Here is a 72,089-nt window from a genome sequence, read left to right on the forward strand (position 1 = left end):
GTATTTCATATTTTTGGTTCTTCGTAGGAAGATTACATCAAAAATGGAATATACTTGATAAAGTTTATTCTAAAAAGAAATGCTTATCAAATAAGTATCGGTATAATATAAAAAGAAGATGTGGTATTATTGCCAATGTATACTGAAAACGCACCCACCACAGGAATGGCAACGTTTAGAAGTAGTGTTGCCACTTACTGCATGGTGACATACCAGTACAGTTTTGGCTTGCAAGTACAATTAATAATTTTTAGAGAAAAAAAATCATGAAATGTAATCAAAAGTGCAGAAATCTTTTAATTGCTTACCAAATTCTAATAAAATAAATGAGGTCGATTACGTAACCTGATGGCAAGTTTCAATCGATATTGCACTATTGCTTCACGCTAAATTGTGGAGCTATTCTACTACGAATAAATAGTATGTTGCATAATAAGCTTCATATTTCGCGGCGGGAAAAATGTAAACCTCTGTCAATATTTAAGTAAAACAAAAATACGTATATTTTAAAATGTTGTAAGTTGCTGTGCATGTTGTAGGATGCCATTTTTATTTTTACTTCAATCTTTACCTTAGCATTTTCGTTCTTATATGACTTTTGGACAATAAACATAGCAGTTCAGATATCGTTAATCGTCAATCAGTAATAGAAACTGATGACATGTAGTGACTGTGATATTGTAAATTGTTTTTCTGGTCGTAAATTTATAAAATCTGTAATCTAAAAGCTAAATGTTAATGTCAAATAAATTCAATTTGCTACAAATTAAAAAATGGGACTCCGCCATTTTGTCATCAGTCAAATATTTCTTCTTCATCAGAATGCCTATATATATTGAGACTAAGAGAAAGTATTTAAAAATGAAATTATTGTAGAATAAATCGTAATGGAAATGAACCACTTTCATTGAAGAGTGTTTACGATCAGGTGAATATAGGGATGAAATTGTTTATTATTGAAAACAACCAATCAAATTTGACCAATTCTTCAGTTTGCGAGGACTACGTCGATGTTTTACAGAGGACAATAAATGCATATTTCCCTTTTAGAAAATCCTTACCAAATGCATTTAAGACTATTTTAAAAGTGTTCACGAGTCATTTATAATATATATATATATAATGCTACATTAACCAAATCTAAGACTGGACATCTCTCATTTGCACAGACACCTCTTTAACTGCAGGAGCTGAACTTTTACGCAACGATTTGTTGTGTGTAGAGTTATGATGGGTATCCGAGTTAGTCCTGCTGCTGAACATATCTCGATTCCGTTTAAAAAAGATACACACTTTCCTGCATAGTTCTTTCTTAAACGTATCCCAAAATTTCTCACTGAACCAACAATAAAGAATAAAGTTCAGCGCAGATTTGAACGCTAACAAAAATATAGTTATATCACGGCCCGTGTTGATGGCATGGAAGGTTAAACCTGCCATGCTGTAACGTTTGATACTCTGGTAAGCTGAAATGCTGACGTATGGTGCTTGACAAATAAAGAACACTATAACTATACTGATCAACATGAGAGTTACACGTCTTTGTTCTCTTCCTAGAACATTAGAAAGGTTACAATCGTTTCCTAATGTATCCATAAGGTAATGAGTAGATTTTCTAATTTCCAGAATCAGTCTCATATTTAAATACACTAGTGCCAAAAATGGAACTGTAGCACACAAGATACAGTCAAACACCCAAGCATACACTATTTTGTAGTTAGTGTTTTTGCCAAGTCGAGTCCAATCAATATACTTTTTATCTATGCAATCATATTCAGACCAGCCCGTTTTTATACTGTATTCGAAGAAATTCGGAATTCTGCATGCAAAAGAAATAATGAAGACAGCAGCATTGATTATAACGGCTCGTCTTACTGTACATATTACATTAGCTCTGAGTGAGTGACATATAGCTATGTATCGTTCTATCGCAAGCATCACAGTAATCCAAATAGAAGCCATTAGGAATGTATCGATAAATATTTGCGCGTATCTATAATAAATATCGAAAGTTAAATAGTCCGAAACTTCCGTTTCTAGCCATTTTGTAGACAGTAAAATAAGAAAGCCCAAATCTGCCACTGAAAGTGATATGAGATAACAATTTGTCGATGTGCACATGTGTTTCCGACTTAGAACGATAATGGTCAAGATGATACCCAAAATAGCAGGGACCAGTATTACGAGAAATAATGTCCGGATGACTACACTGTTATTATATTCCAGTAATGTTGAGTTACTGTATATCTTCGATTCATTTCCAAGTGTACACGGTCGTATCGGTGGCTCACCACATATATCGTAGACATGAGTGGAGTTTATGACGACATAGCATGGATTATTGGTCCCATTGAAAAATCCGTAATCTTCGCTGAAATTCATTATTTTCAGGTTCCAGTCTTTAACTCATTCTTTAATGACAAGTCTGAAATATAAAACAAATACTCATTTTAAGATCAGTCCTTAATATAGTTTGAGTTGATATTATTTAGTTTACCAATAAACAAAAATCCGAACGATGTCCCTTCAGTTGAAAAAAAATGATAATTATGCTGCCAGAAGAAAACGTTCTATAAACTGCATTACAAAATACGTAATTAAAAGCTAAAGATAAAGCTGATGGGTGAAATTTCGATCAACAGATAAAACGAATTTTTTGCAGGGGTATACATTTTTCAACAGTCACAATTGATGCAAGGGACTTAACATAAAAAGAGCATGCATAACATTTTACGTCCAAGTTATGACCAGATTTGGCTGCATACACATAGTAAAAAATCGTTCTGTAAGCCGGATTCGTATTTTTTTACGAAAACATTTAGGATAGACACACCATATTATAACCAGTCATATTATACCAGTCACTCTATTCCAAGAGGAAGCCATTTTGACCGGGTTATTTTCCCCATTTTTTATGATGCTAAAACTTTGATAATCTAAAGTGAGATGCATGTTTTTTGCTAGATTAACGTCAAGAAACCCTACGTTATGTTGTACATGTAATCCAGGAACAGTCAACAACTAGTGCTTCATAATTCAATTCCTTTGGAGACACGAGGTGAAGATACATAATTATTTGTATGTCATATATTTGGTTATATACATGTAGCTGCTAGTTTATAAATACCTCTGTAGCTTTCTACATTTAAAGTTTTTAACATTGTAAACAGAGATTAACCTTTAAGAAAGCAACACCAGCTGCGGTTATATTGTTTTAAGATTATTATTTTTTAAACGTTAATCTATCAAGCAATTTGAAATAATAAACCAGCAACCCTTTTATGAGTAAGCGGTTTTGCTTTAAACAACAGTTGAAAAATAGACAAAAAACTTGGTATTCCTATTAACTTTTACATTAATATATCATGTAAATAAAGATAAACTAATATTTACTTACTTATCAGTATTTTATTCGGTTGTGTTGGCGAGGGAGGTAGGATATCACTAACTTCCCATTATATATAATATACTGAATGAGGTGGTTCTAAGAAGTGAACCCTTCCAAAATACATTTGTAGTCTAACTTATAATGAGTAAATCGTTCTATGACTACAATGATATACATATATAAGATAATTTGAATGGTGGTTCTACAATTTTTTTGTTTAAATCCCGACTAAAATTAGACCAATTTCATCGTTATGAAACTCAGTATTTATAATACTACATGTATTTATAGTCAAGTGGCTCTTGAATGGTTATTTCGATAACATTTAAAATGAATTTTGACCTGCATTTCCTAGTAGGAAGTATAGTTGTAAAGTTAGAAAACTATCATCGGGATTTTTTTAACTGACATATTATGAGTAAGATTTCAGTTGTATGAAAAATAATGTAAAAAATAAAATTACAAATCTAAAAGGTGAACGAAGATTATCTATCACAATGAAACGTTTGAATCGGTCGAGTAGACCAACAAACTAGGTACTATATACATTTTACTTTTCTTCCATTTCGGAATGCATAAACTAGAAAGAGACAAACAACAGTCCATAAGAACTATTTTGTTTTCTATAAGAATAATTGAATTGTTCATTCCGATATTGCAAACAATTTTATGATCAACAAACTTAGATATATTTTTGTGATAAAAACGCTCACTGGTGTGTACATTTGCCGTTCTCTCAACCCACACAAAGTCCAAAAGCCATTCATACTAAATTTGATTTCATTTATTTATATGTGTTTAAAGCCACATCTAACACTATGGTGCTATCCCATGGAGGTAATTTTTTAGAGAGAGATAGCCGGAAGATTTGAGTCGAACCACGTACCGTATTCGAGCTCACACACCTAGTGTTGACAGGTCAGTGATACGGTAGTTTAGCTTAAATTAGAGAGCTTATGGTAAATTATAGAAAGTATTCGAAAAAAGATACTGTGTGTAACAGTACTTTAGCTTTTATACCTAAATAATCAGGCACTATACTTCTTTTATATACTAGGTTTTTTTTATATATTATATACTAGCGTCGTCAATAACCTTTTAAAAAAGAATGATTCATAGACAACTCTTTCCTTTGTATGCTTAGTTAATTATATTTACTTACAATATAATTTGAATGCCGTCTTTATCAAACCATCATGCATTATTGAGCTATTGTTTCATATGCAGTCAATCAAATTTTATTTTCATTTAATATCAATGTTCCATTCAAACAGGCTTTGTTCTCACAGAATTATAAATCATAATTTCTTATATTATACTGTTAGGATTGGCAGTCTGGTTGAAACACCTGATGCCGTAACGATTAGTTTGGTTCGAAAACTACAGAGGAGTAGACTTTGGAAACATTAACAGATTTACCGTTGGGATCAGTTTTAAATCAGTCAGAAACTAGCTGTCAAGACTTCTGTCAACGAACAAGTCTTAGAACATTTAATCTGACACCTTTAGAACAGTTTCTGACAGAAGCGGTCGCATCCATAAAATTTAAAGAGTTCTCAGGGACGACATCAAATGTTCAATGTAGGATAAAAAAAAATCACTTATTTTTAAACACTGACCCCCCCCCAAAAAAAAATCTCCCCAAACTATTTGAAAAATGTTTTTTTTTTATCCTACATTGATCTTTTGATGCCACCCTTACATAGAACAGTTTTGAGCATTTCTTACCTAGAACAAATTCTGACAGTTCAATGATGATGCAAGCATATATTTTGTCAGTTATATACATGTACCCTGGGACGGATTTTGGACAGTTCTACCCTAGAATGATTCTGGAAGTTCTGAAGTTAATATAAAATCAAGGCTCCAATTCGTCAAAATAAGATTTTACCAAAATATTTGTGAATTGTGGAGTTACTTAACCAATATTTTATTAAAACATCATGAAATAACATTAAAAATTATTCTGTAATGCCTATATAAGGCAGCATTACATTTCGCAATAGAATAACAAGAACGTTTCAAAATTGTGATAACTTGAAAGATATCTTATAGTTTGATGCAATTACACCTTAATCTTTATGATTGTAATTTATATTTTTTTGTTATTTCAAAGAATATGGAGGGTTTTCGTCAATTCAGATGCCATATTTGATATATATTTCACATGCATGTTATCGATACATGTACTTGTGCTCGAATCCAATCAACGAGATCGGTCAATTACTGTAAAATGTCATTACATAAGCAAATACAAACGACATTACAAGAACAAACATTTGATGGTATCTAACCTTTATAGAAATCAATTTACTGTAATAGTATATGTAGTCAAACCATTGTAGTACACATATAACTGATAAAGTGGTATTGGTATCTAACCTTTATAAAAATCAATTTACTTTAATAGTATATGTAGTCAAACCCTTGTAGTACACATATAACTGATAAAGTGGTATTCCTGTTCAATCTATCTATTAACAGGACAATAACTTTACTGATGGCATTTCATTTATCAATCTCCTTCCTACAAGGCACACATATCCTAGGTACAATGGTGTAATATACGGAAGCTGGATTTCTCTTAATAAATAATAAAGAGCATTTGATTGTCCAAAGCTCTAATGTAAGACATATAAATAAGATCTTAATTAAAAAGTGTCGACTTCAAGTGACAAATTGTAAATAATCGTAACTCTCTATTTAACAGTTGTTCAGAAAAAAGACACAATTGCATATCCCATAACACTATTTACAAAATAAGATCGATACTCATACCTTGCCTTTAACAAAAAAACAGCGAAAAGTTGAAGACCTTTATCTTATTAGTAAAGAGGTCGTTCACTTGGATCAAATATGAAATATAATTACCTCAATAATGAGATGCAATGAAACCTGAAAGACACAGTGGAACAATAATGAAGTGTCAGGAACAATTCCGTAAACTAATGGAATGGATTTTGGAGTCAAGTGTAGTAGGTTGGAATACGAACCATTTCTAAATTCCACTTTCCCAAATATTTGTTAATTACACTTACATTTGTATTATAAAATATTGTTAAGTGGCTGTGAACACTATGAGAATGCTCAAGTAGAACTCTGGAAAAAAAAATAATGTTCTTGTCCGGTTTTGTAAATGATCGGACTTTTTTTTAACTTATGATCAACTGAGTTTTTCAAGCAATAATTATATAAATAGTAAGGCGTTGTTATCCCCTTTATCAGTCCATTAGTGAATTGAGATGCAAGTACATAATTGAAATTAAAAGACGCAAAACCCTGTTCGTGGCATCTGTTTGGTATTGTAGAAAAATTAATTACATGCATGTCAAAAGTCAAACTTAAGTATTTCATTTTCCTGCTATTAGGTTAGCATTATTTTCGTTTATCCTATTCAGTTAAGGTAAAGTAAGTCAACTTTAATGAGCTTTGATTGGATATATGAGTTTTATATAAAAAAATAAAAAAAATAGTTATGAATAGCTACAGTACAATACAAAGTTTGAAACACACAAAAATATTTTTTTAAATAATCCGAAAAGCTTTCTAAATTGTCTTAGTATATATTTGTTTAGGGGCCAGCTGAAGGAAGCCTCCGGGTGCGGGAATTTCTCGCTACATTTAAGACCTGTTGGTGACCTTCTGTTGTTGTTTTTTTTTATGGTCGGGTTGTTGTCTATTTGACACATTCCCCATTTCCATTCTCAATTTTATTATCTTTTTTGGTTTAATGAAGGTGGCAATGGATACAATACGACAAAATATCAACAAGTACACATCCAATAGATTTAGTGAAAAGAAGTCATATAACAGCCTAAGAAAAACATGACATCGTTCAATTCCAATACATAAGTATCGACAGGTTGTAGGGTCGTAAGTTTTAATACTTATATAGCGACTCATATTAAGTTATGTTTTAATTTATTGAAATCAATAATGGTTCCGATAAAAAAAAAATATTCAACAGTCTTAATACAGAATTAAATTGATGACCTTTTTAATACGTGTATATAAAGACTCAATATGTATGGATCATATATAGGTTTCTTTGTAAGCTTTAAATTGCAACTCATTAATGGTAATTGCAGATTTGTGTTGCGCTTTCAAGATTTGGAAACAAACGGACGGACAGTATGATTCTTAAGATTACATGGGGTAAGATAAGATATTTTATTTTCCAAATGAGGTCCACTAGGCTGCAATATAATCTTTACAACGTACAGTCTGTTTTGTGATAAATATATATTAAAAAAAGTAGCCGTACTTCAGATATGCAACATGTACCAATAGACGATGCTTAAGGACTGGGAGCTTAAGAGCTCCAGCAAACCTCAGCGTGTATGATGCAGAGAAACTAGCATAAATGTTACACAAGTTCTGATATATAAAATCGTAATGTTTGTAAAAACTGTTATTTCGGATCGTGAAAGATCGTGTACAGCGTTGTTCTGATCATGAAAAGGACCTTGAAAGATCTGTTGCCGCTTATTTGTTATTTCAAAAAGTCCAGGAAAATCATCAAGCCTTTCTTTAAACAAGTGATGATTTATAATTGAGAGCTGTATTTCAATAGATTGAATTTACATAACTTATTCCGCTTCACTTTTGTTTGTGAATAGCTAGGTTGATGGTTCAATACCATCGGGTTGAGTTATTTGATATTAATACTCCACCGACTAGTTTTCATTTAACAATAAAAGTCCGTTGTCCATTCTGCATAAGTTTTATGTTATTTTTAAAGTTTAGATAGTCTCATCTGATTTCTATTAAGTTTAATGCATATATAGTAATATCTATAAAACAAAGATCCTTGCTGATTTTTTGCAAAAATGAAGAAAAAAAACATTAATAAAAAAAAGCAGAAAAACAACTGACATATTTCTGATCTGGCATAGGCATTCCTTAGCGAATGGAGGGTTTAATTTCGCTTTTTTTTCTAGCTAATACGACCATTTATATGACAGTTGTTATATATTGAAAATGGATCACCTACTCAAACAAAATGTTCAAGAACTTCTTTTTGAATTTTGTATCAAAGGTGTACTGTCTTGTCATTCAATAGCAATTCTATATTGTGAATCAATGTTTAAGTTTTTTCACCAAAATCCATATCATAAATTATTGTACAAGTTATAAGTGAATTTTTGTCAATTTCTGTACACCCTCTTTTTGTACAAATAACAATTTGTAAAAGGTCAAAATACAAATTATAATTTGTACAATAACAGTCTCCGGGACAAGTTTGCAATTCCGCTGAGTGCAAAAGTTGTCACCTTAATTTTTGGAGTTAAGTCAAAACAAAGTTGATAACTTGGTTGGTTTTGGTTCCCTGATATTTGTCCTAAAATTTTTTGGCTCTAGCACCACTGTTGAAAAAGTTATGCCCCTTTTTTCAACAATTTCCTCAGAGGAAAAGTACTTTTCCTCAAGGGAAATCAAATTTCCCTGAAGGAAAAAGATTTTTCCTCAAGGGAAATTGTTTTTTCCTCAAGGGAAAAAGATTTCCCTTAGGGAATTTGCTGCATAATTATTTCCTTTGAGGAAATTCTATTTCCTTAAAGGAAATTCTTTTTCCTTAGAGGAAATGCTTTTTCCTTTGAGGAAATTTGCAGCTTCAAATTTTCCTTCGAGGAAATACTTTTGCCTGTGAGGAAATTTGTAGCTTCACATTTTCCTTGGAGGAAATACTTTTTCCTGTGAGGAAATTTTTGACAAACACTTTTCCTTGGAGGAAAATTCAAGACAACAAATTTCCTCTAAGGAAATCATTGTTCTTCAAATTTCCTCTAAGGAAATTTCTGAACATCAAATTTCCCTTAAGGAAATGTTTTTCCTTATTTTTTACTTGTTTAACATTTCTTCACTACACCATGTATACAAACAGAATATAATTATTAAAAGACTGTATAATTGATGCAAATGATATTTAAAACTTTAATAAATGTTTGACTCAACTTTTTAATGACATTGAAAATAATACAGTCTGACTGTTTAGATCTAGGTATTGTTTATACTTTTTATATAAATTTAACTTTGATTTATAAATTTTTTGGAGCAAATGCTTCTGTTTTCTTTGTAATTGTTTCAATGCGATACATTAATAAGCAACCAATTTGAATGTCATTATATCATTTGTGGTGTTCTAAAGAATTTGTTTATATATTTGCAGATTAAATAATAAAATAAACACTTTTCGTGTTATTTTAAATTAGAATTTCTTCTGTTTCAGCTTGTGTACAGTTATTCAATCCACTATGTAAGAATTCAGTGAATACATTATTCCATTCACTAAACAATTCCCTTCAATTCTAAGAGAAATCATTTTTGCAAATTGTTCTTCAATGATCTTCTTCTGTATATTTGATATGAGGGAGCGATGTAAATGAGTGGATAAAACTGGTGTTCCTTTTTTCACCTACAAAAAAGTATTTGTTCTGCATTCTCCTTTCTTTTGATTAAGATATGTTGTTGCTTTTATGCAATAGTGTTTTTGTATAACTATGATAGAACTCCATTTTGTTTTATATGGTCATTATCATGTGATAATGTTGAAATTTCCTATTTCTTTTTTGCAGGAAAGCACACATTCCATTTCAAATTATTAAATCCAATTATGCACTATGTAAATAAATTTCAACTTCAGTTTCCTCTTCAGTAATGACCTATTGGTCATGAAAACCAAGATGTCTGATCACCTATAAATACACAAAATAAACAAATAAAATGTTATAAATGGAGAGAGAAACAGCAATAAATGTTTTTCATGTGTATCTTTCTTTATTAAAATACATTAAGTAAACTTGAACTCGAGAAAAATAAATAACTGCGATGTAGACTAGAGAGTATAAAATGCCAAATAAAGTATTCACGAAAAATTAGTTGATTTACAGTAGTTTGCAGGAAATTTACATCATTGGTTGTCTGGTGGAGAGTTGTCTTATTGGCAATCATACCACATCTTATTTTTATATAACCTTGCCATATTCCTATTGTGCCTGTCCAAAGTTCAGAGCCTGTAGCTTTTGTCAGTTTAGTCTGACACTAAAATTTAGTGGTTGTTGTTGTTTCAAACCGGTCATATTTATTTTTTGTAATTTATTTTGTTATAAACTAGGCAATTAGCATGATTAGTTTAACAGTTTGGATTGTTTCAATGTTTCATCTTTAGGTCTTTTATAGCTGCCTACTTTGACTATAGTATAGGGTATGGATTTTCTCATTATTGAAGGTCATCACAGGCCTACAATTGCTTTCTCAAAGCCATGATAGTTTTCATATTTAATATACCACATCTTTGAATTTTTATAGTAATCATGATACTAGTAATTATCTTTCAAGTTCAATAACTTTTTAAAATTAAAAGGTGCCTTACCATTTAGGTTTAGTTGGCTTCTGCAAATTTTACATTGCCTATTATTTCTGCTGTATATTATTTCTCTGTATCTTCTATAGTTCTTGTCCTATACATAAAAGAGTAAAAGTTGAATGACATCTTGCATCAATATTTTTTTCTGTTTAATGTACATTTATATGAATATTAATGTGTGTTTAATAAAAATCTAAACCATGAGTGCTTGAAAAGCTTCTTGCCCTTATAGCTGGTCTGTAAGCTTTAAATGAATTTTATTGATCGACTAAAAAACTATGAGCACTGCACAAATAAGACCCCCACCCTCCAAAAAAAAAACCAACATGCACAAACAGGATTCATCAACATAAAACATGTATATAATTTGGCTCAATTTATAGATCTCTCAAGTGACTATAAGTTTAAGGCTGCGATTTTTTTAACAAATACATTTCTAAAACCTTTCAAAGATTTTGAAAATGGACAAATTTTAAATAACTTTGCAACAACTAAAGTTCCTTAACTCTGCATCTTATAAAAAAATTTACATGATAAATAAGGAATTATACTCCAGCTTGCATATTATTCAAAGTTTTAAAGGAACATAACTGAAGAAAGGTAAAAGTTTTACTACCAAAATTTGAAATTGATCTGATTAAAATTGTGATAAAAAGTATTGTTTTAAAGTTTAATAAAATTTTGTTGAGGGAAACTTAAGTTAGAAGGCCGAAACAATTTTTTTCCATTCTTAAAGAACATAACTATAGAATTTAGTAAAAGAGACACTACCAAAATTCAAACTTAATCTGTATTTTGTGGTGATAAGCATTGTGTATTGATTTCATAACATTTGGTTGAGACAAACTAAAGTTTAGAAAACAGGAAACCAAAAATTCAGCATATTTTCCCCATTTCTAAAGGGGCATAACTCTGATACTCTAGTACAGTAACACTGACATCACCAAAATTCAAACTTGATCTGAGTATTGTGATAACAAGCTTTTGTAAAAGTTTAATTGAATTTGGTTGAGGCAAACTAAAGTAATGTAAGAGAACAAAAAACAACTTTGGGACAGACGGACAAACGATCAAGTGTTAAACAATGCTCCCTCCTCTTTGGGTCATAATAATAAAAAGGGTGTTTATGTCAAGATATAAAAACAATTCACCAAAGTTTCATAAAAATTTGTGAAAGCATTCTTGAGACTATCCTAATCCCAAGTCATGATAGTACAATGACATAATTCAGATTTTTTTTTTAAATTAAAAGGAAAATTATCATGTTTATGTTATACAAAAATAATTCACCAAGTTTCATGAAAATTGCTCAAAGCATTATTAATAGTATACGTACTGGAAAATCCCCCCTTTTATGAATAAAATCCCTAAAGAGGGGTTCCAACTATATCTCCCATTCAAATGCATTGGTCGGTAAAAGAAAAGGATTCCAACCCTCGAATCTATGGTCAGGTTGTTGTCTCTTTGACACATTCCCTTTTTCCATTCTCAATTTTATCAAGTAGTCGTCGTTGTCCCAGGACATTTAGTTTCCGCTTAATTTCTTTAGTACAAGTTAATAGAAATCTGTGAAATTCAAACACAAGGTTTGTGACCAGAGTTTTTGTTCAGAGTTTAGGAATAACATGAATTAGGGGCCAAACTGGCCAATATTAAACTTTGTTTGATTTTATATAAAATTAATTTATTGGAGTTCTTTGATATGCCAAATCTAACTGTGTATTTAGATTCCTAGTTTTTTGGTCCTGTTTAAATTGGTCCAAAATTAAACTTATTTTGATTTTGATTTTAACAATATTTAAATTCTTGGTGTTCAGATTAATATGCTGAATCTGAATATTTACTTAGATTTTTTTATTATGGGCCCAAATTTCAAATTGGTCCAAATCGGGGGTCCAAAATTTTACTTTGTTTGATTTCAACAAAAATTTATTATACTGGGCTTTTTGATATGCTGAATCTAACCATTCGTTAAGATTATTTATATTTTGGCCCATTATCAAATTGGTCCACATTGAGTTCTAAAGGGTCCAAAATTTAACTTTATTTGATTTCATCAAAAAATGAATTATTGGGGTTCTTTGATCATGTTGATATGCTGCATCTAACCATGTATTGAGATTTTTGAATATTGGACCGTTTTAGAGGTTAATTGTCAATTTAAATTTTTTTAAGTACTTGGACCACATTCATTCTGTGTCAGAAACCTATGCTGCTTCAACTATTGAATCACAATAAAAATTTAAAATTCAGAGTTGTATCGAGCTTGAATGTTGTGTCCATACTTGCCCAAACTGTTCTGGGTTCAACCTGTACGTTTGTATCAAGCTGAGCCATGCATAGCATTTTTATTGGTTATTTATATATTAATTTGAAATTTTGACGAGTGAGACACATACAGATTATACTGTTAACATTATTTCAGAGTTTAACGTAGTTAAGCGAAACAAATTATAAAAGAATAGTTGAATCATGTCTTTTTTGTCAAATGAAAATTTAGTACGAACACAAAGAAAAAGTATGGGAATGTTTGTTTTTTAAACTATTGACCAGGGTGAAAGTCTTTGAAAGTCATGACTGGCAAAAAGTTTGTGAAATGAAATAGCACAAATATTCCATTCTTTTTAAATGTAACTGCATATAAAGAAAAACACAAACTGATGTTTAATAATAGTTTTTACCCTTTTTATGTTTTATAGGACAAGAAATATAGAAAAATAATGAAAAATATAAAGTTACAATAGAAATGAGCGCAAAACAAGATAAACAGAATACAACAAGGCCTAAATGGTAAGACCACTTCTATATACTATAAATTCAGATTTTTCAGGGACAACTTATTGTGATTACAAAAAAAATCTGCATAAAGATCTATATAGTTACATGATATATATATGTTTCTGTTATCAAAATATGATTTCTTATTTTTTCGATACTCACCCAGTCATATTATTTGCATTACTAAAAAGTTTGGATAATTTCTGAATTACAGTAATAAAATAAATTGCCTTTGAATGATGACTCATATAAAAATAAGAAAATGTGGTATGGTAAATGAGTGACTTATCCACCAGAGTTCAATGAAGCGGATGCAAGAAATTAAAGGCGAATCATGGGCCTGCCTTCAATAATGAGAAAACACTTCCTTTATAGGTCATTCATTAAAGATCTCAACATATAAAGATTTAAACAATCCAATTTAGTTCAACATGTTCAAAGGCAATAACAATTAATAAAAAAAAATCAGGCCTTATATAAAATATTGTTTGTTTCTCCAATCCCGACTGACCCTGCAAAAATGGTCCTACTCATAAAATTTTATTGTCAAAACTAAGCCAAATATTATTATATTCATTTCTGATTTTTCGGGCTTACCGGATCATCAGATAATGTTCAGGCTTTTGGTAAAAAAAAAAAATTATTTACCTACCTACCTACCCACACCTGGCTTGTCAGAATAGGGATTAGGGAAACAAACAATATATTATTTTAGGCCTCATGTCTGTGAGCACTCAACCTGACCATAATATAGGACAGTGGTTCAAATATTAACACAACATATGAACATTCTATAACAACTATTGCAAGTGGCTCAACTTTAAATATCACTGCAAGGCACTAAACAAAGAATATTAAATCTTGGACACAAAGCACTGAAATAAAAGAACTCATAAGCATGACAAGTAAGAATATCAAATGAAAGTTTCTCAAAATGTTCATTAAAAGATGATAAAATAAGCTTATTTATATTGCTGTTTTTCTCAATTTATAACATTTTTTTTTAATTTTGTGTATTTATAGGTCAGATATCTTGGTTTTTATGATCATCAACAGGTCCTGCAGGTCTATACTGAAGAGGAATTTTAATTGTTAATTACATAATGTGCTAATTGGATTATTAATGTGAAATGAACTCAACTGTGTGTTTTTCTGGAAAAAGAAATAGAAAAAAATCCTACAAAATTGCTATAAACAAAATGGAGTACTATCAAAGAACACAATTGTGTAAAATGTAACAACCTACATTCATATTCACTGATGGATTATGGAGAAATTAAGAAAAAATAATAGTATCTTTGTCATGTTTGTTGTCGAAATAAACACCTGCTTTATCCATTCATGTACATGGCTCCATCATATCAAATATACAAAGAAGATGTTTGAAGAACAAGTTTCCAAAATTTATTCAACAAATTGAAGGAAGATGTCTTGTGGATTGAATTATTTATGCACTGAACTGTTATGTAGGGGGTCGAATACACAGCAGCTGAAACAGAAGACAAGTTAATTTGACATGAAAAGTGTTCATTTTATTTTATATGCAAATATGAGCACAATATTAATAACATCACAAATGGTATGATATTCATAGCGTTTTGCTTATTATTGTATCGTCTTAAACATGCTAAACCGTCAGCCTTTTGTTTTTGTATGTTTAATACTCACCATAGAAATTGGTATTACAGTATTAAAGTTTTAATTATCTTTTGTATCAATAATTCAGTCTAGGAGAAAATATATTAATACTGTTTGTACTGTTATGAAATTTCCATAGAGGAAAAACATTTCCTTAAGGGAAATTTGATGTTCAGAAATTTCCCTAGAGGAAATTTGAAGAACAATGATTTCCTCAGAGGAAATTTGTTGTCTTGAATTTTCCTCCAAGGAAAAGTGTTTGTCAAAAATTTCCTCACAGGAAAAAGTATTTCCTCAAAGGAAAAAGTATTTCCTCAAAGGAAAATTTGAAGCTGCAAGTTTCCTCAAAGGAAAAAGAATTTCCTCTAAGGAAAAAGAATTTCCTTTAAGGAAAAAGAATTTCCTTTAAGGAAATAGAATTTCCTCAAAGGAAATAATTATGCAGCAAATTCCCTAAGGGAAATCTTTTTCCCTTGAGGAAAAAACAATTTCCCTTGAGGAAAAATCTTTTTCCATCAGGGAAATTTGATTTCCCTTGAGGAAAAGTACTTTTCCTCTGAGGAAATTGTTGAAAAAAGGGGCATAACTTTTTCAACAGTGGTGCTAGAGCCAAAAAATTTTAGGACAAATATCAGGGAACCAATATCTACCAAGTTATCAACTTTGTTTTGACTTAACTCCAAAAATTAAGGTGACAACTTTTGCACTCAGCGGAATTGCAAACTTGTCCCGGAGACTGTTCAATATTTTTGTACAAATTGTAAATTGTACAAAATGATAACTTTTACACAAAATATATATGTATCCCCGACTTTGTATTAAGTGTGTAAATCGAGTAAGTTTAACTGTGGTAGTTATGCATACAGTGCACTGCACAAAACAATCATCATGGTTCAATTCATGTAATAATACAAACAAGGTCTGCTGCCTCTAAATGAAATATGAAAATATACCTACATGTATACAACATAAAAATCTCTAAAACATTTGTCCCGTTGCACTTGATCGTGTGGTATTTTAAATATTAAGAATAATTCATACTGAACTTAATTAACACCACGTGTGATACTTTTGTTTACTCTGATATTTTATTTTCCTTATTGATACATGAATAAATTTTCCTGATTCACGTTAAACCAAATGACGCAGAAAATATATTACAACTTTATATAAAAAAAAAATTTGGAAAAAAAACCCGACTTTATGTTTGATTTTAACGTGTGCAATAATTTGATAAAAATAACAATATTTATAACATCTTTTTATTTACTCCGAAAAGTCATAACCGATGACTGACACTATAATTTGACAATAATAATTTTATCAGTTGTTTCTATTCATGTGTATTCTATTTATTTCGTTACTTTTATTTTACAAATGACTAATATTATTATTGTGACTGTGTAAATCATCCCCCCATTCTAGATAAATGATAAAAACATGTGTAAAGAGAATGAAATTTTTAAATAGTGTATTGAGTTTCAATAATTGGCTCCCCTTTCAAACAATTTAACTATATACATCCACACACCATGTAATTTTGAGGTTAAATGAGATGAAGAAAATCCTTTGTGTGTACCTTACCTTGCTTTACGTTGTAAACGTTGTAAATCCAAACTAATGTCTTTATTCCGTGGATAGAGAAACACGAATGATTGTTTTGCCAATTTACCGTAGTCTTTGAAAATGAGTAGGCGAATTCAGAGATGTACAAAAAATCTTTATCACTTTAAAAGTTATCATTTGACCTATTGGAGTAACATACAACACAAAAGTACCCAAAAATATCTTTCTATAAGAACGAAAGATAAGAATTCAATTTCTGTAGCATGGATGTTTGCAATCTGTAAAATGCATTCAAAAAACTGAAAGGAATGTTAATGCATTTGAACAAATAGTATTACGTGGATGGTATTAGATAATTTTATCAATAATTCTCATAATTGTTTTTACTTCTGTATTTGTTATTCAGCAAAAATCCAAAACATACAATTTTAAAATTGATCTGGGGTGTTACGTCATTAGCTTTATATTTAAGACATTCAAACTAATTGAAAAACAACACTACCAAACATGTAACTTATCTGATACTATCTAAGATAGTAAACAATCAACTGCATGTGTAATGTTATACTTTGAAGACACGGCATACTGTATTTAAACAATGCCATTGTTTTTCCCTTTAAAAAAAAAAGTTTTTTTCTGGTCAAGGACTTGTAACATTATTGGAGGAAAAGTTTTTATCTGGCTACAATATTTGCACATACCAGGAAAAGAGCAGACAACCATAAATATTTTTAATTGCAGAAAGTAGAGCAGACTCAATAGAAACGTGTAATCTATAACAGCCCCAAAAACAAAGGAAAGAAAAACAAGGTTCTACAACAAAAACAATAGATATATGTGTAGGCATGTCTATTGTGAAAGTCTCTCAGGCCCGTAGCCAGAAATTTCCAAAGGGGGGTTCGTTGGACTCACAAACTCGACTTTAACAGCCACAATTCGAACAGAACATTGACTTTAACAGTGCTTATTTGTCCGAACACCCCGACCCCCCCCCCCCCCCCCCCCCCCCCTGGCTACGGGTATGTCTCTTGTAAGACAAATGACCAATACCCGTATTAGCACTGTAAGCTCATAATATAGAACCCTTTTTATTTAAACAAAAATATAGGAAATTCATTTTCAAAAAATTAAACTATAGTGTGACTAAAATAGCTATACGATATAAAATAATTGCTTAAAAGTTGTTGGAGTTCTTCAGTACTCGGTTATTCAAATGATGGTAGTGGGGATACTAGGAATGTGTAAAGAAGGAGGGCTGGAAACATATATTTATTTTGGTATATGTATGCAATTGAGAAACTTGTGGAAACAAAGAAGGAAGTTAGTATAAATTATTTATATCTAATTTAGTATATATTAAAAGTAGATACTTATACACTTGAACGAAGTGTGTCAGATACTTGGATTTTATTTTTTTTGTAAATTTTACATACCGAATTTGTATTGTTTATTGTGTTATTTAGTAAGAATTCATTTGTTGGGATTTTATACTTATAAATATTCAATATATTTGATTGTTTTACTATATATTCAAATAACCAGACTAAATAGGGAGAAAGAGAAAAAAAATACTTCGAATACGAAAACAGTATTTTTCAATAAATATGTTCAAATAAAAAGTTGTTTTTATTGTTTGTAAAATTATGGACAGGTTAGTTGTAGAATGGGTTAAAAGGGGATTTGTCAGGCCCAAGAGTCACCTTTTCCAATCTATTTGATGATACCTTTTTTTTTTGGGGGGGAGGGGTTATAACCACTCTTGCACGCTGTTTAGGTTCCCTGTAATTCCATGGTAAAAGGGATTATATCTAATCTGTATAAGTTGAATGAGATTTATTTCTAACTAACTTCAGGTGTAACTGAAGAATTTTTATAAAAAAAAAGAACTTAAAATACACAAAATCTTTTTTATGAGAATACTAAATTAACAGTGAGGGTTAGATAAGGACTATTTCAGTTAAAGACAACGTTCATTTTAAATTTTAGTTTCTTGTGTATAATTCGGAGTTTAGTATGACGTCCATTATTACTGTACTATTATGACGTTACGCACGATATTGCGTCCCAATTGGTAACGTCAAAATTTGACGCTTTACGTCGGTAATCGAGTATACTTTGTTCGTTTTGATTGTAATCATTTTTGATCGATATGGATACTTCAAAGTCTTGAATATGTATGAAATATTTGCTACTGGTAGATACGCAATCAAATGAACTTTTCGGACTTCCGATTCGGCTTGTGTTGTATTTTTCTTTATATTTATTGTAACTTTTATTTTTTTATCTTTTCTTTTTAGTTTCTTTATCTCTTTACAATATTTAATTCTCTCTGTCTCGGATATGAAATTCTTCTTTTCTGTAATTAATATTTTACCTATTTATTGACAAATTACCATATGTTTTTTTTCATTTTAGATGATTATTCATTTTCTTTTTGATTATAACTTCTTTTATATATTGCAGATCTTATCGTGGTTTCTATGATTCTATCTATTTTCGAAATTTGTAATTTGGTTATTTTGTATTGTCCTCTGATCTTAAAACATAAAATCGAACCGTACTTGTTATTTAAAAACAATGAAATATCGTTCATATATCATATGATAATACAAACTGCTTTCAAATTCGATGGCCTAGGACAAATGTAGAAGGATGATTGGCCTAATTATTCAGTTCATATAAAGTGATAAAAAGCATGGTAATTTTAAGATACGCTCGTGGCGAGATTTGTTCGACTCCGATCCTAATCGACAGTTATTGCAACTATTTTAACTTAAGGTCGCCTGATGTCCGGCTTCTCCTACCTTTGATGACAGGTCAATAAAATACAACAAATGTCGCTTATACATGATGTGGTGTTTTACACCAAAACAAAGAACAAACTTTTAGAAATATTTGAAACACATAAATATGTATAGCGTCCCGAATCGAAAACGTTCAAAACGTAAAAAAATTGCTCAGTGGACAAACTTGCAAGACATTTGATTTGTTAAAAAACGAAGTCATTTCGACTTAACAGCTTATAAAAAAGTATGTTATCGTATTGTGGGTTGAAAGCACAATTACGAAAAAGCACTGTTTTATATGCTACAAATTGAATATTTAATAAAATGACGTTGAAACTGACAGTGTTTATGTAAAAAGCGGCGAAATTCGACATTGGACAATCTTGCAAGACATTTTCCCAAGGCCAATACGTTTTTATTTGTGGTGCGAGTGCTGTAAAATTCCGGATTTGAAATGGTCTATCTAAGCACATTTGTAGGAATAATTTATAAAAACAAAATTTTATATCATCTGATATTTTAAAAAGCGATAAATTTTGATAACTTACCATTTTCAGAAACCTGACCATGGCGAGGAATATTCATTTTTGAAAAAAATGAATTTTTACCGTTCGATCGACACAAAAAAACAGCAATGGTGTCATAAATTATATTAGACGTTTATCATTCATGCGAATTTTCGCGGATTTTAAACTTTTTATTAGACCACAAAATTCCCGCAAAAGTTATTTTGCGAATAATTTGTTACGTCTGACACGCATATTTTTGACGTTTTGGTAATATTTGTATCATTATTTGAAACTATTATGAAAAGTTAAAGAATATTTTTAATATTTTTGGAAACAGTTATACCTGCCTAATCTATGGATATAAATTTCATAAAGCTGAACTAGTTAGTTTTCATAGAAGAGCTGTTTATCAAATTACTCTGTCGCATTTCACGGCATTGACGCAATAACGTGCTTAAGGTGTATGCATATTTTTAGGGGCCAGCTGAAGGACACCTACGGGTGCGGGAATTCTCGCTACATTGAAGACCCATTGGTTGCCTTCGGCTGTTATCTGCTCTATGGTCGGGTGGTTGTCGCTTTGACATATTCACCATTTCCTTTCTCAATTTTATACTTCATGTTCTGATTCACAAGAACCCCACCCCTCCAAAAAAGTACGGTGTATAATAATATTGAAATAAGTATAAGGAGGTGTGATAGGGAGTAATTGTCTAGGTTTGCCATGAGACAATTACCCTCAAAGAGTCCAAATGATGTGTATGGAAGCATCTGTATGTCACTGTCCGGCTTCCACATAAACAACTAACATTAAATAGGAGACATACATGTACATCCCGCTTTTGACTATGTCAGGGATCTGGAAAGAAGTTTAGCAGATTCATTGATAAAACATTGTTTGTAAGGTCACTCCTATAATTTGGGTGTCTGTTGAGTTAAAGAATATCTATTTCTTTATTTTAGGATAAACTTACAAACCGTCTTTTGATTTTCAGAATTTCCATTAATAACTTATGATATACAACGTGTTTCTGCCGGTATATTTCAAACAGCACACTTTAAAAGATAATATAAAAGAATAATGTATATAATTGTGGTGTCAAAATAACTTTTAATCAGTACATACCGAAATAAACAAACTATAATTTACTGTTCTCATAGTAATTCAATTCTTACGCCTGAACTTTACGGAAGCTCAGCAATTTTCCAAACTACATGCCAAGAAAGAGACAAAGAAGGCCTAGTTTATGATATAAAGTATATATTGCTATATGTACGGACACAGAATTTTTACAAATGTTCATGTTTTTCGTATTTATGATACATGAGCAAAAAATCTTCCTCTTTTTACATAATGTTTTTAATCAAAACCATTTCAACATCAATTACAAAAAGAAAATACAAAAATTATTTCGTAATGTAAATGTATGATGAATTTAATTTGCACTTGGGCGTTTTTGTTCAAATTATTATTTAATGTGCAAACGTAAATATATATTTGTGAAATTTTAAGATAGCATCTCTACATGATTAAAGAACATGTTTCTCAATTTACATGAATATACAGTGTTCCGTCAGATAAAGCACTGTTGTCACTATCAAAATGTTCCATCAACAAATTCGTCATGGAAAACTTTGTACTTAATACATGATCAAAGTCATATTCTGTCCCTTTCAAGGTTTTTGGGGGACTACGGTCAAAGTAACGGTGTAAATTTAACGATTTTGCCATATTCAAAAGCCTGTTGTTCTGTGGTTGCCGGTTGTTACTGTTAATCATGTATGTTTTATGTTTGTTGGTTTGTATACAATCAGACCATTGATTTTTTATTTGAATTGTTTTACATTTTTTTATGTGACGGGGAATAAAAAAAGTATTTCGAGACAATTTACGCTTTATGATATGAAATAAGAAGACTTGGTATAATTGAGACAACTACATGTACCCAGCATATATACAAAGACCCAATGACGAAGATATTGCCAACTATTGGTCACCGCACGGCCTTGAACAGTGGGGAAAATACATGCCTTATAGCAATCTACAAAAGACCCTTTTTCATAAATATGTTATCTTTTTTTTCTTTCAGTCATATGAACCTTATATCTTTTTGTCCTCAACAATCCATTACTCTTAAGCTGTCATGTTATTTCACTTATTCATTTAATCGTAACTTTAACTGAAAGTCATCCTGCTTATTCGTTTTTCCCCCACTGATTTGGTTTATTTGTATAGTCAATATTAAACTCACCTCATTCTTCGTAATGTAAAACTTAATCAACAGAAGTTTCACATTGTAATTTTTTCAATTGATGATTTTTTTTTAGAAATTCAATATAAAAAATATTTGACATTAAAAAAGTGCTTTAATACATGTATATCATGAAAATTTGAAGATTCATCATAGTTTTCCTTTTTGTCACTTCCCACAGTCATTTGCATTCCCACTGGCTGCGATACTGTTAAAGTCAACAAGGGTGTTAGGTTATTATACACTATATATATGGTTCAAATCCTTTTTATCTAATAATTTTTATTGACATTTAGTATAACTAAATTGCTTTTTAACAGATGATTACCATCGGAAAGTGATCGTTTCCTTCAATTAGAATTCAATTTGTTTTGAATTATTCCAGAATTTCCCATCAAGGAAAATTATATGCTATGATTTCATTGCTGACCAATATTTTCTAGATGGAGTCGGTCATAAGGGGTGGGGTAAAAAAGATGGGAATGATGGATTTTTAGAGGGTAAAAAATTGGGATTTTGGGATAAATGGGTAAAAGTGGTTATGTGGGATATATCAAATAGCAAAAGTGGGAATATGTGACATAGGGTGTAAGAAAGTGCGATCAGAGAAAAGAAGGATGCCAGATAATGAAAAATAACAAAAAGGGAAATATTCACATTACTGAATGAGCACCCCCTTTTACAGAAAGATATTGACATTTATTGGGCTTCATACAACCTAAAGGTATGTCGAACATCACTTCTGACGAGATATAAGAGGGGTCTTCTACCAGTTGTATTAATTGAAATACACCAAGGTGTGTATTTTTACTTCCATTTTTATATTTTTTTAATGTTAAATATTTTGACATTGAAAACATGTACTAGATTGCCTTTCTTAACAGTTTGAGTAAAATGCGATTTTTTTTAATACCTGTTGCTATCTTTAGAAAACTTTAAGAAGAAACTTAATTATAATTTAGATTCGCATTACAGTTTCAAAGTTTTAAGGGACGAGATCAGCAGCTGACAAATGCATAACAGAAGCATAATCTGCAAACTATATAATTATACACAGTACGTTATATAGACAGTAGATATTAATTATATATCCAGTTATTCGAAAATCATATATATTTCACATAAGCTACATTCATTGCAGTTTCACGCATAAATACCTGGATAACCAACACAATTAATTTATTATTTGTGCCTCAAAACCTGAAAATGTTTTATTTTACCGATTATAATTTCGGCTTTAAATTTAAAGTAGAAGACCGTCCCATGCTTTTACAAAAGTGTTATTTTTCGATGTTCAAAATTTTGGAGGGAGAAGATATTTCTCTTTGAAAAAATATAATTGATGGTTTTTTTACGTTTTCATTATTGCCAATATTCTTTTAAATACATCGTAACTTTTGTAGCTCGTCTGTTGGTAACGATAAAAAAAAAAAAAAGGAACTTGCAGAAATAAGGGGGAAAATAGACCTATTGTCCACTGCTATTTTACATTCCAAGCTGGCTGTATACAGTTAACATATCCTAATCAATTTGATAGTACTACCACCCTCCAAACTAAGACAAAGGCATATCAAAGCACAAAACAAAAGTCTTTCCTGAACCCATATATATAGTGCTAGTAACACATATACATGAGCATCATACTATCTTGAACAAACTATAAGATCCCTTAAGGAAGCTGGTAATCAGTTATTATCCCGGTCTTATAAATTTTGCAGCAATAACATATGTGAGCAATTGTTATTCAATGCAAGACACATATATATCATAGCACGATATTTATTCACGTTTTAATTTTTAGCGGGTTTTTTTTCGGGTTAATCATGAAGTTAAAAACTTAATGGAATACAAGTAATAGCATGAAGATGAGCAATTAATGCTGTATTGTGTTTTTTACATTTAACATCTCGTTATCCGTTGGGAATACTCATTATGTCATTGTTTCTACAATCGCAATATGAATTCTTCTTATTATCTTCATCTTCAATTCCAGAATAACTTATAACTCTTAGAAAAATCATACAACTGTAATTCTTTAATTTACATCGGTTCTTAAAGAGTCCCTTTTTCTTTTGGCAAAATAAAATACATCGTGTTTTACAGAAGTCCAAATGAACGCAAAATGAATGACTGTGCGTGACATCGATACAATACAAAACCGTGAAAATTTAAAACAAAATAGAACGAAACAAGTTGACTGAACTGGTAAATTCCTGGTTGTTGCATTTAAGTAAAAGTATAAGAATCAAACACATCTTTTCATCCACACCAAATTTGCCTTGGTCACCGCTTTTACACCTCAATAATGGAAGACCGCATGTTGACCTTTAGATGTCTAAATGTTAAATGTTGCTCTTTGATGATATCTCCTTTCACAGAGGGGCGTAAAGGGAGTATCTGCACGGAAGAACGCGAAATAAAATTGCCATTTTACGATAAACGAACAATTAAAAATGTCTTGCACGTTGATCTTTTTCCCGATTTCTCGAAACACGGTGAATAACGAACCCTTTTCACGGATGCACGTGAAATAAAAATGGGAAAACACGCATAAAACCTTTACCACCCTCTTCAAATCATATCGTCGTCCTGAACATGTATGAACTATCTACCACTGGACGTTTAGCGACTAAACTTTTAATAACACACATGTAATTACAAGTGCGTCTAAGTCGCAATCCTCGCATACATTATATTTATACGAACTTGATTCAATTATGAAAACCAAAGTATTTCTTTTGATTTTCTGTTAATTTACATTTTGTATACTTGTGCGAATTATACCCACTGAGATAAATGATATATAGCTGCATCAAATAAAATAAGGCGTAGGAGATGGGTGGTTGGGAGTTCTCTGTTTTAAGAATTTAATTACCATAGAAACCTTACCACTTGTTTGAATGTCACAATTTCGCTTTTCCTGTTTATTTTGATAAATTCTCCCATTTCAAAAAGAACCTAATGAAAATTTTTTGATCTAGAATTTTCTAATTATTTTTACGGTTTATCCAATATACGAACTGGGCCATCTAATTAGTTAAAAACCGGTGCTTTCGTAAATTAAATATGTATCATGTTGATACGTACACAACTTATATATTTTAGTAAAAAATAAATGCTCTGTCCGTGTATACTGTAGTATGCAAACAAATTGTTATGTAATTTTCCTTAATACTACCATAACCACGTGGGCATATTAAAAGCAGTGCCAGCACTATAGATAAAAAAAACATCTGTATAAAATATCTAAATAAAAATTGTAAAATAATTGTATTTAGAATATGTACTTACGCTTGACAATGGCTGGTAAAACCTAATCTGTATAAGTCCAAATTGAAATGTCAAATATATAATCAGTTTTGTCCTTTTGCGTGTTCAAATAAAATAATTGTACAATGTTTCATCTAAAACTCATAGTAAACCATTCGTATGCTATTCATCATACATTTGATCCTCATCTGTCTATTACCATCCTTTGGTGAATTAAAGTATTGTATTTCCGTAACTAAGTTTAGATTTAAACTCGACTCCTTTACTACATGAAATGAAGTGTATAATTCGTTATCAAGTTAAAAAGTAGATATACATATAGCATGCAGGTGTTGCACTCTGTGTGTGCAGAGTGTTAATCACATACATTTTACATGGAACTTGTATTTATAAACGTCTACACTTTAAAAGTACGCTGAAAAACCAATGTTATCTCAAATTAAAAGAACATGTCAAATTTACACGAACGGGTTCCGTAACATCCCTTAGCTTTTAACGTCTTTTAGGCTAATAGATGGAAGCGTAAATTTATCGGCTACTGTTACAAAACAGACAAAAAACCGCTTCCTTTTTTCAAAATTAACAATCTAATTATAGTTTATACTTCCTGTGATAAAAAGTATTAAATCGATGTTGGCGATGGTTCAGTACAGTTATAGCAATTTGACATCAGAAGATAATTTTCTATCAAACTTCATTTCATTCAGTGTCAGTGTCATTTATGATCTTAACTTAAACAATTAATTGGAGTCTTTGAATCATTCTTAAAAGCTCCCACAATGCACATTCATTTCCTGTTACAAAACTGAAAGTTTTTGCAATTTTAATAAGAAAATGTATAGCGATAGGCAGACAAACATTGCATGACATACTAAAAAAATACAAGTATTGTGTCCAAGATGCAGTTTTTCATATTGATACAGGAAATTAAAAATCGACCAAACGCTTTCTAATATAATTGAATACCACAGCTCTAATAAATGAAAACAGAATACCTTGACTGGACCAAAATGTACAATTTGTCTAAATTGATCAGGAAAGCAGACAATTACATTTTTTTAAAAATCCGTATTCCCGAGACACTTCATGCTTACAATCCGACAAGGGGTATACACAGCATCACAACAACATGCAAAAATCAACAAAAGAAAAGTTTATCAAACTTTAAGGATATGTGAAAGAGAAGCAAAATGTACAAAAGTTATATACACATTCATGGGTTAAAAACATCCTGACAACGCCATGATATAAAGCGAAAAACGACGAAAAAAACTTTTAAAAAAAATCAAAGACTTAGCAACACGAACCGTAACGAATACCAGGGGCAATCTCAGTGGCCCAGAAAGGGCAAACATATCCCTAAAGCTATTCATGGAACCACATCTAGATGGGTTGCTAGACAAATAAAAACGAAACAAAGACACTATATTATTCTGTTGTGAATTGTCCTCTGCCGATTTACATAAAATAGTCAGAAGGTGTGAGCCTGCTACAAAAAGACACGTATAAGTATATAACTCCAGCAGAAATTGACAAATTAAAAAGAGGGTCCAAAGATACCAGGGTAACATCTCAAAAGACGAAAATAAACTGACAAAGCCAGGGCAAAAATAAAGAAAAAAGTCATAAAAACGAACTAGAGAATACAAAACACAACATAGACAAATGAAGATTGACCAACAAGATCCCCACAAAAAACCTGGAGTTATCTCATGTGAAGATACTCTACTACCTATGGTACACGTCGTGTTGCTGGCAAGTGTGTAGAAACCTGGAGTTATCTCATGTACAGATACTCTTCCACCTATGGTACACCTCGTGTTGCTGGTAAGTGTGTAGAAACCTGGAGTTATCTCATGTACAGATACTCTTCCACCTATGGTACACCTCGTGTTGCTGGTAAGTGTGTAGAAACCTGGAGTTATCTCATGTACAGATACTCTTCCACCTATGGTACACGTCGTGTTGCTGGCAAGTGTGTAGAAACCTGGAGTTATCTCATGTACAGATACTCTTCCACCTATGGTACACCTCGTGTTACTGGTAAGTGTGTAGAAACCTGGAGTTATCTCATGTACAGATACTCTTTCACCTATGGTACACCTCGTGTTGCTGGTAAGTGTGTAGAAACCTGGATTTATCTCATGTACAGATACTCTTTCACCTATGGTACACCTCGTGTTGCTGGTAAGTGTGTAGAAACCTGGAGTTATCTCATGTACAGATACTCTTCCACCTATGGTACACGTCGTGTTGCTGGTAAGTGTGAAGACACCTGGAGTTATCTCATGTACAGATACTCTTTCACCTATGGTACACCTCGTGTTGCTGGTAAGTGTGTAAAAACCTGGATTTATCTCATGTACAGATACTCTTTCACCTATGGTACACCTCGTGTTGCTGGCAAGTGTGTAGAAACCTGGAGTTATCTCATGTACAGATACTCTTCCACCTATGGTACACGTCGTGTTGCTGGTAAGTGTTTAGAAACCTGGAGTTATCTCATGTGCAGATACTCTTTCACCTATGGTACACAAAAAACCTGGACTTATTTCATGTGCAGATACTCTGCCACCTATGGTACACAAAAAACCTGGAGTTATATTATGTGCAGATACTCTACTACATATGGTACACAAAAACCCTGGACTTATCTCATGGTAGATACTCTTCCACCTATGGTACACGTCGTGTTGCTGGTAAGTGTGTAGAAACCTGGAGTTATCTCATGTACAGATACTCTTCCACCTATGGTACACGTCGTGTTGCTGGTAAGTGTGTAGAAACCTGGAGTTATCTCATGTACAGATACTCTTCCACCTATGGTACACGTCGTGTTGCTGGTAAGTGTGTAGACATCTTAAGTTATCTCATGTGCAAATACTCTTTCACCTATGGTACACAAAAAAACCTGGAGTAATCTCATGTGCAGATACTCTGCCACATATGGTACACAAAAAACCTGGAGTTATATCATGTGCAGATACTCTGCCACATATGGTACACAAAAAACCTGGAGTTATATCATGTGCAGATACTCTGCCACATATGGTACACAAAAAACCTGGAGTTATCTCATATACAGATACTCTTCCACCTATGGTACACGTCGTGTTGCTTGTAAGTGTGTAGAAACCTGGAGTTATATCATGTGCAGATACTCTGCCACATATGGTACACAAAAAACCTGGAGTTATATCATGTGCAGATACTCTGCCACACATGGTACACAAAAAACCTGGAGTTATATCATGTGCAGATACTCTTTCACCTATGGTACACAAAAAACCTGGACTTATCTCATGTGCAGATACTCTGCCACATATGGTACACAAAAAACCTGGAGTTATATCATGTGCAGATACTCTACTACCTATGGTACACGTCGTGTTGCTGGTAAGTGTGTAGAAACCTGGATTTATCTCATGTACAGATACTCTTCCACCTATGGTACACGTCGTGTTGCTGGTAAGTGTGTAGACACCTTAAGTTATCTCATGTGCAGATTCTCTTTCACCTATGGTACACGTCGTGTTGCTGGTAAGTGTGTAGAAACCTGGAGTTATATCATGTGCAGATACTCTTTCACCTACGGTACACAAAAAACCTGGAGTTATCTCATGTGCAGATACTCTGCCACCTATGGTACACAAAAAACCTGGAGTTATCTCATGTGCAGATACTCTGCCACCTATAGTACACAAAAAAACTGGAATTATCTCATGTGCAGATACTCTACTACCTATAGTACACAAAAAACCTGGAGTTATCTCATGTGCAGATACTCCACTACCTATAGTACACAAAAAACCTGGAGTTATATCATGTGCAGATACTCTGCCACATATGGTACACAAAAAACCTGGAGTTATATCATGTGCAGATACTCTGCCACATATGGTACACAAAAAACCTGGAGTTATCTCATATACAGATACTCTTCCACCTATGGTACACGTCGTGTTGCTTGTAAGTGTGTAGAAACCTGGAGTTATATCATGTGCAGATACTCTGCCACATATGGTACACAAAAAACCTGGAGTTATATCATGTGCAGATACTCTGCCACATATGGTACACAAAAAACCTGGAGTTATATCATGTGCAGATACTCTTTCACCTATGGTACACAAAAAACCTGGACTTATCTCATGTGCAGATACTCTGCCACATATGGTACACAAAAAACCTGGAGTTATATCATGTGCAGATACTCTACTACCTATGGTACACGTCGTGTTGCTGGTAAGTGTGTAGAAACCTGGATTTATCTCATGTACAGATACTCTTCCACCTATGGTACACGTCGTGTTGCTGGTAAGTGTTTAGACACCTTAAGTTATCTCATGTGCAGATTCTCTTTCACCTATGGTACACGTCGTGTTGCTGGTAAGTGTGTAGAAACCTGGAGTTATATCATGTGCAGATACTCTTTCACCTACGGTACACAAAAAACCTGGAGTTATCTCATGTGCAGATACTCTGCCACCTATAGTACACAAAAAACCTGGACTTATCTCATGTGCAGATACTCTTCCACCTATGGTACACAAAAACATGCATGGAGTTATCCCATGTGTAGATACATGTACTCTTCCACCTATGGTACACAAAACACCTGGAGTTATCTCATGTGCAGATATATTCCACATATGGTACACAAAAAACATCGAGATATCTCATGAGCAGATACTCTTCTACCTATGGCACACGTCGTGTTGCTGGTAAGTGTGTAGAAACCTGGTGATAAGTATAATTCGGTAAGTCACAATTGGGGAAAAGGAGGATGGGATTTTTATATCGACGATTGGAATATGTATATACAAGAACATCCTCATTCTATAATGGTCAAACAACTTGATTTTCGACGGAATTATTTTAACTTCCCCACCTGTTCCTTCTGTTCCTTCTGTTCCTTCTGAACAACAATTTTCTCGAATGTCGGATCAACTGCTAAAAATATACTCCGTATGCAGGCGATGCTGGAGTGTTGCTATATAGAAATGGAAAGTTGACAAATGGGAAGTTGAAATCCATACTATTGTGATAAAAATTTTAAATGGTCGCAAAACTTTACCACAAGAATTGTCAATTGAAATGATGATCTATCATGATCAAAAATGCATTTTGACAAACAATCCTTCCAATATATGAAGCTTTTGTGCTCACATGTTCATAGAAGTTGTGGTAAAGATGTTGTTGTGTTAAACAAATTTAATATATTGTCAAAGTCCCATAACTTCCGCAAAATAGTAAAGATCAGAATCACGTTACAGTCATGAAAGCCATGTTGTAATTACTATTATACTAGTATTTTACAATTCTAAAATATAAAACTTCAAAAAAAAAAAAAGTATCATAACCATAACATGTCGTCAGATTTAAATGACAGTAGTGAAAGATCAACTGCACATGCCGATACATGATCCAAAATAGTTTAAGCTTTTTGGAAGCTCAATAATTCAGTATGTGTTGACGGACGAACGAAGACTACTACAAAGCATATGTAGCGTATTGATATCAAGATCTGAACACAACTTATGGTTTGTAAACTCAAAGACGCAAATTTAAAAATATAAAATGCTTGTACTTCATGTATGATAAAGTATGCACTTTGAAATTTAATACTTCTAATCGGCATTACATTTTTTCGTCGTGTCAATTTTCTAAAAATTGCTGAAGTGTCAAAGATCATATAGTACGCCTAATTTATTATCATCATCCATACAGCTTAACGATATCTGTTTTTATGTACACTATTAAGATTTTTTCACTAGCTTAACTATCTTATTTCAACAAATATTGAGGATATTTCATGTATTTTCTTATCAATTTTTTTTTTAATTTTATTTTAATTTTTAAACTACATGTACATAACTGTAGAGTACTTTTATCATTTTAAAGTTACTTTAAAACAAGAGCTGGAATCCTTTGGCTGCAATTGCTTTTTTTTCAGGGTGTAAAACTAAGAATTGAAATGTACAATATATGCTTAATGTGAGTGCCAGCAATTTGCACAAAGGAATTCGGTATTTTTGCGCAATTTATGCCCATCTTTGCTTATACCAGGGAAAAGCATCATACCACGGTGAACCAATTTGATTGTATTACTATTCCCTCTAACGTTAACTTTTTTAAATGTTGGATTAAAACAGCATACATAACCAAATGTTTTTTTGTAGTAAAAACAATTGCAATACAATTTCAAATAAAATATTATTTGTTATCACTATTTTAAAGCAGTTGAAGATAAAAACCTCGTCAAATATGACTGCTGGAAGCGGTAGAAATAATAATGTTATCATTAAAATTATAACTTTAATACAATTTTCAATTTACTGTTTATTTATATCAATGATTGTTGTGTAAGCATTCTATTGCCTCTTAGCTGCTACAAATAGAAAATTCTCAGACACAGCTTGTTTTTTTAATAGCAATATTGAAATATCTTTTGTTAAACAAATGTGTTATTTCTACAGTCATCTACAACAACAAAATCACGAATTAGGAATTATGGTTGGATCTGGGTTTGGATTTAAGTGACAGATAGCCACACCTTTCTAACAATATAACCCCACTCGTCTTTTGACTTTTATTATTATTTCTTTAAAATACGAATTTCTGATCATTTAGAAAAATATAAATATGTTGCACTGTACGATTTACTGACTCAACACAATCTATATGACCGATTTATTCTGAAACAAAACACAAAGACTACATTTAAGCGGCTGTGGTTTTGTTTATCGAACACCAATATGTATAATTTCCTAAGTCATAATTGTCGGATAATTTTATATTTTTTTTCCATGATAGTATTTCAAAAGTTGCTATTTAATTGTGCATCTTCTTTAAATATAAAATTTTTACATATAGATTCTTACACTGCAACAAGTGTATTACGATATTTCTCCACTCGAGACAGTTAAATTTTATTATTTAAAGCGCGAGGCTTGCCGAGCCCTTTAAATAATAAAATTTAACTGTCGAGAGTGGAGAAATATCGTAATACACGAGTTATAGTGTTGGAATCTGTTTCTCTAATGCTTTTTAACGTTCTTTTTCAAAGATTTTCAGAAAATTGTGCTCTTTATATGCGATGTCATCAGGCAAGGTCGCCTTTTTTCATGACGTCACAATAGGAAAATTGAGAAGAAAACAAAACATTTTGACGTCACAATCAAATTTCGACTAATCATTTGCCGAGAACAGATTTTTCACTAGTGAGGAGAACTATTTTTCTCACACCGGTCAGGAAATGTGAAAATAGCACAAAAATTAGAGAAACAACAATCTAGTATATCTAAACATAGATATAAGGCACATATGTTTAAAATATAATAAACTTTGATTCCCTATCTAGTTAAAGATGTGGTCTTGGCATTCATAATTGTCGAATTCCATTTACTTTTTTTTTATCACTAAAAGTTTACTCTTAATGTCAAATATAAAATACCATTTTTTGTCTTATACTTAAATTTCGGAACATCTTACGACAATAAAAACTACTTAAAATTGCTTTTTATTATCTCGAAATATAGATCGTACTGTTTCCGTCTGAGCGTTATTGTTCACATACATTTATAGTACAGTTACGACAAAGATTGATTACACAATGTCCGTGGCACCAAAAATTGAAGCCAGATAGTTATTTGATTCTTTCTTATCCCAGGCATAGATAACCTTAGCCGTATTTGGCACTACAAATTGTATTACTTAATTAATTCAAAATACGTGATTTTTCAATATGATTATTTAAAACATCTTATAAAGTTGTAAGAGATGAAAGTACCGAACAATCGGTTAAACGAAGAGTCAAAACTTTATTTTCAGTGAATTTAGAATTGGCGATTTTGCACAGAGCCTTCAGTACATTAGCTAGAACTAGAAGCGGGTATGATAAGATTAATCTCCATGTGAAGCAGTCCAAACGAGGTATTGTGGTAAAAGGAGCAGCTTTTCTTTCTATTCGCGCGATCGATGAAAAGATAGACTGAGGACAACTAAGAAGACTTTCGAATTAGCAATATTAATAGCTTTAATACTACACAATTATTGATTTTAATTTTAATTTATCTGAAGGGTAAATGTATGGCACTATTTGTTACCTTCTTGTGGATTCGAACTAAAACATATCGTGATCTTTCATTTTACAAATGATAGTTTGAATAATTGATAATCAATTATGTAAACCACCTTGAGAATTACTAAAATGTTAAAAAATGAGAACAAAAATTGGAAAACTGACACATTTGTAAAATCCTATCTAATGCAAGAAAAAATATGAATTCATTTAAACGGTTTGAGACTTAAGAAACTGACATAATAATTTTAAACTTTAAAAGTACAAAAATGGAGATCTTGTGACTTGGAAGGAAAATTGCCTCATTGGAACTCATACCACATCTCCTTACCGCTATCATCTTTATGACCACTGGACGTTAAGCAACCAACAATCAATCAATCAATCATCTTTAAGAATAATGAATAATACAAAATACAGCTTCATTCATTACTTGAAGGAATAGAAATTTCAGGAACAATTTCAGAATATCCAAAAAATCTATGTTGTCACACGTATGAAACTTTTCATCTTTTAAGTGCCAGTCTGCCTAAGAATCAGGCAGTGGTGAAAACATGACCAAAAAACCCACCCAATTTGACATTGATTTCAGTTCATAAAATGTAGTTATGCACAAAAATAACATTTATTTCCATTATCTGTTCTGGTAATAGAAGATACAATTTGGTTGAAATGCACTAGAAATTAACGAATAAGGGGAGATAACTCTGTAATTTGCTATAATATGCTATCATTCTAACCAATTTTCTAACCAAGTTATTTGATATTACCAGACACACACAAACGAAAGACCAATTATTTTTAACTCAGGACGATGGTTAGTATTAAAAAGCATGATTAGCTCGGTGTATTTTTTCTGATCATGTTTTGATTTTTCCTTAAATTGCCTGATTCTTACAAAGACTGGCACTTAATATGATGGCAAACTCAAAACGGCAATACGCATACATGTAGTGACAATATGTATTCCTTAAATTCATTTTTAATGATTAAAACGTACTATTTCAGCAGAGTTTCGTGAATGTTCTTTCTATATAAATGTTTTATAAAAACCCTTGTTATCAGTTTCAGTAGATTGATATGTTTTCTGTAGATTATAGTACAACATGTGCACGTCCTTATCTTAATATTTGCAAAACTAACATTCAATGTAAAAATAGGCTGAAGGTTGTTTGCACAAAACATTACAAATAATGTTATATTTGGCCGGTATGTTTTTGGCTTTGTATTTATTTTCATAGAAAATATATTACATCTTGTAAATATTTATTTAAGATTTCAAGCTGTAGTTAATACATATTTTCTTTTTGTGCGTTCATCACATTGACGCCATGTCTATATTTTAATAGATCTGTCGTTATTTTCTGCTGTTCTACGCGGTGCCATGGAGAAGGTCTGAATTATTCGGGTCAAATCGCTCAAAACTTACATGTATGCTTACTGAATCACTTATTTGTGTTGATGACACTGGCTTGTACTACGATGCAACTAGCTAGAAGTGGTACCTATTGACAACTTTAACTTTTTACTAACTAAATTCAAGTTCAATTGCACCATTAACCCTTGGTTTCTGGTTTTACGTTCTCAAGAAACAGTCAATGAATGTCACGAGAACATTAGAATACATTGACTCCTAATGTAGATATGTAATAAAAAAAAGTTTCTCAAATGTGTAATGGAATGATTTCTTTGTTATAGCAGAGTAAGAAGTGTCTTGCATGGCAACAACATTTCATAAAACAGAAGTTTTATTATTCCTAAACGAATAAAAATAATAAATAAAAAGATATGCTTGATGCATACGAATTAGACAGCAATCAAACGACATACAATTTACAAAAGATGTCTGGAAGGCAACATTTAACCTTAAATACACTACATTATCTCTATACAATATTTCAGTATAAAAAAATCATAAATATTCTGTTTTCGTCTTTAAACAATATACTTTAAACGTCGGTATACGTCAAATGACAACAGGTACTACTGAAATAGGAACTTGTTTCTGCTTCCGGAGCAAACGAATACACCTTGGTATTAGTTGGAGTTTATCAATTATGCCCAAATTATAACTGTTAGGTGTCGTGGATTCGTCTTTTGTCTTTACGTCATAAAAACATTGACCGAATTCTTCACTCCGAAAAATATTTCATTATTGATGACTGCTGAATCGAATTTGGTCCGTGGATAATAACGAATAAAGGAGGCTTGTATATAACTCGATGCACTTAGAGAATATTAGTTGACTTTATCAATAGCACACTCGCAATGACCAGACACACCGATATATAATCACAAGAGCTCTGTTCGATGGATTATATTGGTTGAGATTTGATGCGGTGTGTGATATTGAAACAGAACATTTACACTTTGTTATATAATTTAAACATATGTTTTTGTTTTCCTGCAGGGTTTGATAAATCCTGTGCAATCGTGACTGCATGAAATCGATAGTATCGCTGATGGCTGATACAGAACGAATACCGTTGATTGCATTACACATAACATTCGATTGACTTTCCTACTAAGTATATAACATGTTTTTTTTTAAATAGTCGTTAATTAGTTTCTTCGTGCACCAACAATACATTCAGGCATACAATTCTTGATAATGTTACAAAACATATATCTGACCATATCAATGATTTAGAAAGGGTGACTAATAGATCAGAGCCCATCGACCATAAATACCCGCATCCTCCCAGTAAATAGACACACAAACAATACATGGTCCAAGTTTACTTATCCATATAAACTGATTGTCTTTGACAATCAATGGCTTTGTCAAGGAATTAAAAATAAACTCATTACAATCTGATAGGAAAAATGAGAATTGTATTATGATTTGGGGTGTACAAATATGCAAGACAAAGCAGAATAAAGTTTATTGTGACATTTCCTTTCAATCTGTCTCACATTTAACTGTTTCTGTTACAAATTTGTAGGAATATGGCAGCCAATGGTCTATAATAGCATCTATCCAGTTCATTTTAGGCGATTTTGCAAGACTGAAGAGTATCGCTTGTTTATATTGACTGAGATTTTCAGTCTAAGAAAATACAGCTTGAAATATAATCGTTATATATATATTTTTTTCTTCTTATATTACCTGTTTTTATTCTATTTCCTACACGGGTATAAAGCAACATATGCCCGACATGCGTACATGTCCATCATAAAATGTTACCCGAGCATGCGCGAGTGAGCGACACACTCTTTGATGACAAGTGTCCTTATTCTGTCGAAATTATGTCAATTAAGAAACTAAACTCTGAAATCGGTCTTTCGTGCATCTGTCTTATTTTTTATAGTCTTATTTTCTATAAATGAAGGGATGTCATAATGATCGTGATTTATCAAAATGTCACAAAAATTATGTGTCGGCAAAAACAAATTGAGGAAACCCGACCCCTATTTACTTGTGGTGCATACTACTTTAGAATCACGGTTTTAGTCATACAGATCAAGTTTACCTACATTTATTGAACTTTGAATTCTGGAATTTATGATACCTCTTTTATCGAGGGTTGACATTTTAGCATGCAACGAATAGCCTTTGAATAAGAAAATATATATATATATATAAATCCGGTAACTTATCATTGCAACAAATATAATATAGTCTTGACATTAAGCTTCATACCGTACGTAGCGGATGACACCCGGAACTTTAAATAATTAGTTGGAATTTAATTAAAAAAAAGAAGAAAGAATAAGGAAATTAAATTTTGTGACTGTTAAAGGGTCTGGCAGGTCTTAGATATCACTCCAAACATATACGTTACCAGTCTACCGTGTAGTGTCGCGGACACACGTGATGCATATATCAATTACATATAAAAAAGACAACTATAGGTCACCATACGGCCTTCAACAATGAGCAAAGCCCATACAGCATAGTCAGCTATATAAGGCCCCGATTAGACAATGTAAAACAATTCAAACGAGAAAACTAACGGCCCTATTTATAAAAAAAAAAAATGAACGAAAAACACATAAACAAACGACAACCACTGAATTATACTGGCTCCTGGCATGGGACAGCCACATACATAAATAGTGTGGTGGGGTTAAACATGTTAGCGGGATCCCAACCCTGGGACAGTGGTATAACAGTACAAGATATTAACTAACTATAAAAATCAGTTACTTTTTTTTTTCTAAAACAAACCAGGTTAAGATTACATCTTCTGTAAAATTGTGTTTTAATATATCATACAATAAATGGGGGACACAGATAATGTCCCCAGTTGCATATAATTTTATAAAGTGCCATAACTCTAGAACGGTAAAAGTGACACAACCAAGCATTCAGCTTAGACTATGTGATGTTATAATAAGCATCTTGCATAAGTTTCATAACAATTGATTTAGGCAGAAAGTGCAGAAACAAAAAATTCAGCAATTTATCCAAAATTTGTAATGAGACATAACTCAAGAACGGCAAAAGTAACGCACGCAAAATCCAATCTTCATCTGTGTTTTGTTGTAATAAGCATTGCGTATAAGTTTTAGAACGTTTAGTGAGTCAAACTTACAGTAAGTAAAAGAACGGAAACGATTTGTTTAAACGAGTATTCATCTAGATAAACCAAGACGTATTCCTTTTCAGCAAATATACCATTTTTTAAAGAAAAAACGAATGTCAGTCATCGAAAAAGTACAATTCGTTCGCTCTACATGAGTATTTTGCACTTTTGAAAGTAATTCCTAAATACGTCTGAGAGGTTACTTTTTATTATTATTGTTGAGAATTTAATGCATTCGAATGAAATTGCTTGTGCATTATCTAACATGATATCAAAGTGAAGTAACTCTAGTGCAGCGCATTAAGATTAAAACGTGGATATGTATAGTCAGACGATTCTGTTGCAAACTCATATCGTCTTTATATTCTTGTTTGATGTAAATAAATCGTTGTTAACGGAACAATAAAAGTCAGCATGTACAAAAGTTCGCCTGATTATCTGAAGCGAATTAAACTTTGCGTGACCTTTTAACATGGTGATTAATCGACGGGAGAACAAAACATTCACTTTGTAACACTACGCCAATGTATTTATATCCAAACGTGCAAATTACAAACAGTTTCGGATTTTTTTCATGGGATGATGCTGTCTTTTATAGGAAATAGAATTATATGTGGTATAAGATAAAAACAAGATTAGATGTAGGGTATATTTCAAAGAAATAGCAATTGAACAAATATTTGAAAAAAGAGAACCATGCATCTAGAGGACAGTTTATAGTCTTAATAAGCTATATCAAGATAAGTGCCTATACCGTGCCAAGAGGTTATGAATGAATTTTGATAAATACTATCAAAGAACTGACAGAAACATCATGACATAGAACACTAAGCTACAATTTTAGACATCCACATAAAGGTCTCCAGACTTTCACAGCCTTAAAGTCAAAGCAAGTGCTTTTCAACATCTTTGAACAAAAGTCGGTTTATGAATTAAATTCAAATGACATAACTGATTAATATATTTATATTCCCATGAAGGCTATATATATATTATATATACTACAATGTATGTAGTTAAAAAGCAATTGAAGACAAATGTGTATGTCATTATAGTGAAGAGAATGTGTTAAACTAACATATTTCGTGGCAAAGTCAAGCAGTAATAATATACTGAGTAATTAACATCACATAACTATTATTGTTTATAAAATTACGCTGACATATAGTTCCTCAAGTGGAAACATGTGTAGGATCAAAAGTGTAACAATTAATTACCGAAACACTACTCCAAAACATAGAAAAAGCCACTTAGAAACCTGTAAAACAAAAACGAAGAAGAAATTTAAACAAAAATTAATATTAACGGGGAATTTGTCCATTTGACACAAATGATGCCCTCGCTTGCATAAAACATTAGAAAGGGACGTATCTCAAGAACTGTAAAAGCGAAGTTACTCAAAATTGTACTTGAGTTGAGTTTTGTGGTATAAGCATCGTTCATAAATTGTTTAAAATTTGATTGTTCCAAACTGAAGAACTAAAATGAAAAATTCGGAAATTACCCATTTGTAAAGGGGCATTACTCTAAAATGGTAGCAGTGACGCCACCTGTGCTATATGGTGGTAAGCATTGTGTGTAAGTTTCATATTATTTGGTTGTGAAAAACTGAAGTTAGGGAGCGGAATGTAAAAATTCATAAAGTTTTCCATTTGTAAATTTGCATTACTCTGTCGCGATAAAAGTGATGCCACCTTTTCAATTCAAACATGGTTTGTGTTGTCTGTTTATAATCATTCTGTATAAGTTTCATTACATTTGGTTGAGGTAAACTGAATTTAGAGAACGGAAACAAAACAAATCAGCAATTTTTCCATTAGTGAATGGGCCGGAACAATAGAACGGTGAAAGTGACGCCATTAAAATTTAATCTTGATCTGTGCTTTGTTGTTACAAGCATTGTGAGGCAACATTTGAATGAGGCAATTTATAAGTAAAAGAATGGAAACAAAATTTTGGACATATGGACGTACGATGTAAAAAATACATAACAACAACAAAAACGGGAAAAGGACAACCATTTGTGACCGTTTTCCTCATTTTAAACAGGTTCCAATGCAAATTTTGATGTAAAAGACCTTTTTGAATTCGTTTGAGCCAAGCTTACCTGATGATTGTAGAAGAAAATCCGTATAACCCTTTTTAGTACCATACATGTACATGTTGGGGGTTTTTTTTTATAAAAAAGACGAACTTTACCAGAGGGATATTCAAACTCAAATGCTAAAATTAAACTGACAACGCCATGCCTAAAGTAGAAAAAGACTAATAGACAAACAGTCTAATACGATAGGTCACATTCGGAAAAAGAGGTTGTGATGACGACATTAGGAACATATCCGCTATTAGTGAAATGGATATTCCATAACTGTTTACCAACACGTGAAGGCATGCGTAAAACGTACAGAGGGATGATTTTAAGTTCACCACTTTGAACTCTGTTTTAATAGCTTCCTCGTGAGCAGATCTCTCTATCAAGGAAATCATGATAGGGAATAAAAGCCCTGAAATATCATATCAACAATGAGATATATACTTGATAATCATGCAGGTTTGCATGTTACTTCAAAGAAATGGTAAGTTCAAAATTGGGAAGCTGTAATCATTACTTTTGTCATAAAGTTTTGTTTTCAACCACGATGACCCCTCATTGTCAAGTGCTAGATGTAATTCAAGAAAAGAGACAGTTTTACCTGTATCTGTTGTACCCTTTATCACACGTTCGATGATATAGATGCATTCAACATAGTCACCAAATTATTCAGTGAGTAAGTTTATCTGGTTCCTCTATTATGATATGTTTAGCCCCAACTTCCTCCTGCTTTCAAAGGAAAGCTGTAGAATTTTACTCGCAATTCTGAAGACAAAGAAATATATTAATAGTTATCAAAGGTACCAGGATTATAATTTAATACGCCAGACGCGCGTTTCGTCTACATAAGACTCAACAGTGACGCTCATATCAAAATATTTGTAAAGCCAAACTAAGTACAAAGTTGAAGAGCATTAATGGTCCAAAATTCAAAAAAGTTGTGCCAAATTCGGCTTAGGTAATCTATGTATGGGATAAGAAAATCCTTAGTTTATCGAAAAATTCAATGTTTTGTATACAGGAACTTATAAAAAAAAATGACCACATTATTGATATTCATGTGAACACCGAAGTGTTGACTACTGTGATGGTGATACCCTCGGGTACGAAACGTCCACCAGCAGTGGCATCGACCCAGTGGTGTAAATAGTTATCAAAGGTACCAGAATTATAATTAAGTACGCCAGACGCGCGTTTCGTATACATAATATTATGTACAGATATTATGAGCAAAGCTCACAAAATGATACCCGCTCCATGCCAAGTATTTGCTTTGGTAATTGAGATAAAAAAAACCCAAAGCAGATGCACAATTGATTAACATGGTTACAATGGTGGAAAATAAAATCTATAAATCATATAAAGAATTAAAGGAGAGTCGCGAATACAAATTGGGTTCCCTAAATAGATCAATTGCAAATTCCATGCTTTGGTAAGGAAAACACACAAAAGGATTCGGACCAAACACAATATAAGTAGAGAAAAATATCATATCAGCATGAGTATGATAATGTGTCAATTAATATACAAGTAAGTGAGTGGTTTACCTAACTATAAAACCAGGTTTGATATTCCAATTTATTCATAAGATAATGCCTCTACCAAGTCAGTCATATGATAGTTGTTATCCATTCTTTTGATGTGTTTGAGCTTTTGATTTTACCACTTGATTACGGTCTTCATTTTAAATTGTCTTCAGAGTTCGGTATCTTTTCCTTTTATATGACAATAACCCTTAAATAAAGCAATGGCAAAATTACATAGGAGGAGCATAAAGGCATTGATTCATGGGGAGACACAGTGGAAGTTTGATCGAGAGTAGTGGATTGGGGATGTTAAAATCATTATATAAAAGTACAAATTTAGTGTACGGGAACTCCCAGAAATCATTATAATCAAAAAGTGAAATAAGTGGTGCACAAAAGCATTATGTCATAACAGTTTGATTGAAATTTATTCACTATTCTAATATGACGTGCTTCTTTAGCTTCGGGTACAAAGCCATGTTCTAATTAGAATAGAACATGGGCTGCACGTGATTGACGTCACAATTGAAAAAGCAACGTCAGAGGAATTTTGAACAACGCCGGAGATCAAAATAGACATTTGTGTTGGTGTTGCTCGCTAGGAAATAAAATAAAAACATTTTAAAAGTAAGTTTAAATGTTTCTGTTCTTTTTTATTGATAAACTGATGATTTTTCTATGGGGTTTTTGTTCATCAAATCAAAATGGCGACATTTCGAGCGTCTACTATAGGTCCGTCTCGAAGTACAAAAGTTCAAAATATTCCTATTAGAACCGAAATAATTCTATCATGCAATGCTCTATGCTCATTTTAACATGGGTAGGCGTTATATTTGTAAACATTTAATACCTCGCTAACGCTCGGTATTAAGATATTAACAAATATAATGCCTACCCATGTTAAAATGAGCATAGAGCATGGCATGAAAGAATTATTTCTTAAGTTTAGTATGAGTTTTGGATAGGGGATCTTGTTCTCCCTATTATAAGAAATTATTAAGTATGTTTTAGATTATGGGGAAGTAACCGTAGGAATTTTGATAAAAATAGTAAAATATGAGATGCACAAAATATTATGTGAAAGTGTTATTCAAATCAATTATTTGGCATAGAGTAAATTGGTCAGTACGGTGTGTGCCATATATTGCTCTTAATATAATTAAGGCAAAATTGAAATTTTAATGAAAAAAATAAATATAGAACTATAATTTATAAAACTAGTGATGAAACTGGACAGTAAATGTTTTATTGATCTTTAGTTATTTCAAAATTAGATTCACTCATATTTTGTACAAAGTGTTTATATTGATACAGTAGTGCCAAAAACTTCACAATATATCGTTTGCAGGCGTTAATGACTGTTAAAACCAAGGAAACAACCCATTGTGGTTATGACTAAAAACCAAGGGAATAAGTCATTGTGGTTTTCAACACTTTGAGATGTCTGTATCAGATGTTGCCTTAGTTTTTGTATTTCATAACAATATCACAATGCTATGGTACTCTGTGATCTTTATATAATTTGTAAAAGCTGCTGATTTTTTAATTCTGTTTATGTAACGAGTTTTAGCATAGAACGCGCATGCAGCTTTTTAAAGTTTAGAGTACATTTTTTACGATTTAGTTTTGTTGTCAATTTAACTTACACAATATACCTTGACATGTACATATATATATTAAGGAAATCTCATATAAAAAATATAACCCATTTTCAGAGCGGAACACCAAATCATGTTTAATATAATAGTATACACATTTTCTTATTTCAACATTCAAACCATGACCCTTTTCATCAGTGTAATTATCAAATTTTCAAGTGTGCAGATTTACATTAGGCATGTATTATGTTTCTTCGTATGAAACTTTCTTCAAATTAATCTTGCATTCTTTTCCTTTTAGTTTAAACATATTTATTTATAGTGGATTGGGAAAGAAGTTTTGCAACATATATTAATCCCTTTCCACTTTGCGGGTGCGAGTGCTGCCTTGTAGCGGCATTAGCCTGCTCTTTTTCGAAATCTACAAGGGTGTCTTTAACGTGCAAGAGATATTGCTCTCTTTTAACACGGGTCAGCCATTTATCGTCCCCTTCCGATGGATTATCATCGTTTCCTCAAAACTATACTCACAAATGGGAAAGCCGAAAATTCAGTCCCTGAAATTTTCATTCCAGACGGGAATTGAACCAGGAACCTTTGTGTTAGTAGTCCGATGCATTAACCACTACACCACGGCCCTCTTTTTCCTTTTATCATGTCTACTCTTTAGTTTTGTTTTTCAATTTTCAATTTTCAATTTATATAATACTAAGCAATTATATACCTTAACCTGTACATAGTTGAAGGAAATCTCCTGTAAAAATATAACTGATAATTCTTCTAATACTGGTATGATCTAAATCATGTAAATGACTTTTGTCATGCGATTTATAATACGATAAATATGACATGGTCCTTCAAAACGTTAAGTTATTGTGAGATTATTAAAAGCTAAATCATATTAAGTTCTAGGTTACACTGACAGATAGCTTATAGAAACTTCAAGGAAACATACAATCGTAGACTAATTAATGATCTTTAACGATCAGGCTGTGGTTATTTTTGGTCTGTTAAGTATTTTTCCAAATGGACCTCCTACCCTTAGCGATTATACACAAATTATGCAACACTTCTTCGCCCTTAGAGACATGAGTTTTTTCTGACTGGAATATTTATGCAGTAAAAATAATATTTAACGATACAAATGACAAGATATATCATTATCGAAGTGTAAGAAAAGTATTGTGCGTGAAAACTTTATATCTCAAAGTGCGTCAATCGTCCTTAATTTATTAAAAGCAATGACGTTTTCTACATGTTATTGAAGCTTAAAATCCCAATGGTAGAGTTCTAATTGTCCAGTATAACACATTTGCATTACAAGAGTGATACAAGCACGCGATGTGCCATGCCTAAACGTATGCCGAATAAAACTAAATCGACGTGCTGAGTCAAAATGTATTCAGATATGAAAATAATATTAAAATAAAGAGATGTGGTATGATTGCCTTGGGACAGTTATGTTAAACTTCGTACATAATATGCTGTTTTCTTACTTTATGGAAAAATCAATTAACTTTAAGTATGATGTAAATATAAATATTATTCATTTCACTAGTCGTTTGTTATGCATAAATTACAGTGTCAAAATATTTACAATATTCTGGGTATCTTTGGTCTATACGTTTACATTTACCCAAAGGATGACTGAGATAAATCACACATGGTTGCATAGACTGTGAGGGATACGCATGTAGCTTACATGTAGCCGAAGTCCAAATTATTATAATCTCTTCTTGAGCATGTTTAGTAAAACTTCTAATTACATATTCATAATGTGTTGTATTGTTTGTTGTCGTTCTGAATAGATTTCAAGCATTGTCATTAAACGGTCCAAAACAAACAAGAATGCATCTACATTAAAGTACAGTGTTGCATAATAGATACTTTGAAAACATACTACACACTATACACATAGCCAAAATACCGATTTCTAAAGACTATTCCAAAAGAAAAACACTTTATCAAATAACAGAATCGAAATCTTAAGCACATCAAACGAACGGCAAACATCTCTAATAAGTCTGACTTGGTACAACATTTCCCTATGTAGAAAATGGTGGACTAAACCTGTTTTGTTAGATACCTTAACCTCTCACTGTTAAAAAAGGGGGGATTCAAAGCTAAGCAGAATGGAATATTGTTAGTTCGGGTATGTGTAAATAACTGTCGCTCGAAGATAAAACTACGACTAAGAACTAGGTAAAACACTAAAATCAAGTCTCTATACACTTATGTTTTATTTTCGTACGTTTACTTAGATGATTTACAGTTTTCAGTACCGATTACTTAATTGCAATATGCAATTTGTCTCAAAATAAATTATTTATTACAAAATGCTTTTAGATTTAATGTCGCTTGAAAAGAAACTCGTTTAGAAGGCGTATATAATAATAAGTATAATTTGTCACGTTAAAAAACATCATTTTATAAACTTTCAAGTTTAATTGTACTTAGCTGATTCAACTATATACACAAGCTGCTTTCATTTACATATTTGTCTAATTTCTGTTGACCGATTTAATTTATTTTTCAAGTATTTCCCAACTTATCAGAGAAGTATGAAATTCTCAATCAACATTATGCTTGTACACAAGAAACACTAATCAGCAACAAATCCAGTATCAAGTCGCATTTTGGCATTTCTTTTAATGTCATTTACGAAAAGGATTGTGAAATTTTACTGCGACAACTTGGCCATATAATATAACTTATTTGCCATAATGTTTTACAAAATTGTAATGACGTACTTAAACGTGACTATATTTACAATTTATATGCAAACCAATCCCCAATTTATAAATAATGTACACCTCTAAGAAAGAAAAAAAAAATATAAAGTTGATTGCTCACATTGAGAAATAAAAAAAACATAATTTTTGTCGTAAAGTTCTCCGCCTATCTTCACTTTTAGTTTCTGGCCACACATAATGACATAAAAATACTCATCAGAGATACTGGCCACACATAATGACATACAAATACTCATCAGAGATACTGGCCACACATAATGACATAAAAATACTCATCAGAGATACTGGCCACACATAATGACATAAAAATACTCATCAGAGATACTGGCCACACATAATGACATAAAAATACTCATCAGAGATACTGGCCACACATAATGACATAAAAATACTCATCAGAGATACTGGCCACACATAATGACATAAAAATACTCATCAGAGATACTGGCCACACATAATGACATAAAAATACTCATCAGAGATACTGGCCACACATAATGACATAAAAATACTCATCAGAGATACTGGCCACACATAATGACATAAAAATACTCATCAGAGATACTGGCCACACATAATGACATAAAAATACTCACCAGAGATACTGGCCACACATAATGACATACAAATACTCACCAGAGATACTGGCCACACATAATGACATAAAAATACTCATCAGAGATACTGGCCACACATAATGACATAAAATACTCATCAGAGATACTGGCCACACATAATGACATAAAAATACTCATCAGAGATACTGGCCACACATAATGACATAAAAATACTCATCAGAGATACTGGCCACACATAATGACATAAAAATACTCATCAGAGATACTGGCCACACATAATGACATAAAAATACTCATCAGAGATACTGGCCACACATAATGACATAAAAATACTCACCAGAGATACTGGCCACACATAATGACATAAAAATACTCATCAGAGATACTGGCCACACATAATGACATAAAAATACTCATCAGAGATACTGGCCACACATAATGACATACAAATACTCATCAGAGATACTGGCCACACATAATGACATAAAAATACTCATCAGAGATACTGGCCACACATAATGACATAAAAATACTCATCAGAGATACTGGCCACACATAATGACATAAAATACTCATCAGAGATACTGGCCACACATAATGACATACAAATACTCATCAGAGATACTGGCCACACATAATGACATAAAAATACTCATCAGAGATACTGGCCACACATAATGACATAAAAATACTCACCAGAGATACTGGCCACACATAATGACATAAAAATACTCATCAGAGATACTGGCCACACATAATGACATAAAAATACTCACCAGAGATACTGGCCACACATAATGACATAAAAATACTCATCAGAGATACTGGCCACACATAATGACATAAAAATACTCACCAGAGATACTGGCCACACATAATGACATAAAAATACTCATCAGAGATACTGGCCACACATAATGACATAAAAAAAACTCATCAGAGATACTGGCCATGGGTTCATCATTTGGAAAGTTCGACGTGTATTTCGTCGTCATTTAACTCTCCATTTGGGTGCTCAAAAGAAATCAAAATATGAACAGCAAATGATGAATTCAAAACTTCAAAATCAGTTATGCCAAATACGACAAAATCTATTTATGCATGGGATGACGAATCACATTGTTTCCATTCTTTAGAACATTTTAAGTTCTGTTATATACGATATAATTTGAACATGAAAGTAAGTGAAAACCATTTAAGTATGGCAATGGCTTAAGTTAAAGGGTAATAATATCTTATTTCAACTCTGCCTCAGAAGCATATAAATGAGGTCTGCATCATATGAATAACGACCAGGATGGGTAGAAGAGCACAGTTGATTCCCATATGAATTCTGACTGTCTGTTGATAAAAGTCCATATCGAATACGTTTTAGTAATAAGAGTAAAGAAATATTCAAGCATCATTTGGATGTCGGTTTTAAAACAAAAGATATTAAATCATTTAAGAAGCAGATTTTTGTAAGCAAGATTTGTCCCTTACTTATACACTTGACATTTGTAAACATAATGTTATCATCTTATGATCACGGTACAATTTGACGGACAGGAATCTTTGTTTAGTCAACATCTTTCAGATATCATTGCACATCAACTGCCAAACCCGACTATAGAATAAAAAGTCGTGATCGAATATTATGATATGTAAGAGATAACCTGTTAATGTTAAGAAATAATGGATAACAAACATACCTCAAAGGATGATCAAAAAGTTATTTCAAATATCAATACAATCATGATATTTATTTTTATAAAATTAATGTTGGTTTGACATCCAGAATTTTCTGAAGCACGAAACAATAACAATCATAACTATTTTGTGTCAAATTTAATGAAAAATATATTGATAACAAGAACTGCATACAGATGTCTTCTTCGTCTACAGTTCGTTGTTTTCCATTCTTGTGTAAAGAATCGATAACAATTATTTGATAAAACTAAATCTATAAACAAAGAAGCGACATCATTTGTCTTTTTTTTCTCCCCAGAATATTCTTCATTTACATCTGATTCTTATTTGGAGCAGGTGATTTTAAATATAAATCATTCTAATAACTGTGACTTTTATATAAGGATCTATTTTGATATGAAATAAGTTTAATTAGGACTTTGAAAACTGGGTTGATCATCTGATTCACCGATAAAGGCATAAATAATTGGATGAAGAAACAAAAATATTAAGCTACATCTAGAATTAATTGCAACAAAGTACATAATGCATAAATAAAGTTAGTATCAGATCATCACTTAACATGAAGTTCAATGGCAAAAATAAGTTCCCTGGGAACAATTTGGTAATGTTATAATCCTACCCTTTTCATTGTCAATGAATATATATTTCAGTACCAAACTTTTCTCTCGATCGTTCAATAATACATGTATATTGGATTATTCTAAATATCCGCTAAAAATATTAAATTTAACATTTAATGATTTTTATCGTGATAAACAGTAACTGAGGTAGTATAAATTTAGGGTGATATCGACTTTTCGAGAAAAAGACATATAAAATCGAAATAAAACGAAAGTACAAAGCTGACCAGTATACTAGCATAGACACATTGATAAAGTATACAGTTGATTTCTTCAAAAATTTCGTCTTGTATTTAAAAGTAACCTTGTGACATGCATTCCTTATGTTAATTATTATAAATGTTTTTATAATATAATGCTTTATAGTGAAATTAAACAAAAATATGTTGAAACAAATCTTCTTTTTTTTCTTTCAAAGAAAACAGTTGAACAAATGAAAGTGACTACAACAGTCACTTTCATTTGTTCAGTTTTGTCAAAGCAAACCTTAAAACTTTGCATTCATAATATTGTCTTAAAACAATGGAAGCCAAGCAAAAGAATTCCCTTTACGGCCGATTGAAACGACCAAAAAATTTCCTTACACACAGGTTACATTTAAAACGCAGATATACAATATTATTTTTTGATCAATGATATTAAATTAAACAGAATCAAGACAATTGTCATTATACTATTTCAAGCGTAAAATTTATTTGTCACTATTTATCTATTTTGATGTTCTCTGGACGCAATATCAATGTAAAATTAGATATCATTGCTGCTATGCAACGATTCCTTTTATTGGAGAACAGTAAATGGGCACACATTTTTCTAAAATTGTGCTTAAAAACTTGGCTCGTTGATCCAAAACGGAAAATCGAAACATAAATGCATTTATCTCTTTAATCAGCTGAAATTTCACTGATAGAATTCTTTTAGAATAGATGAACATTTGTATAGAAAGGACATAATACCGGCGACAACTTTTCTTAAATTTGGCTTGAAATAAACAAATCTCTATTTCTACCTTATATATTTTTGTTAAAAAATTGTATGTTATTGATACATAAATTTCCGTATTAATGATATACAATAAGCATACAGTCTATGAACTAAACCCAAGAATTTGCATCAAAATGATGTTGAATAAAAAGTGAACTTATCTCCTGCACCACTTAGAAAACACCATATTTTCAAATTAAACTGTCACATCAATTATATTATGTTAGTTCACAGACACCAGATGGTTTCTCTCTCAATCTATATGTGACAATTGTTGCAAGAAAGGATAAACATGAAATACACAATACCAATCAAGAAAAGTATCTTTTTTTCATTATATATATGTGATTTTGATTTTCTTACAAAATTTTATTTTTTCAATAAATTGCAAGATTAAAATAATTTAAAAACCATACATAAAAATAACTAGTTTTCAAATAAATCTTGAAAGGCAGGATACATCAAAGAATATTTCCAAATTTTTTATTTTTTTTAAATTTAGAAAAAAGGGGGGTCAACCCCAATTGTGCCTGTGCATTTTCCTAAAACTTTCAAAGTTTTACAATTTTGTGTTTAAACCATCTGTTTTATCGGTCACTTTATCAGTGTGAAATGACAGATTTATAGCACTACTTAACCATTTTATAATTGAGAGAAGATATGAAACTTCACTTTCTTGTGCATGGATCTAGGACTGCATATACCCAACGGTCTTTTATGGTGTTTTTTTGTAAGCTTTACTTTTCTTATCACTGGTCAGTTACACAAGTACATTCATTGAACTATATAATGACAAGTTTATGTATTATTTAACATTCGAGGGTTTTAACCCGAATGGATGGATATATATTGTTTTCAACATTTCGGACGCGGGTTTGTTGTGCTATGTGATCATATCTATAATACTAATATTACGAGGTCCAATTTGTCCGCCGTCATCGGGTAAAAACGACAAATCAAAGAATTTAACTTTATATATAACTAATATAGGGCAATGGTGTAGATTAAAAATTACACCACTCCAGACCCTTTTGTTTTCCACATAATTAATATTGCCAATAATTAACAAGTTCCGGGTCGAGTCCGATACCGATACCAATAGTATATTCACCTGGCTGTTACCTATTACCTTTTCTGTACGTTCCGCATTTGACAGGCGCACCACCAAAAGATGTATTAGGCAAACGGGTCATAATCACAGGGTTGACACCCCTAAAAAGTTATCAAAGGTACCAGGATTATAATTTAGTACGCCAGACGCGCGTTTCGTCTACATAAGACTCATCAGTGACGCTCATACCGAAATAGTTATTAACCAAACAAATACAAAGTTGAAGAGCATTGAGGATCCAAAATTCCAAAAAGTTCAATCATTGTCAAATTGTTCCCTCTTGTAGTATTTTAATCAGTAAGACTTTCTAAGATAACAATACGAATACTAAAAATCTGGACTTAAAAATAAAGCGTATAGGTACAGTTTTCAATTTGTTAGCGGGCATGACGTTAACAGCGAATACAACAATTCAACTTTATTTATAATGCTGTTGATTTAAAAATACTCCATTCCAGGACCTTTTGTTTTCCAAAATAATTAATAAATAGAGAATAATACATGGCAAAATCCGTATCATATGTCGTATCATCCCGAGACATCAATATCAGCCCGAGGGCCTTTAGGCCCGAGGGATGATATTGGTCGAGGGTGATACGGCATGTGATACGGATTTTGCCATGTATTATACGCTTTATCATATATTTCAACAGAAGAGTATTATAGTATATGAACTGTTTTCTGATCCATAGCACTGGGTTACCTTCAGTTCTGCTTTTGTCTTGTTTCAAAGCTTTGAAATAACTGCTCAATTATTTATACGAAGCAACTAGGTAACCTTACAATCTGTTGTTTTGAAAATATTTTGTTTATTATTGTATATATTTAAGGGTTTTGTATTTTTTATAGTTGCATTGAGTGTGCCAAAAGATATGTTGTAAAAACTTGATGTTCGTGACGTCACATACAATATGAAAACTTTAGTTACGTGACATTACATACCAAACAATGACGTCATTCCAAAAAATTACCTATTTTTAGAAAAAAAAATCTTAAGCAAAAAAAAAACCTAAAAAACTGACTTTAGTTAAAAAAAAAAAAAAAAAAAAAAGGAATGCGATACGGGTTTTACCATGCGATACGGGGTATGCGATACGGGTTTAGCCATGCGATACGGGGTATGCGATACAGGGTAGGTGATACAGACTGGAATAACTAGTTTTCAAATAAATCTTGAAAGGCAGGATACATCAAAGAATATTTCCAAATTTTTTATTTTTTTTAAATTTAGAAAAAAGGGGGGTCAACCCCAATTGTGCCTGTGCATTTTCCTAAAACTTTCAAAGTTTTACAATTTTGTGTTTAAACCATCTGTTTTATCGGTCACTTTATCAGTGTGAAATGACAGATTTATAGCACTACTTAACCATTTTATAATTGAGAGAAGATATGAAACTTCACTTTCTTGTGCATGGATCTAGGACTGCATATACCCAACGGTCTTTTATGGTGTTTTTTTGTAAGCTTTACTTTTCTTATCACTGGTCAGTTACACAAGTACATTCATTGAACTATATAATGACAAGTTTATGTATTATTTAACATTCGAGGGTTTTAACCCGAATGGATGGATATATATTGTTTTCAACATTTCGGACGCGGGTTTGTTGTGCTATGTGATCATATCTATAATACTAATATTACGAGGTCCAATTTGTCCGCCGTCATCGGGTAAAAACGACAAATCAAAGAATTTAACTTTATATATAACTAATATAGGGCAATGGTGTAGATTAAAAATTACACCACTCCAGACCCTTTTGTTTTCCACATAATTAATATTGCCAATAATTAACAAGTTCCGGGTCGAGTCCGATACCGATACCAATAGTATATTCACCTGGCTGTTACCTATTACCTTTTCTGTACGTTCCGCATTTGACAGGCGCACCACCAAAAGATGTATTAGGCAAACGGGTCATAATCACAGGGTTGACACCCCTAAAAAGTTATCAAAGGTACCAGGATTATAATTTAGTACGCCAGACGCGCGTTTCGTCTACATAAGACTCATCAGTGACGCTCATACCGAAATAGTTATTAACCAAACAAATACAAAGTTGAAGAGCATTGAGGATCCAAAATTCCAAAAAGTTCAATCATTGTCAAATTGTTCCCTCTTGTAGTATTTTAATCAGTAAGACTTTCTAAGATAACAATACGAATACTAAAAATCTGGACTTAAAAATAAAGCGTATAGGTACAGTTTTCAATTTGTTAGCGGGCATGACGTTAACAGCGAATACAACAATTCAACTTTATTTATAATGCTGTTGATTTAAAAATACTCCATTCCAGGACCTTTTGTTTTCCAAAATAATTAATAAATAGAGAATAATACATGGCAAAATCCGTATCATATGTCGTATCATCCCGAGACATCAATATCAGCCCGAGGGCCTTTAGGCCCGAGGGATGATATTGGTCGAGGGTGATACGGCATGTGATACGGATTTTGCCATGTATTATACGCTTTATCATATATTTCAACAGAAGAGTATTATAGTATATGAACTGTTTTCTGATCCATAGCACTGGGTTACCTTCAGTTCTGCTTTTGTCTTGTTTCAAAGCTTTGAAATAACTGCTCAATTATTTATACGAAGCAACTAGGTAACCTTACAATCTGTTGTTTTGAAAATATTTTGTTTATTATTGTATATATTTAAGGGTTTTGTATTTTTTATAGTTGCATTGAGTGTGCCAAAAGATATGTTGTAAAAACTTGATGTTCGTGACGTCACATACAATATGAAAACTTTAGTTACGTGACATTACATACCAAACAATGACGTCATTCCAAAAAATTACCTATTTTTAGAAAAAAAAATCTTAAGCAAAAAAAAAACCTAAAAAACTGACTTTAGTTAAAAAAAAAAAAAAAAAAAAAAGGAATGCGATACGGGTTTTACCATGCGATACGGGGTATGCGATACGGGTTTAGCCATGCGATACGGGGTATGCGATACAGGGTAGGTGATACAGACTGGAAAAAAGAACCTTTATTAGATATACAAAACAGCTGTATTTTGTACTAAATATATGATAAATACCAATAATTCACAAGTTCCAGGTCGACGGGTTCAAACAGAAATATCTTGAAAGCAGAGAAAACTGTGTATCTTATAATCGGTATGACTTTATCAGCTGATAATACCAATACTAAAATAAGGCTTACGCATTGTTCTTTATTTTAATTCAGTCACGGACCCGCGATATCACGGGTGTGTTCTAGTGTTATTGAAAAACACGATAAATGCAGGATTCCGTTTTCATGAAACGACAAATTGGTGTAAGAAAACGAGATCAGATGTCTTACGATGTTATAAAACAATATAATAGGAAAGTCTCTTGTAAAAAGTCTTCTATACCAATTAGCAATATATTTTCTTAATTATGGTCGTAATCTCTGCGCAAATTGTTGACCATTCATCACGATCGATATCTAACCTGTTAAATGAAATCATCTACTCTGATGTAAATTGACCCGTTGTCAATATCTTAAATTAGTATTTTAATAGCGGTGGTTTATTCAAAATAAGATTAAAAGGTGAGACTGACTGTTATTATTACCCTGGCAAAGCATGCTTTTAAGAAAAATGAATATATTTTACCAAAGAATAAAGAATTTTACTTACATTACGTAATGTATGTTGTACCTTTTTAATAACCTCTAAATGCTGTGTATTTCTTGTATTTTTAAGAACAGATTTGTCGTGTTATCACTGCCTTTCGCCTGCCAGTCTACCAACACACTGTAGATAAGTTAAAGTGGAGCTGTTTACTATCAATCATAGTTGCAGATTTGAAATGTTTTCAAAACAGCTGATTAATTGATGGCTAAGAGTTCTTCAATTGCTGATTTCGTTTCTCGCGTTGACTTACTTGTTTGTGGCTGATGATAAATTGATGGAAGATTGATGCAATTATCTTGCCAATAACCTACAAGATTAGACAATTAGATGGGCTGGATAGAAGATTATGAAACAATAAACTTGTGTTTATTTTTCATTTAAATACTGAATAGTTTGGAGGATACGAAGAACTTTAAAGGGTTTCACATATCTTAACATCATAATTAAGGTATCATCATATCACAATCTTCCTTTATTATCAAGTAATGAAAAGTACATATTTTCCTACCGAAATTGATTTATTCTTAATAACATAACGTATGGATGCTGATTTATTTAGAGATTGTATAATTGAGAAAAATTGATGTGTTTTTAAATTTGAAATCAACTTTTATTTTTAGTTTCTTGATTACACAATTATTTTAGATGGTATTGCACTGATCTATTTTGATTGCTTGTATGCTATTGATCAATCCATAACATAATTCTATATATTAAAACCGTTAACAGTCAAAACTGATTTCTTTAATCTGGATTTATAAAATCAATGGTATTCATGGACCTGATATGATTTGCCATTGAATGAACATGCATGACAGCAGAACATCACATCCCCATCCTTCTTTTATTTATTTCTATTATTTTTCTCTTTTTTTTTTTATTTTAAAAGCCATTGGCCTTTTTTGCGTTTTATCAAGGGTCATGATACGTTTCTTATTTTATTTTAGATAAAGATGCCCCTTGAAATTGTTGAACATTCAGTTCGTGCTTGATATTGCTAAGGAAAAAGCAATAACACGTAATCATAAGTGCTTTGGAATTGTATAGTTTCCTGATAAGTTGAACAGGTCTGTATTTTAGTTAATATCAAAGTTATGAAATGTGCTATGATTTCGGTTATCCATCAAAGAACACTTGACGCGGATCTGAACAACTATAGGACACTGTACGACCTTCATCAATGAGTAAAACCAATACCGTTGTCATTCAGCTGTGAAAAAACCCGACATGACCAAAATACGAAATTGCAACTGCATGATTTATGACTTGATGAAATTATTGACGAAAAACAACTATGACAGAGGGTAACTTACTACCCTTCAACTGAACTACAGCCACAAAATTTGTCTCGTTTTGCTAGATGTAAGGATGATTTCTTCTCCGTGAATATCTAAGTTATGTTAAAATGTTTTGGATCCTGTAGTCATGCTCATGTGTTTAATTTGTGTGTTCTTTTCACGTTTTTTCATCATAAATATAGAAAGGAAGCTAATGAATATACAGTTCCAAGAGGATAAACTAAGAGATTATGATTTTACAAGTAATTTGCTACTGATGATTTTTGTCCGTTGATAAATTTAGATATTTACTAAGGTTCTTATTCTCTGAGGCAAATTTGACCTCAGATGAATTGAGGTAATTTTTAGATGTGCATTTTGGTGTTGTAGCTGATAGCTACTCACAAACGTACATCCTTGATTTTCAAATGTTTCAAATTTTGCTTTCGTCGGGTGAAGGTTAATCTAGACAATGATTTAGATGATCACAATTTATAAAGATATACTTTTTACTAGCTATGTGCTGAAACAGCATTTGGTGTATTGTAAGTTCTCGATGGTTTTGCAATAAATTTGCTGATTTTAAATTGAGATAAATTATTACGAAACTAAAGTAGGCCTACCAACTCTCTATAGCAAAGCTTTTCACAGGTGGAAGCAGTTGCTTATTTATGTGTCTTTTATGCATTAAGTTCTCCGTGTACTTGAGTACACACATGTCTTTCAAGTGTTTGGAGTTTAGCGATATTGACAGTCCTAAATCCAGAAAAGCTTTTCGGACGCATGAAATTTATAAAACGTCTTTGCATTAATAAATTAATAAATCATTAAGAAATTAAGTTTCAAACATAATCATTAATATTCAGGCAAAATTTTCCCTTAAGGAAACGCGCGGGTTTTTTTCTCATAAAAATACTAGAATCAAAAAGACCAAATCAAGTACGAAGTTGTGCCTTGAGATTCGAACATTCAAAACAGTTTTACCAAATACAGCTAGAGCATCAATTCTTAAAAAAAATTGCAAATTACAGCTAAGGTTATTTATTCCATGATCCAAGCAAAATACAAAACGTATGATGTCAGTCATTGTAAAAGTCTATATACAGTTTACGTGTTTCCATGCACGTATCTACCAAGTTAATATCATAAACTCATGATCAAGGTACAACATTTATCTTAAAATAATTTTCAAGTATTAAAAGAACACAATCATACTGTGAGAATTATTATCAATGATTGAAATGACAGTCTGCATGAACTTGAAAAAACTGTGACGTCAATATCTATTGACGAGAATCAGATACTGCAAAACTATAAGATATTTCAATCTGGCATGTTAAGAAATAAAATCACAGGAAAGACCCAATTAAACGAATCAGTTATTTGACTTTAAGAGAATGGCCTGTATAAATAGACATTTGCAATAACTCTTGGCTCCAACTAATGACGCCTACCGTTTACAGTACAAACATTGAGAAAGTCATATAAGGGATCAAATTTATCAAAAATAATCTTACATAGATATAGGAAGATGTGGTGTGAGTGCCAATGAGACAACTCTCCATCCAAGTAACAATTTAAAAAGTAAACCATTAAAGGTTAAAGTACGGCCTTCAACACGGAGCCTTGGCTCACACCGAACAACAAGCTATAAAGGGCCCCAAAATTACTAGTGTAAAACCATTCAAACGGGAAAACCAACGGTCTTATCTATATAAACAAAACGAGAAACACGTATATATTACATAAACAAACGACAACTACTGTACATCAGATTCCTGACTTAGGACAGGTGCAAACATTTGCAGCGGGATTAAACGTTTTAATAGACCCAAACCTTCTCCCTTTTTCTGAAACAATAACATAACATCACAACATAGAAAAACACATGAAAAAATATCAATTGGCAGACTTAACTCAATCAAAAAACGTATGATTACACAATGAACGAATAAATTTGATCTGCGATATCTGAATACAAATGCACAGTTAATTAAATATTAGAGACAAACATTCATGACCAACAATTTACATATCCATATTACATTTGTTTTGATTAAGACTTTTTTTTAAATAAGAAAGTGTACGGTTAAAATGCTTATAGGCGGTTTATTCTTATTATTTACCCCTTAAGTCTATTGATATATTTGTTTAACGAATCACACTGAACTGTATATAAGCTTTGAAGGAAGAAAACTTCAATTAATTCATATATAAATGCATGTTTTTAGTATTATATTCTGTATTCAAATATGAGAGGTTTTTTTATCGAATACTGCACCGCGTGTCAATAGCGATGTCTCTCCATACTAATACACATATCTCCTCTGATCAAAGTTTAGGATATAATACTGTAAACGTCTGTATGTAATAAACGTACGTGTGCTTCTGGTTGTCACTTCCTATAATTCGATGTACGGGTGTTCCAAAAATATTGGTAACAATTTTGCGAGATTTTATATAAAAAAATGACCCTCTTTTTTATAATATAACTATATAATGCATTTACGTTTGATACCTGTATATTGAGTTAATTGGGGTATGTTTTTATCTTCAAATCAGATCATATATAAATATGCTATTCGGAATATTAAATTATTTATGAGCAATATGATATTTAACCAATTCATTAGGAAATTCACCTTAAAATTTTTAGGCAAAAATTACGCATCCTGACCATAAATGATCGAACTAACCCCGATAATGTAAAATAAATGTTTCCAAACCGTTCTCCACACTTGTTTTACACATACAGTATAGGGAGGAGAAGAGGCTTATAATTGATTTTCAAGGTTAAATTGATATTTAGTAGCAAGGAGGTGTCCCGCGTCAATGTACCCTTGCCTATGTTAAGATTCTTACTAAATGGTTTGGATCAACCTTTTGTTCCATTGTTTCGATATTCAAGTAGCACCGTTGATGGAGTTTGTATCTCTTTACTCAAACCAGTCAACAGAGCTAAACGGCTTAATAGAAAGTTATTCAAACAGATGTATATTGTCCCATAGTTAGATTAATCCCTGCCGTCCTCACAAACGGATTACCCGTTATAATTCCGTTATCCTTCTTTCGCATTTGAACGTTACCATCACAAGAAACTATATCTTTCAATAGATACGACCTTCTAACATGTTCAGATAATCTGCATTATTTCCCGTTAAAGGGATTCATTGTTTCGAAAACGTCTTTCGTTTTGTTTGTGCGGTTGTTATTATGCGGGGTTTTATTAATTTTCTTTCGCCGGGCTTGCAAAAGAGAGCAACAGATACCATATGGACAGTCAAACTCATAAATTGAAAATAAACTGACAACACTATGTCTAAAAATGAAAAAGACAAACAGACAAACAATAGTACACATGATACAACATATAAAACTAAGGAATAAGCAACACGAACCCAACCAAAAACTGGGGGTGATCTCAGGTGCCCCGGATGGGTACATGTAAGCAGATCCTTATCCAGATGTGACACCCGTCGTGTGCTCATGTTATACCAAATCTAGTCTATAATCTAATTCCATATGACACATTCATGAAAGGGAAGGGAATTGTATATCATTTGTTAAACGGTTATTCCATAAAGGTCAACAAACTCGTGATGGCGTACGTAAAATTTACGAAGGGATGATTTACATTGTTTCTTGATTGCGCTCCTTCTTGACTGAATTTTGATTATACTCTTTTATTCACTATGCTTATCAATTCAGAAATTTTTACAACATTTTAACAACGCAGCTGTTTATTTTGTCTATTTAAAATCCGGATAATGCATGTCATTGGTACGTCCTTGTATTCATAGAAATGTTAGCTACATTTTGTAACCTGTGCTACTCTAACAATAATTTTATTGTACTTAGTATTTGGTTGAATAACATAGGCAAAACAAAAGGGAAGAAACCTTAGTTTTAAATTTTTCGAAACAGTCTGTTTTATTATCTAATTTCATAATATAAGCTAGGACACAATCATCGATTAAAATGAAATATAATATTAAGGATAACGTGGATACAAAGGTGTTTTATGAATATCTTATCTTCAGAATTTTGATTTCAGTAATTTTAATAACCGCAAAACAATTCCCGACTATACGAAGAGTAATTATTGTTGTTTGCTCCCGAAAAATAATTTTTCAAGTATAAAGAATTCGTTTTATTGCATTGAATATAAATAGAACATTCAAGGAACCGTGTCTCTGTCTATGCGTTCTCACGTCTTTAAGATGTACTTCTTGGAAGAGTCTTGATTCATTTAAAATAAGAAATAATGGCGCATATTTTACTGGGAAATTATATTGTATCAAATTACAACTGCTTCAAACAAATGTTACCAAATCTAAAACACAATTACATATCATAACTTTATTTATTGAAGCCGTATTTGCTAAATTTCGTTCAAATGTTTTTTAACAGACAGTCATCAATGCTATTGGAAACAACAGTACACCTTTTCTCCTCAAATACAAGAGTATCATAATGAATGAAAACCCTTACTTCATGTTCCGCTATAAATATGATGTCTTCTCACTGAATAATTGAAATAAATGATGAGCATGGTGCTATCATTTATTGAATTTAACTTGAATTAAAAGTGAATTAAACTTGAAATAAAATTGATTTAACTTAAATCAAACTTGAATTAAAGAAACCACGGATAAAGATTTGTTTCCTTTATGTAGAAATTGACAATAAGGGTCGATTGAAAATTAATTTTACGATAACAGGATTTATTCAAATTGACTCATTGTGTAACTTCCCTTTTCTATGACGCAATATTTTAGCAGCACCTGCATTTGGGTACACACAAATATCCAAGATGCATTTCCAAACGTTATATCATACTAAATTCGCTGCTCATTAGAAAGCAATTGAAACATTGATTCTTTTAAAAGGACAAAGCTGTAGTCATCTATTCGAAATATTACGATTATGATTTTGTTAAAAGGTGTAGAATATTTGTGACATGACAACGGATATGGCCAACATGTGAATTACATGTCCTTGATATAAAATATAACAGGCTTATGATTTTGTATGTGGAAAAATGTTCAAAAATAGGAAATTAAAATAATCTTGAATTACATAACATTAGTTTTATTTATAATTCTTATATTTTTATTTGCTGATATGTTTTTCTCTTTTTGGGTACATAGTTTTGAAAAAGCCCGCTTAATTTTATGAAATTTGATATATGAACTTTTTTCAACACTAGTTAGGTTCCAATAGAACTTCATTTTATATTCAAACTATTGTAGAAGATTTTTAAACGAAAGTTACGCTTTTAAGATACTATTTTACAAAATCTTGATAATTCGGAAAAGTATGTAACCACTTTACTTTAAAAAAAAAATAGTACGTGACCACAAAAAAAACACCATGCAAAACAAAATCTGAATGCCAGAAACTAAATTATGACAGAAAATATCAAAATATACAGTGAAATATGATAAGACTCAATAATCATCATTCTCTTCATTTCTATTTATCACCAATGTTAACGTATTTAATTTACATTTAACAACGGTTTGAATTCTTGAACCACATAAATAGCTCTTTGGATAGTTTTCTTTTTTGGTGGGGTTCGTGTTGTTTATTCTTTAGTTTTCTATGTTGTGTCATGTGTACTATTGTTTTTCTGTTTGTCTTTTTCATTTTTAGCCATGGCGTTGTCAGTTTGTTTTATATTTACGAGTTTGACTGTCCCTTTGGTATCTTTCGTCCCTCTTTTCTTCAAAACATTATAATTTAGAGATATTTTGTATATCTGATCTGTATTCAAGTTATCTTTTCTTGTTAGTTAATGATAGCAAGGTGTTAACATATAATTGTAAGGAAGTGTTTTATGCAGTTTTCAAGTAGAAAATGTGTAATGATATTTGTTTCATATTTTGTTTGTTTTATCTTTAATTCGGTATACAGTGAAAGCTGTGAATCGATGTTCTGTAGTATGGCTACGTTAGTAATCCTAAAGATTGCTATCAATATGAGCGTCAAAAGAAAACAATATAAATACGTTTGGATACAATCGAATCTCTGTTATAGTTATTGGATCTAGGTTGTAGTTATTTGCGTCATAAAAAAGGGGAATGAATTATGACTTTGGATGTTCCCTTTGTATCTTGGCCGCTCTTTTTTTTTTAAATAACAACGTCGGAAAAAATAGATTAAAAAAAAGTTAGTTTAGTTTAGACAATATTTGTTCAAATGAATTGAATTGAATTACGAAACAGGCATAGCCTATGTAAGCCCTCTCCACAAAACAAGGTACATTATATTACATTCAAACAAAGCAACACATACACAAACATAATGACAAAACAGAAATAATTTTTTTCAAAAATATCTCGATCTTAGCTGACTGGAATTATGCTTCAAATAGTTAACTAAGATCAGAAGTATGACAATTTTAAGAACGCTTCAAATTATTAACTCAGAAAATTAAGAAAAAATAAGTATATTTACATTCTATTACTAACGATTAAATAAAGTAAAAAGACACTGCAGAATATGAAAAAACATAGCTTTAACGGTATTTGCCCAGATCCGTAAATAACCTTTCTGCATATCACAGCTTATAAATGTATGACCTTAAGACTCTTAACAATTTGTTCATTTTAAGTGGACTAAAAATAAGTTTTCTACGTGATTTTTACAGTAACGAAAATATCGTACACATATTCATTGTCATCGAACATAACTTCGCTATCAGCGTATTCGGTGTAGTCCGGTACCCGGTGTTTAGTGATTGTAGTTTGTTGATATAGTTCAAAATCATTCTCGTTTCTCGTTTATTTGTATAAATTAGACCGTTTTGTATTCCCATTAAGATGGTTTTACACATTAAGTAATTGTTGGGGTCCTTTTTAGCTTGCTGTTCGGTGTGAACCCAAACTCCGGCTTGAAGACCGTCTTTTGACCTATAATGGGTTACTTTTATATATTGTGACTTTTGTGGAGAGATGTGATGTCTCATTGCAACGCATACCACATCTTCTCATATCAATGCATTATGGGTGTCACTGGCGGAGCAAATATTGCTTAAAACTCCCGCGCAACTTTTTGTTTGCCAATCTACCCGTCCCATGCTAAGTTGACTGTGCTGCTAAATTCTTAATTTTAATCTTGTGGGGTGTTGTCTCTCTGGTTGTCTTTCGTGATACAAATTCAAATTGCTACTTACCTCTAGGTAACTTTCTATTTGCATCATATGCATGATATTTTTCATCTGTAGATTTATAACTGAAACACCAAAAAGATTTATCAGGAAGAAAATTTAAACTTATGGGAACATGTTATATCATAGAGTTGGTATTGACATGATCGTTAATGGATATATATTGGAGAGGTTGTTATTTTGTTATCTTCTTTACCATTCTTAATATGTATAATAAATCGACTGGTACTGCAAAGTGGGAATGTTTGAAAGTTGTACATTTTTACCTTTGTAAGAGATTATTTAGGGGCATCTATATAGAATTGTTGCATTGGTTTCTTAACATATATAGCAGATGCACACTTCTATCTATCTTTTTCTATATTTACATTATCAGATATTTAGGTCTGCGAATAGCGACGTTTGACAATAAAAATTAATTCAATTATGGAATGCCTTTTGTGTCTCTCCATGTTATTATACCTTCTCAACAAAGATGAGCATGGGATATTATCCTTCTGCAAAATAATCGTGGATAATGTAAAACTTATGTTTTCTACCGTTCTCTGAATGAAACCATTTACTATAGGGAGAAAAACGGTGTTCAAAGTCAATTGACTATTTTTAGTCGCGAGTTAATGCAACGTTCGACGATGAACTTGTTAACATTGATGTTCTTTCCATATGAATTTGATATATTTTGGACCAATTTTCCGTTCCTATGTTCCAATTTTCCAGCTGCACCGGTGAATAAAGTTTATATCTTTCAACTGACGTTTAATACTCGAGAGCATGTATCAAAATAAAAAGGAACATGTTTATTCCTTTATTATTAGGAACTTCTGTACGGGTCGTCATCAGCAACGAATATAACCGTTATGAATTGTCTGTGTCCGGGTTGAAATTTTTTTTTGTAGTAGATTCCGTTCGTCTGTTCGTCTGTAAACATGATCTTCATGAAAAACAGAGTTTGATTTGTTTTTAATTTCCCTTCTTTGTGTCAGAACTTTGATTTCACTTATTTCTTTTTATTATTATTCAATATTTGTGTCTATTTTTAGGGATTTTTTTCAGTTCGGACTATACTTCTGTTTAATTTAACTAGTTTTACACCGCAGCTAATTGTTCGCCTGCGTACAGTCAGATTTATGCCGATCATTGGTATGTCTTTGTATGCGTAAACGTTTCAACTTGTAACATGTGCTGTCCTTTTCAACCATTATTTAAATATTTGCCTGACTAGTACCTTTAACTGACAAAATTAAAATGTTTTTTTTTTTCATTGAAAACAATTTGTTTAGTTTCTTTAAAATGTTTTTGCAACGGACAATAAATTATTGCTATTGGAAACAGCAGTGCCCACGTTCTAGTCAAATACAGCAGTTTCGTAGGAAACTAAAACCTTTAACCTCAAGTTTCTCTATAAATACAATGTATTTTCTCTAAATAATTCAAATACATTTTGACTACTAAGTATGTGATTGCATATATTAAATTAAACTTGAAAACGATACAACATATGCAAAATTGTCTCCTGTCTCGTTTATCTTGATATTGACAATGAAGGTCGATTGAATATTCATTTCACGACAAAAGGGATAATTGGAATTTACTCATTGCATAACTTCATGAAACAACATTTCAGCAGCACCTGCTTTTGAGTATAACATAAATATTCAAGAGATTACATTTCATTACGTAATTGGCGATTAAGGGTAACACTGTTATTATCTATTAAAATATTACTTTATATTACATATATGATTTGGTTTACCGGTATGGAATATCTGTCACATGAATAAATAAAGTAGTATACCGCTGTTCAAAACTCATAAATCCATGGACAAAAAACAAAATCGGGATAACAAACTAAAACCGAGAGAAACGCATTAAATATAAGAGGAGAACAACGACATAACACTAAAATGTAACACACACAGAAACACGCATCAGACAAAATACAACGAGAATAACAAATAACATCAAAACCAAATACATGAATTAGGGATAGACAAGTACACAATGTGAATTTACACTAAAAAATTAGAGAAAACAAACGACGCAACGTTAAAATGTAACACACACACAGAAACGAACTATAATATAACAATGACCATATTCCTGACTTGGTACAGGACATTTTAAAGGAAAAAATGTTGGGTTGAATCTGGTTTTGTGGCAGGCCAAACCTCGCACTTTTATGGCCGTGTGAAATATAACATCAAAATGAACTAGATTATGTTCAACATGTGAAATAAACACCCCTTGATTTACAATGTGATTTTCTTTTTTCGCAAAGTTGTTCATGCTGGTAAATGTTGATGAAAGGTTTGTGAATATCACTTTCAAAAAGCATACAATTACCGCTTTCATGCATTCAAGTCAAAAATACAATATATATAAATATGTGTTGAAAGGACTTGAACGATAGGTACGCTATTATGTTAAAATCAAAGTAAACACATTCTTAATAATTCAGACCAGAACGTAATCTTTAATACATTCAAAATAGACCCCAAAATCCAGATTGTCATGCATTAGTAGAAAAAATATACACTTTGATTTAGGAAGAGCATTAGTAATTTTCTTTCATATTTACTTTCAATCATAAATGTTACAATAACTGTTCTACTTATACCATTCAATGATTTGAATTGTTCAATAGCAGAACTAGCGGTTGAGATTTGACAGTTTCTACATATAAGAAATCAAATATTTAGAGTGATTCTGTATATTTGATCTGTAATCAGTTTATCTTTTCTTATTCTCTATTGATAGCAAAGCGTGAACATAATATTTTTTATCAGTGTTAGAAAGTATTTTAGACAGTTGTCAAGTAGGAGCTGTTCTCAGTTGAAATGTGTGATGATATTGGTTTTATATCCTGTTGGTTTATCTGTATATACTGAAAGCTGTGCATCGATGTCCTTTATAGTCCGACTGTATTGGTTATGATAAAGATTCAAAAAAGGAGATATGAATAAGTGCTGATACAAAGAATCTAGGTCGTAGTTATTTGTGTCATCAAAAAGGGAATGACTTTTGACTTTGAATGGTCCTTTCATATCTTTAGCCTCACTTGATTTCATTACAGCTTCTGAACAGAGGAAAGAAAATTATATTTTTGCTCATAAAAGTAATGTGCAAACCTTAAATTTACTTTCAATGATGCTGACAAGATAAAAAAAAAAAAAGAAGAATCAAAAGTCACTGTCAGATAATAAAAAAAAGAAGTCAAATGTCACTGCAAAAAAGATAGCTTTAACGGGTAATGGTTCAATTTCCATACATAAACATAGATAGCAAGCCTTTTTGCGTCTCACCGTGCTATTCCATCTTAACAGCATTATTTGGGCATTGAAGTTGTTACTTGTCAAAGCGTCCGCAAGGTACTCGTCGAGAATTTCATGCCCATGGGTACGTTTTCTAATTTCACGTCTTCTTGTCTATATTTGGTTTCTACTCCTTTTTTTTAAAGTGACTATTCGTACCCGTTTATTGTATTTTGAATGACAACTTAAACCATACTTATGTTTAAACAAACTTGTTTAAAACCGCAGATGTTTTGCGCCTGTTTCCATTCCAGATTGCTTGTCCATGGCATGTCTTGGTACACTACCAATAATTTACCCATACTTTTTTGGTACATTTCTACCCTCGTGCATATCAGTACTGTTAGGAAAGACTAAAAACTTATAATGTTATACTTTCAATGAAATCAGTACTGATTTTGTCAGTACTGTTTCAGTACTGATTTTGACAGTACTGTTTTAGTACTGATTTTGACAGTACTGTTTCAGTACTGATTTTGACAGTACTGTTTTAGTACTGATTTTGTCAGTACTGTTTTAGTACTGATTTTGACAGTACTGTTTCAGTACTGATTTTGTCAGCACTGTTTTAGTACTGATTTTGACAGTACTGTTTCAGTACTGATTTTGACAGTACTGTTTTAGTACTGATTTTGACAGTACTGTTTCAGTACTGATTTTGTCAGTACTGTTTCAGTACTGATGTTGACAGTACTATTTCGGTATTGTTATTTTCAGTACTGTTTTTGTAGATTTGGTGTTGTTAATCTTTTTAACTTGAATGTGTATTGTTTCAAAAAATATTTGGAACTGAAAACTTTTAAAATCGGTAAAGTAAAGTATGCTATATAATAATTTGTGGCATATTTTGTATCTTTTGTAGATATCTCTGATTAAGTGTTTATCATTAGAGAAGTTTTTACAATGTGCATCTCAGTACAATTGGTATCCAAATAATAGGTTTGATAATTCTGTGGCAATATTATTATTATCCTTTTTTAGCTGGTTACGTTTTTCTCTTTGACTATATCACCCTGCTGCGCAGATTTTTTTTAGCGACGTAAACATGACCAAGGGAAATGATCAAGCTCACTCTTGTCTATCGAAAAACTATTGAGGCGAAGGAGAAAACAACAGAAATGAAGCAAGATTAGCAGTTTATCGGATTTTACCCATTAAGAGCACCTGAATTCACTCCCGGTTTTTAATGGAGTTCGTGTTGTCTTTTATGTTGTTTTTTTAAAGTGTTGTTGTAAATGCCCTTTTGTTTTGTGATTCTTTGCTTACTTCTTGATTTTGGTTGTGACTGTCTTTCAGTGTTTATAAAAATAATACGCATTAGGAGCACCTGAATTCACTCCCGGTTTTTAATGGAGTTCGTGTTGTTTTTATATATATGTATTTTTCAATGTGTTGTTGTAAATGCCCTTTCGTTTTGTGATTCTTTGCTTACTTCTTGATTTTGATTGTGACTGTCTTTCAGTGTTTATAAAAAATAATACGCACTCGACATCAGGAAGATTCACACTGTGGTTCGAGGCTGATATTTTACAGTATCAATTGTATAATAGCGCATAATTTATATATATATCAAACAAGATTAGAATCTTCAATACTGTTCATTTTTTGGTATTTTGCTATTGCTTAAAATATGTTGTAATTAATGCAGTCATATGTTACTATGTTAGGCAATGCATTATAATCAACACAAAACAATGTCTCGATTACCTTATTATTAATCATAACTGGAATTTCTTTTATTTATCATAATCATTTTTTAATATTTAAAAAAACATTCAATGTCATACCAACATGTGAAGTTTGTGGCAAAAATCTCTGTCATTTTCATGTCCCTTGGTTATTTTATGACCTTTTAAAGCTCATAAATGAAACAATCAAAGAAACAATTAATTTTGCATGTATCATGTTTCATTGCTCTCCCCCTATGCCATCTTTTCTTTGGAATGCTTTGTTGAATGTCAGTTTCCTGGCTCTTTTCCTCAATTCAGACCCGGATATGATGTATCTTTGTACATATACAGTAGTAATTCAAGAGGACACTTTAGTTCTAATATGAGCTCATTATAAGCATCCACCTTTAATGTTTTGGTACTTGTACGAAACTCCGGATTCAATGGTTCATGATTAAATGTTGGTTTTTTTTTCTGATGAGTGCTATATTGAAACATCATTTTGTTTATAGGTCTTCAATTTTCACATCGAACTTTCCCATGTCTGCTCCTGTCTCCATTGCTGTTAATCATTCTGAGGAAAGAAAATGTAATGAATTTATAAATAATAAAATTGAGAATGGATATGGTGTATGTGTCAAAGAGACAACAACCCGACCAAATAAAAAACAACAGCAGAAGGTCACCAACAGGTCTAGGCTACAATTCATTTTCTGATGTTAAAACTTTCCTCATTTCTATGTTATGTAAATTAAAAAGAATGCACAATTATGGAAGGGAATGGTATGACATCAAAATTTACTTATTACTTTATATACTACCATAAGTCCAGTAATCACTAATGGACTAGACTTCTGATACTATATGTATATATTATAATCAATCAAAGTTGAAATTTGTTTCTAAATAAAAAAAAAGAAGGAAAATATGATAATTTATTTCATCATCATCAAAGTATTGGTGTTTGCCAGTGGCAAGTATTTCATACACGTGTAGCTTTAACCATCGGTCTATTTATGTGCTCTTTATAAAAAGATCCGTGAAACAACGACGAAAGACATTTAAATATATACTAACTACTTTATACAATTATTAAAATAGGTTGAAGTGGAAATTTAATTTAATTGAAAATTTATCGTACATAGTCATACCGGTATATGTAGCACCTAGCCAGAGATGTTATACATCTATCTATGGTAGCACACAGAAACGTGTCCGATTCCTCCAAAACGCGTCAATGTGACGTCAATAATTTGATAAACATGTCAAATTGCACTGGCGAACCACTTCTGCGGGACGCCGGTCAAGCAGTACCCTCATAGACATACATTTTGTAAAAAGACATTTATAGGCATCACCGGACAATATTAAAACAATAGAATTTACTTACTATTTATAAACGATGATTTAAATTTTACAAAACTTATTAAATGCAATGTTAATGGGTTTTTTTCTAAATACGCATGACATATTTGCCACTGGACATTAAGTAATCAATAGTTAATTATGTGTTGTAAACTTAGCCTGCAGTTATGCTTGTTATGAATTACCTATGCTGAACAAACTAATGTTTATCAATGACATACAGTAAACGTGGTCAAGCACCGGGGAGAAAATACAATATAAAATGTACATGATGTATTAGTTTTCTAAATTGTGAAGTACCTCTGTCTGAACTTTATTATAATAATAATCATATTGATAAAGAAAATCATAAATTAAAGCGCTTCAAATAAAAATAACTTTTATTATGCAATTTTTTTTTAAAAACCAGACCTATAGTCTGTGTCTGCAAGCAGAAGAAAGCGTGCACAGTGTAGCACACCTTGGACATTTGTCTGTACGGATTACTAAACCTTTCCTCCAGATTTTTTTTTGGCACCTGCTTCGACTTTTTTTTCTAATCATTTACAATCCAACCGAACAATACGGGTTCTATCGTATCCACACCATTAATATTGAATTGCGTTTTTACTTTACAGAGTATCATTGGGGGTATATGAGTTGAAATATTCTGGCGTTTTTAACCGGACACATTCTTAAATTATCGGACACGTTTTTGAGATTGTAACAATACAAAAAAGGTTTTTGTCTTAAGTCAGGAATTTGGTATTCAGTAGTTGGTTTTCAAGTTTGAATGGTTTACACTAGTCACTTTTGGGGCCCTTTACACCTTGCTGTTCGGTGAGAGCCCATGCAGGCACGGTGTTGAAGACCGTACTTTGACCTATAATGGTTTACTTCTACAAATTACGACTTATATGAACAGGAGACTTTTCTCATTGGCAGTTATACCACATCTTCTTATATATTAATACAACACTGAGCCACCCAACCCATCCACCCCAATTACTCGTTTGTGAGGGCTGCCTAGAGTCAGAGGTGGATTTAGGGGGGGGCAGGGGACCCGCCCCCCCCCCCCTTTTTTTGAAAAAAAATTGTTGCTTATATAGGGGAATCATTGAAGCGTGACTGGAGCCGGCCCCCTCTTAGGTCAGTTAGTGGGCCCCCACTCATGTAAATTTTTGGATCCGCCACTGAGAGTGGTTACACCGGGCCAAAAATGCATCGGACTGAAACAACATACTGGTTGTGTGTACACTGACAATCAAATTCAAATTAGAAAAATGTATAAAATATTGTAAACATTTTTTTCATTTGAGTGCATTTACGTAACAATAACACAATGTAACCGTAGACATAAATATCATTGTTACACTCGTAAGTATTCTATGTAGTTCCTTAGTCAACCCTAGGTCTGCATTCCGGCGATATAGCCTAAACTTCATTGTAACAATAACTTTTTTACGACTGTTATATTTCAATGTAACCATAGCCAGTACCAAAATAAAATAGAAATTTAAATATTTCACAGACATCTTTATTTACAATATAAAAATAGGAAGACTGTTGAATGATTTTCAGTGGCGGATTCAGAGGGGGCGTAGAGGGCGTACGCCCCGCCCCCCCCCCCCCCCTTTTGCTCGGACTTTTTTTTTTTTTTTTTTTTTGTAAAATGATTAATCAGACTAGACTTCGTGAACTTTGGCATTTCACGAGTATTTAATTTTTATACGACAATTCTTTACTTATAAAGACATTTTTCGCTGGCCGGTATTTACTGATTGTCAAAGTCATGTGATTTGCTATGGTGGAGTTGACTAGTGCGTTGAAAAAACGGCACTCGGTCATTTTGAAATTCAAATTACAGTAATACACATTGCTTAGGCTGAGGTTGTCATGACAATCAGGAAACCTTTAAAGCGACACAGGATTGAGCAAGAACGTATTGACTTCTATTTCACTATTCCACTAAACAGAAAGTAATGGTAAATACTCTATAGACTTTTATACTCTCATGAAAAAAAAGTTCCACAATATTGTTTACTTACGAAAACATGTTTAACAAATTGAATAATGATCCCCAGTCAGTATAAGCTCTAGAAAGATTTCAAGTCTCAGGTACGAACCATTTGATTTGAGGAGGCAGTCTGAGATATTTGAGAGAGAAAAAAATGACTGATTCTTGCCTTAAACAAAAATGTTGGCCGTATCTGGATTGAAAACAATAGTCTTGTCCACTTTTTTGCTATTAAAAACTAAAATTTCCAACAAAAATATTTAGCATGAAATGAACATGATGAATAAAAACGAGCGTATTTTTTTGTGGCCGGGGTTTGCATGTCTGACTGGAATGTCTGTTTTGCCGGACTTATATATATTGAATACGTTTTTCAAGACCAGACTGCATGCAACCTGCCTACTGGATGTGACTTTTATGTCTCCATTTGTTGACCGTCATTCATAACTTCGTTGTCATTTCAGACACTTTCGTAGTCTTTGGTGGATTTGGAACCCCTCACTTCGGTTCCCTAAGTTATGTTGGGTGAAACATATCAATCAAAC

The 72,089-nt window shown here is 31.9% G+C and overlaps 1 protein-coding gene across 4 annotated transcripts; it reads right to left on the reverse strand.

The window, feature by feature from the left end:
• Positions 1–678: 678 nt before the first annotated feature.
• LOC134727164 (sex peptide receptor-related protein 2-like) lies at positions 679–54,914 on the reverse strand. 4 transcript variants are annotated; one of them, XM_063591554.1, is made up of 2 exons: positions 54,758–54,914; positions 679–2,425 (listed from the first exon to the last, which is right to left on the reverse strand). In XM_063591554.1, the coding sequence occupies exon 2, from the start codon at positions 2,380–2,382 to the stop codon at positions 1,141–1,143; it is 1,242 nt and encodes a 413-aa protein (XP_063447624.1). In that variant the 5' UTR covers positions 2,383–2,425; positions 54,758–54,914; the 3' UTR covers positions 679–1,140. The 4 variants fall into 4 exon arrangements, with proteins under 4 accessions (XP_063447624.1, XP_063447618.1, XP_063447629.1 ...); XM_063591548.1 differs by lacking the exon at positions 54,758–54,914 and adding an exon at positions 25,575–26,106; XM_063591559.1 differs by lacking the exon at positions 54,758–54,914 and adding an exon at positions 16,755–16,858.
• Positions 54,915–72,089: the final 17,175 nt, after the last annotated feature.

Source organism: Mytilus trossulus, chromosome 1 (assembly GCF_036588685.1).
Source record: "Mytilus trossulus isolate FHL-02 chromosome 1, PNRI_Mtr1.1.1.hap1, whole genome shotgun sequence".
In the NCBI taxonomy this organism is placed as follows: Eukaryota; Metazoa; Mollusca; class Bivalvia; order Mytilida; family Mytilidae; genus Mytilus; species Mytilus trossulus.

Excerpts from the sequence above, each read along its gene's own strand:
- LOC134727164 (XM_063591554.1), bottom strand. The coding sequence starts at position 2,382 with ATGAATTTCAGCGAAGATTACGGATTTTTCAATGGGACCAATAATCCA.